We start from the raw sequence: 72089 nt of genomic DNA, 5'->3' as shown, positions 1-72089 counted from the left end.
GAAAATCATAAAACAACTCTAAAACATGATTAGCACATTCACTGGTGGGAACAAGTTGGATAGGGGTGATTGGTTAGTACAATAGGGGGATTCCTTTGAACTGATTGGTTTAGGTCATGAGGGGTATACCTGCTGAACTGCATGGTTTCCCAACGTATTATCAACCACCCTAAACTACTGGGAGGGTCATCTGGCATCCCAGGTATTTTCTCAGTCTCATGCTGATTGGTGGTTGCTAGGGAGTCCTCACTTAGCCTGACTGAGTCAGGGACACCTGGCACCACAGACCCCTCCAGTTATTTGTAGATAAACAACTCAGCAAGGTGGGTATGTGCCTAGGAGTGCTCTGTGGGTTTTTTTCCAAGGACAAGGGTCACGCCCCCTTCCTTGGACAGGCTTTGCTCTGAGGTAGAGGTTGGTTTTTCAAAAATGAAGTCGTTGGAGCTGGGGATGTGTCTCAAGCAGTAGCGTGCTGGCCTGGCATGCCCAGGGGCGCTGGGTTTGATCCTCAGAACCACATAAAAATAAAATAAAGATGTAAAAAAAATGGAGTCACATCAGTTTCTCATTTTTAAAGCTTGCTTAATGCTGATCCACTCAGGGACTCTATGGAGTAAGGCAGGGTGTCAAGGAAAGGACTTGGAGCTGGTGGGGGAAAGAGTCATGTGCCCCTTCATTTTCTCTATAACCTGAATAGTTAGTCAGACACTTATTTTTTATCAATTCAAGCTACCATTGAGAAACCAGCCTCTACCTCAGAGCAAAGCCTGTCCAAGGAAGGGGGGTGTGACCCTTGCCCTTGGAAAGACCACAGAGCACTCTTAGGCACATACCCACCCTGCTGAGCTGTTTATCTACAAATAACAGGAGAGATCTGCAGCACTAGGTGTCCCTAACTCAGTCAGGCTAGGTGAGGACCCATAGCAATCCCCTAGCAGCCACCAATCAGCATGAGACAGGAAAAATACCTGGGATGCCAGATGACCCCCCAGTAGTTTAGGGTGGTTGATAACATGTTGGGAAACCATGTAGTTCAGCATGTACTCCCCTCATGGCTTAAACCAATCAGTTCAAAGGAATCCCCCTATTGTACTATCCAATCACCCCTACCCAACTTTTTCCCACCAGTGAATGTGCTAATCATGTTTTAGAGTTGTTTTATGATTTTCCCGTGGTGTGTGATGATTTGCTAAGAGATGCTATGATGTATGTGAAGTCCCTGCCTTCCCCAAAGAGTGTGTAAAACTGCTGCAAACCCTGGGCTCAGGGCCTCTCAGTGTCACCAGTTGCTGTGTGCGCACAGAGGACTGAGCTAGCACGCAATGAATGCCTCTTTGCTGCTTACATGGATCTTGATCTCTGGTGGTCTTTTTGGGGTTCCGAATTCAAACATAACACCATCTCTTCTACTTGATCCTCATTTTTCCCATCTATATAGTGGGTGATTGTGCCAGTTATTCTAATGTCCCTTCTACTCTGTGATTCTTTGATTCAATGACCAGCCATCAACCTACTCCTTATCATCTACCATCTTCTCCCATGAACTGTTATCCCTACCAGGTTCAGGATGTGAACTTGTGATATTGATGAAGCAAAAGAGAAGTCAGAACAGTTAATACTGGAAAGGATTCTCTTTTTTCAGATTCCAAGTCTTAAACTTTGGTGCCTAATCAAATGCAAACATCCCTGGGAGGGACTATTTAAATCATTACTAGCTTCTTTGTTCCTGGCAGCAGGTTTTAATAGGAAAAAGAGAATGGTGAGTGATCAGATATGAAAGAGATAAGAGGATGAAGAAGTGATCTGGGAGCCCAGAGTCCTGATTTCCAGTCCTAACACTGCAGTGTGTACTGGTCAGTTTTTCATCGCTACAACAAAATACACAGGACAAGCTACTTTGAAGAAAAAGAGGTTTATTTAGCCTACATCTCTGTGGCTGAAAGTCCAAACAGCAAAATATTGACTTTGGAAGGACCCCATGACATAAGACACACTGTAATTTGAAGAAAGGAATCACATGTCACACAGGAAATCAGAGAACAACTCAGGGATTAAGCTCGGGTTTCTGTAACAACTCTCTTTCTAGCAAAAATTGTCTCCATGAAATCAGTATTCCCTTCTGAGGGAAATTCTCAAATGATGCAAGACCTTCCACAAAGTCCTGCCTCTTCAAAGTTCCACCACCTCAACACAACCACCCTGGGGACCAAGCCTCCAACACAGAAGCCTTTGGGAGGACACACTTAAACCATATCCATTCCACAGCATGCATCATTGAGAGTGTTGAACTGTACCTGCCCTGTGATCCCAGGAGATAGTGAAGGTAAAAAATTCTCCACCCTGTGAGGCCTAGAAAGCAGCTTACGACAAAAAAAAAAAAAAAAAAAAAACAACCTCTTTCCCCTATGACTTATATAAGCCTGTGATGCCACCCTACTTACCTACTTACAAGGTCAGGCACACAATCCCCAAAGAGACTTTTTTGCCTCATAAATGATTGGCCAAACTGCTTATTTCCACTGATGAGTCAGAACAGAACTCTTGCTAGCAAAATTTTTGTCAAGCTTCTCTTCTTTCCCCAGGTCCCTGAACTTTGGCCACTCTCAGCCTGAGCCAGCCAACTGCTGACCTCATCAGGAAACATACTCTGATCTACCCTCCGATCATGCCACCCTTTCACCCCATTGAACAGAAACAGAAAACAGATTCGTGTTTTATTTGACAGTGATCACTGGCAAGTCATTTTGCTTCAGTTTCCTCATCTGTAAAGTAAGAAAAATATGTCACATAGGTCATATGTCACATAGGTGCCAAATCAAAGACATACAATCAAAGGAACAAAAGTGCTCCTCAAGATACAAGAAAATAAAATACAGTCTAGAGGGTGATCCAGCCCTGGGCCCTTGAATCCCCTGCATAAATGTTCCAGGCCCATCCCTACTCCACCATTCTCTGCCCTCTGGCCTCAGACCATCCAGACTCACACTGTCCCACCCAAGCTCCTAGGGCCAGTTCAGCCTCACTATTTCAAATCGGAAAGCCACCATTCCCTACCACAGGCACATCCATCCCTCATTCATCACTGTCACATCCCACAGAGGACTTTTATTTAACAACCAATTTATTTCCAATTTAACTAATCTGGGGATGGGCCATTCTCTCTCTCACGTAAACCAACGATGCCCTGGTTGTAAATAGACTTACGAACGAGTGCGCTGGGTAATATAAACTCTCATCACAGCAACATCAGGAGAGAGGGGAACGGAGGGAGGGGGTCATAAGACTGCAGGGTTATAAAATATGCAAGCCCCTGAGATAAACAACCCCTGAGCCCTCCCTCCTGGCCCCTGCACTTAGAAATATTTGTCTCTCTGATTCCCTGGCTCACCTTGAGCTCAGGACAAATGCTTCATAAACAATGCATGAGATGCTATCCAACTCCCATCCAGGTTGAGTGGGAGCATGCAGGTGCTTGGGGAGGTGGCCATCAATTGGCCCTTGGCCACGGTCCCCTCCTCCATTCTGCCTTGGCTAAAGTCCTGTTGAAAAGTCCTCTTGCTTGTACTCTAGTTGGGTGGAACAATGACCTCAGTTAAGGGTCATCTCACTCTTTTTACAAAGGACAATTAATCAGCAGTCTTCAAGACTCAGCCTGCCCAAGGGATCATATTATCTGCTGAAGACACCAGAGAGCAGAAGGGCTTGGATGTCAAGCTGGCAGCTGGGAGAAGCTCAAGGTAACAGTCAACTGGGTGGGCTAAGGTGTTCCCCAACAGTGCAGAGGCTGCCTGAGTATCCTTTCCACTTCCTCCAGCTTCTCAGGCTGTGTGCATGACCACCCAGGGCCTACCCAGGGTCCACCCAGGGCCCACCCAGGTTCTACCCAGGGCCCATCCAAGGCCAGGACCCCAGATCAGGGAAGAAATACCATGTTTTAATGGAATGTAGCCACTCACTTGCTGGATGACCTTCAGTAAGACCCTCACCTCTGGCTCAGCCCTCTTTCCTGAAGAGAAAGGCCTCGAACTAAGATCTCTGAAATCTCTTCCAGTTCTAACCTCTGAGGTGGAGCCACAGAGAGTGTGGCTGAGCTGCTGAGAGATTTATCCTCTCCCAGCCTGCGCACGGAGGCCTGCCAGCACGACTTTAAATTATACCTCCTAAACTCTGCTTCACTCGGCACTTTCTCAGGCTACCTTAGAGGGCAGAGCAAGTTTATGTTAAACAAACACCACTTGGTTATTAGAAACATATTTATAGTGGTGTGTGGCTCCAGGAATGGAAACAGATTCATTCCCAGGTCGGGCCTCCAGGGAGGACCGTACAGCTGAGCTGCTCTCTCCAGCCCCCAGGACCAGGACAGAGGAGCACCCCAACACAAACCAATTGCACCCTTGTTTCTTCTCTCTGCAACTGCCACAATTGCCTGTCTATATCATGCTCCTGCAAGGACAGGGGGCTTAGGGGGACCAACTGGCAGGCCTGCTGATTCCATTTAGAAATGATATATGTGGGAACTATTTTAAGTTAAGTGGTCAACTCAGTCCTAAGCCCATTACAAGAGCATGTTTTATTGAGAGCCCACCTCTTCTAGAACTGCCTTCAGGATCCTGGTTTATGTTAGAGCTATGGACTGTCGGTGGGAACCCTCTATCTTCAGAGCAGTGAAAGGGCTCAGGAATAAGAGAGGAGAAAGAGAGGGCCTCTCAGCAGAGCTTCTTCTGAGGAAGAAGCTGAGGATAGGAAGAAGACAGAGCAACAAGCCTTCATGCCCCTCCTCCCCTGCATCCCAATGTTACATGGCTGGATTCCTCTAGTGGCCAGAAATATTTAATCGAATACTTTTGTTTGGATCTTGCATCCCTGGTAACCTGAACATGTTACCATGGCAATCCCTGAGTAATACATCTCGATTATTTATGGCCTTGCGAATAGGGTGGGGAAGCACTGCAGGCCCCACAGAAACAGTGGGGAGGTGGAAGCTTCATTTCCTCTTCTCACTATTCCCCAGCAGCCTCGGAGGCAGGGCAGAAAGAAGATGCCAGTGTGGTTCAAATAGTTCAATGCTTTTTAGCATGAAGGGCCTCACCTCTCCATTCCCTTTTTATGTCCCTTAGAACCTTTCCCATCCCTTCTCTTCTGGCGTCCCTACAGTTGTGTCTTAGGTCACCCTCCACTCCCCAGGAAATAAACTTAGGATGGATGGAGCGAGTCAGGTATATCTAGTGACTTGGGCCCCAAGCTCTAACATGAGCCAGGATGGAAACCTGGTTACACCACCTATTGTATCTATGACCTCAGACACAGGCCTTGACCTCCCAGAAGCTTTGTTTCTTCAAGTACCAAATGAAGACAAGAAATAACAACTTATATGTCAGAGTTAATGTGAGGGTTAAATGAAATAAAAAATAACATACAAAAGAGCATACAAAGCTCTTTATACAGTGCCTGCAACACAGTTAAGTGTTCAATAAATCCTGGTGTTTGGTAGTCACTGCATTATCAACCATCCTAGAATATCGCTGTTTGTGGGTAGAAGTCAGAATTGTAGAGGAGCAGCAAGGGGCAGGACAGATCTGGGGATGCACCAGGTGTGTGTGTACTGGGGTGGGGGTGGGGGTTTCTAATTGTATTCTCTGGTCTTGTCCTCCCAAGATGGAAGAGCAAAACAAGCATCAGTGGCCAAATATAATCCTACCATTCAGTTCCTCTCTGACATGCCATCACCCTGCTCCTAAATGAGCAAGTCTTCCTTCCTCACGAAGTTGACTCTAAGGAGCCCTTACTGAGTTGAACGTGTCCCCCAATCTTGTAAATATGACCTTATTTGAAAACAGCATATTTACAGGCATAAGTCAAGTTATAATGAGGTCATTCCGGATGACAATAGAACCACCACAATCCATTGACTGGAAGGAAGAAGGCTGGGCCCAGACACACACTGGGAGGACACCATGTGACAATGATGCTGCCTGGACCAAAGGAACAAGGGTGGCAGGCAACTCACTGGGAGACAGGCATGAAGCAGATTCTTCAGCCCTCAGAAGGAACCACCCCTGCTGAAACCTAGACTTCAGCCTCCAGAACTGTAAGTGAATAACTTTCTGTTGGTTAAAACCACCCAGTTTATGGCAGTTTGCCAGGGCAGCCCAAGGAAACTAGAATATAACCTGAGACTGAGTATTGGCTAACATGGGTCCCCTTAGGCCCCAGGAACCACCTCTGTCTCACATTAACTGATATGCTACCTCTTGGCTTCCTCTCTGCACTCATCAGCTGTGTGCTCTTAAGAGAATTGCTCACCTTTTCTGAGCCACAACTATCAAATAGGAGTCATTGCTGCCTGTTCAGTCTGCTTCACAGGCTTGGGCTTGCAGACAGATATACAAGTGATCCTGTCTATGAAACACTGGATCTCACTGAAATGGGCAAGGTGGACCCATTATGGTGACCCAGAAGGGGAACTTGTGCTTCCTATTCGCTTGTGCTGAGACTTTGAGATTAAAAGAAGGTAGAAGTGGGGATCCAAGAGGGCAGGCTAGAGAGAGGCTGCATTCTGTGTGGCTCCTGGACCTGGGATTCAAATAATGGGAATACTGTTTCTCTGCAAGTGGTTACAGCTGCTCCCACATAGGAATCACAGCCATGGTGACTGGCTCAGGTCTCCAGGCCTCAGCGTCAGTGCAGGACTGCTAGGCTGCTCAGGTACCAGAATAGGACCACTGGCATTAGCACCTGACCAGGAATCCCAGTTGCTGCTCCCATGCAGAACACCTGGCCACTTCCCAGGCACAGGAACTCAGGCCACTGCCCCCATGTGGACCCCCATCTACTAATGTGGGGCTCCTCCAGTGGCCTCCATCTTGGGGGCAATCACGGCAATCTCTGCCACAGTCCCCTACATGCAGTAGTCTGTACCTGGGGACACTGCAGTGGATCCAGAGAGAGCTGCCAACCACAATACTGCACACCACAGAGCTGCATCTCTGAACATGCAATTCAACATCACCACCCAGCCCCACCCGAACCACCTGAAAGCAGCCACCTCAATCTTTCGTCACCATCATTAGTTGGGGCAACTCCCAGCTTGGAACACTAGCTGGGGCTTAGAAACAATATCAAGGCACCAAAAGGCCCCAACTCCCCCCTCTCCCCAGCGGCTGCTAACCTGGCACAATGCCTGAGGCTACAGATCTAAAGCTCTCAAAACTAGGTCCAAAATCAGATCCCGAACTGCGCAATATAAAACAGCTCTTTGCAAGAGGTGTGCAGCCCTAAGAGTGCAGCCCACAAGACCTCCAGAGAGAAAGAATCCTGACTGGGAAGTAGAAAGGGAGGGGGTAAGGGAGACACAGGTTAGAGACTAAATTAGAGACCAGGCATTGGGAGGTCTACAGGCGAGATAAGGAAACAAGACCAGGCTATGCCACAAAGCAACTCGTAGCAAATATAAAACAGTAGAGATACCACTCTGCATTCTATCAGATCATAATGAAATGAAATTAGAAATCAATGATAAAATTAAAAAAAGAAGTTACTCCAACACCTGGAGACTAAATAATAAGCTATTGAATGAACACTAAGTTGCAAAAGACATCAAAAAGGAGATTAAAAAATTCTTAGACATAAATGAGAACACTGATACAACATATCAAAATCTCTGGGACGCTATGAAGGCAGTATTAATAGGAAAGTTCATTGCATGAAGTTCAGTTCCTTTTTTTTTAAGGAGAGAAGAGAAAGAGAGAGAGAGAGAGAGAGAGAGAGAATTTTTTTAATATTTATTTTTCAGTTTTCGGTGGACACAACATCTTTATTTATTTTTTAATTTATTTTTGTGGTGCTGAGTATTGAACCCAGCGCCCGCACATGCCACGAGTGAGCGTGTTACTGCTTGAGCCATATCCCCATCCCAATGAAGTTCATTTCTTAAAAGAAGAAAAAGTCAACAAATAAATGACCAAATATTAGATCTCAAAGCCCTAGAAAAATAAAAACAAATCAACACCAAAAGCAGTAGAAGACAGGAAATAATTAAAATCAGAGCTGAAACCAATGAAACTGAAACAAAAGAAACAACTGAAAATATTGACCATTCCAACATGGCGGCGGGCGCAGAGAGATCAAGATCTGACCTCTTCAGCTGTGCGGGCATAGGGAGTCGTAAACAATCTAAATTCTGTTTGCTCAGGATCACTAGGCAATGCTGAACTGACGTGGATCTGGGACGAACAGTCTGGGCCTCTCAGAACACACACTGAGCCCGAATCAGCTGAATTCAAGCTCCCATTCGCCTGCTTTCCGCAGACAAACAGCTGTGACTCAGCACTAATCCATCTGGCTGAAACAACTGGTCGGCCCTTCTGTTCCTATGGAGGTAAATGCCAACCGAGCCTTCATAGGTAGTGGCCACAGGTTTGAAACGGGGCTTGGGAGAGACAGTAAGGACCCACCCGTTGCATTGGTCACCCGGCAAAGGGAAACGAACTGTCACCATTTGCAAGAGATACCACCATGACAGAGAACTGACGTCACCAGACTGCGGCGGAGGAGATAACTTCATTGAACCCTGCGGCTACAGGTGTGTAATTCCCTAACCTTCCCTCTCCACACATCCGGGAAACCTTAAGGGCCCCTCCCAGCTCTCCTGTGAGCACGATACCCAGACCAACGGAATCAGACGTGGCGCGGGACCCGTGGCTCGGAACTCCCGGCTACCGCTCCCACCAGTGCTGACAACTGAGGTCTCTTGCACCAGCTACCAGGGGCGTGGCTACCGGAGGGCAAGTAAAATCCGCTGAGGATTCTCAGCCCCAAGCTCTACAAACTTAGGGTCTGAGGGAATGGCAAACTGGGAGAGTGTGCCCAGTTGTTCATGAAAACAGGGCTCCCGGGAGCAGCAGACCTGGCGTGTAGCCAGTATTGTGGTGAGTGGCACCCGTGAGAGGGGCCTGGCTAGAGGAAAAGTGGGGAAGTGACTAGACACAAGAGGAGGCCCTAGGCACTCAGGATTGGAGACTCGCCCAGTCTGGGAGGAGGAGCTGCTGCACAGTGATTGGTTCCCGCATATTGACAGGAGAAACTTGGCCTGGTGGGCACAGTGCCACCTACTGGAAGAGAAGTTAATCAAACTCTAAGACTGCATTTATTAGTTTTTTTTTTCCTCTTTTTTTTGACTTGGGTTTTTTCTTTCATTTTCATTTTTCTTTCTTGTTGTTTTTTAATTTTTTTTACAATTTTTAAAAAAAAATTTTCTTCTAATTTTAATTTTAATTTTTTATTATTATTATTTTTAAAATTTTTTTACTTTTTTAATTTCCTATTTTTTTCTTCTTTTGTCTTTTCATTTCTTTTCAATTTTCTTATTCCCCCTTCCTTGAATTCTACCTGCTTACTCTCATTCTCTTTAGTGACTTCTTCCCTTCCCTTCTTATACCTTTCCTCCCAAGCATCAAATAAATTTATAGGAGTAAACAGTAACTCATCAGTCAAACAGAACAAGAAGTAACATGAGCAGCTTCAAAAAGCAAGGAAGAAAAGGAGTACAAACAATGCAGGACAGCCTAAATATTCAGGAGGACCTAGAGTCATCAGAAAAATGGTCATATAAAGAACTCAAGGAACACCTTAGACAGATGGAATGGAACCTTAAAGAGGATACGAGACAGCAAATTCAAGCAGCGAAAGAACACATTGAGAATGAATTACATAAACGGATAAAAGAAGAAGTTAAGCATCTTTATCAGGAGATAGAGATTATAAAAAATAATCAAACAATAATTCTAGAAATGAAGGAAACGATAAACCAAATTAAAAACTCAGTTGAGAGTATCACTAACAGACTGGAGCAAGTAGAAGCCAGAACGTCAGATAATGAAGACAAAATATATCATCTTGAAAAGAGTCTAGCCAACTCAGAAAGGCTGGTAAAAAATCACGAGAAAAACATCTAAGAGTTATGGGATAACATAAAAAAACCAAACTTACGAGTTATCGGGATAGAAGAAGGTACAGAGATTCAAACCAAGGGAATGAGGAACCTGCTGAATAAAATAATTACAGAAAACTTTCCAGAAATAAAAAAGGAAACAGATATACAAATTGAAGATGCATACAGGACACCAAGCACACAAAATCACAGTAGACCAACGCCAAGACACATTGTTATGAAGATATCCAATATACAAAACAAAGAGAAAATATGAAAACCTACAAGAGAAAGGAGACAGATTACATTCAGGGGTAAACAAATAAGGTTAACAACGGATTTTTCATCACAGATGCTGAAAGCAAGAAGGTCATGGAACAATGTATTTCAAACACTGAAAGACAATGGATGCCAACCAAGAATTCTGTATCCAGCAAAATTAAGCTTCAGGTATGACAACGAAATGAAAATCTTTCATGATAAACAAAAGTTAAAAGAATTTGCAGCCAGAAAACCAGCATTGCAAAGCATCTTGAGCAAAACACTACATGAGGAAGAGATGAAAAACAATAACCAAAACCATCAGTGGGAAGTGCCTCGGTAAAGACAGAGGGCGAGGGGAAAGATAATCATGGAGAAAAAAACTAAATTTTTTTTAAAAAAAGGATAAATAATCAAACATGGCTGGAAGTACAAATCATATATCAATAGTAACTCTAAATGTTAATGGCTTAAACTCTCCAATAAAGCGACATATTATGGATTAAAAAAACAAATCCAACAATATGCTGCCTCCAGGAGACACATCTGATTGGAAAATACATACACAGGCTGAAGGAGAAAGGATGGGAAAAAATACACCACGCACACGGTCCTCATAAGCAAGCAGGGGTGGCCATCCTCATATCGAATAAAATCGACTTCAAGACTAAGTTAATCAAAAGGGATAAGGAAGGACATTATATACTGTTAAAAGGAACCGTTCACCAACAACACATAACAATTATCAATATTTATGCACCAAATAATGGTGCTGCGACATTCATAAAACAAATTCTCCTCAAGTTCAAGAATCAAATAGACCACAACACAATAATTATGGGTGACTTCAACACACCTCTCTCACCATTGGACAGATCCTCCAAAGAAAAGTTGAATAAAGAAACTATAGAACTCAATACCACAATCAATAACCTAGGCTTAACTGACATATATAGAATATATCAACCATCATCAAATGGATATACTTTTTTTCTCAGCAGCACATGGATCCTTCTCAAAAATAGACCATATATTATGCCATAGGGCAACCCTCAGTAAATATAAAGGGGTGGAGATAATACCATGCATTTTATCTGATCATAATGGAATGAAACTGAAAATCAATGATAAAAGAAGGAAGGAAAAATCCTACATCACATGGAAAATGAACAATATGTTACTGAATGATCAATGGGTTACAGAAGACATAAAGGAGGAAATAAAAAAGTTCTTAGAGATAAATAAAAATACAGACACAACATATCGGAATCTATGGGACACAATGAAAGCAGTTTTAAGAGGGAAATTCATCGCCTGGTGGTCATTCCTCAAAAAAAGAAAAAACCAACAAATAAATGAGCTCACACTTCATCTCAAAGCCCTAGAAAAGGAAGAGCAAAACAATAGCAAATGTAGCAGAAGGCAAGAAATAATTAAAATCAGAGCGGAAATCAATGAAATCGAAACAAAAGAAACTATTGAAAAAATTAACAAAACTAAAAGTTGGTTCTTTGAAAAAATAAATAAGATCGACAGACCTTTAGCCATGCTAACGAAGAGAAGAAGAGAGAGAACTCAAATTACTAACATATGGATGAAAAAGGCAATATCACAACAGATGCTACAGAAATACAGAAGACAATTAGAAATTATTTTGAAAACCTATATTCCAATAAAATAGAAGATAGTGAAGACATCGATAAATTTCTTAAGTCATATGATTTGCCCAGACTGAGTCAGGAAGATACACACAATTTGAACAGACCAATATCAATGGATGAAATTGAAGAAGCCATCAAAAGACCACCAACCAAGAAAATCCCAGGACCGGATGGGTATACAGTGGAGTTTTACAAAACCTTTAAAGAAGAATTAATACCAATACTTTTCAAGTTATTTCAGGAAATAGAAAAAGAGAGAACTCTTCCAAATTCATTCTATGAGGCCAACATCACCCTGATTCCGAAACCAGACAAAGACACCTCAAAGAAAGAAAACTACAGACCAATATCTCTAATGAACCTAGATGCAAAAACCCTCAATAAAATTCTGGCAAATCGAATGCAAAAACACATCAAAAAAATTGTGCACCATGATCAAGTAGGATTCATCCCTGGGATGCAAGGATGGTTCAACATACGGAAATCAATAAATGTTATTCACCACATCAATAGACTTAAAGATAAGAACCATATGATCATCTCGATAGACGCAGAGAAAGCATTCGACAAAGTACAGCATCCCTTTATGTTCAAAACATTAGAAAAACTAGGGATAACAGGAACTTACCTTGACATTGTAAAAGCTATCTATGCTAAGCCTCAGGCTAGCATCATTCTGAATGGACAAAAGTTGAAGGCATTCCCTCTAAAATCTGGAACAAGACAGGGATGCCCTCTCTCACCACTTCTATTTAATTTAGTCCTTGAAATACTAGCCAGAGCAATTAGACAGACAAAAGAAATTAAAGGCATAAAAATTGGAAAAGAAGAACTTAAATTATCACTATTTGCAGACGACATGATTCTATACCTAGCAGACCCAAAAGGATCTACAAAGAAACTACTAGAACTAATAAATGAATTCAGCAAAGTGGCAGGTTATAAAATCAACACACATAAATCAAAGGCATTTCTGTATATCAGCGACAAAACTTCTGAAACGGAAATGAGGAAAAACACTCCATTCACAATATCCTCAAAAAAAATAAAATACTTGGGAATCAACCTAACAAAAGAGGTGAAAGATTTATACAATGAAAACTACAGAACCCTAAAGAGAGAAGTAGAAGAAGATCTTAGAAGATGGAAAAATATACCCTGTTCATGGATAGGCAGAACTAACATTATCAAAATGGCGATATTACCAAAAGTTCTATATAGGTTTAATGCAATACCAATCAAAATCCCAATGGCATTTCTTGTAGAAATAGATAAAGCAATCATGAAATTCATATGGAAAAATAAAAGACCCAGAATAGCAAAAGCAATTCTAAGCAGGAAGTGTGAATTAGGTGGTATAGCGATACCAGGTTTCAAACTATATTACAGAGCAATAGTGACAAAAACAGCATGGTACTGGTACCAAAACAGGCGGGTGGACCAATGGTATAGAATAGAGGACACAGAGACTAATCCACAAAGTTACAACTATCTTATATTTGATACAGGGGCTAAAAGCATGCAATGGAGGAAGGATAGCATCTTCAACAAATGGTGTTGGGAAAACTGGAAATCCATATGCAACAAAATGAAACTGAATCCCTTTCTCTCGCCATGCACAAAAGTTATCTCAAAATGGATCAAGAAGCTTGATATCAAAGCAGAGACTCTGCATCTGATAGAAGAAAAATTTGGCTCCGATCTACATATTGTGGGGTCGGGCTCCAAATTCCTTAATAGGACACCCATAGCACAAGAGTTAATAACAAGAATCAACAAATGGGACTTAATTAAACTTAAAAGTTTTTTCTCAGCAAGAGAAACAATAAGAGAGGTAAATAGGAAGCCTACATCCTGGGAACAAATTTTTACTCCTCACACTTCAGATAGAGCCCTAATATCCAGAGTATACAAAGAACTCAAAAAATTAGACAATAAGATAACAAATAACCCAATCAACAAATGGGCCAAGGACCTGAACAGACACTTCTCAGAGGAGGATATACAATCAATCAACAAGTACATGAAAAAATGCTCACCATCTCTAGCAGTCAGAGAAATGCAAATCAAAACCACCCTAAGATATCATCTCACTCCGGTAAGATTGGCAGCCACTATGAAGTCAAACAACAACAAGTGCTGGCGAGGATGTGGAGAAAAGGGTACACTTGTACATTGCTGGTGGGACTGCAAATTGGTGCGGCCAATTTGGAAAGCAGTTTGGAGATTCCTGGGAAAGCCTGGAATGGAACCATCATTTGACCCTGCTATTGCCCTTCTCGGACTATTCCCTGAAGACCTTAAAAGAGCATGCTACAGAGATACTGCCACATCGATGTCCATAGCAGCACAATTCACAATAGCTAGACTGTGGAACCAACCCAGATGCCCTTCAATAGATGAATGGATAAAAAAAAATGTGGCATCTATACACAATGGAGTACTATGCAGCAATAAAAAATGACAAAATCATAGAATTTGCAGGGAAATGGATGGCACTAGAGCAGATTATGCTTAGTGAAGCTAGCCAATCCCTAAAAAACAAATACCAAATGTCTTCTTTGATATAATGAGAGCAACTATGAACAGAGCAGGGAGGAAGAGCAGGAAGAAAAGATTAACATTAAACAGAGACATGAGATGGGAGGGAAAGAGAGAGAAAAGGGAAACTGCATGGAAATGAAGGGAGACCCTCATTGCTATACAAAATTACATATAAGAGGTTGTGAGGGGAATGGGAAAATAAACAAGGAGAAAAATGAATTACAGTAGATGGAGTAGAGAGAGAAGATGTGAGGGAAGGGGAGGGGGGATAGTAGGGGATAGGAAAGGTAGCAGAATACAACAGTTACTAATAGGGCATTATGTAAAATTGTGGATGTGTAACTGACGTGATTCTGCAATCTGCATTTGGGGTAAAATTGTGGGTTCATAACCCACTTCAATCACACAAAATTGAAATTTGCCAGTATATCAGCTTTCCACCTGAAAGATACTATACATTTGGAAAGTTTATGCTTCTCAAATCAATGTTATTTACTAAGCCATATCACGTTTTAAGAAATTGTATATACTTTTCCATACGCCCCTTCAGAAACCAGGTATTTTGCATATGATTGATTTTAGAAAGATTTTGAAGCTGGGGTTTATTCATGTAATTAAGATCAAAGTATATGTATATGTATATGTACTGTATTTGGAATTTTCAAATTGGAATTTCTTATACATTTATTAAATAAAGTGTTGTTTTGCCATGTGGTTTATTAAAAACTGAAAAAAAAAATAATGTATGAAATATGATATGTCAAGAGCTTTGTAATGTTGTGAACAACCAATAAAAATAAATAAATAAAAATAAAAAAGAAAATATTGACCAAAAAAAAAGTTGGTTCTTCAAAAATAAAGAAATAAATAAAATTTACAAACCCTTAGCCATGCTAACAAAGAGAAGGGAAGAGAAAACTCAAATTACTAAATACATGATAAAAAAGGAAATATCATGACAGACACTAAAGAAATACAGAAAAATAATTAGAAATTATTTTGAAAATTTGTACTCCAGGGGCTGGGGATGTGGCTGAAGCGGTAGCATGCTCGCCTGGCATGCGTGCGGCCCGGGTTCGATCCTCAGCACCACATACCAACAAAGATGTTGTGTCCGCCGAGAACTAAAAAATAAATATTAAAAATTCTCTCTCTCTCTCTCTCTCTCTCTCTCTCTCTTTAAAAAAAAAAAGAAAAAAAGAAAATTTGTACTCCAATAAAATAGAAAATATCAAAGGCATCAAAAAATTTCTAGATTCACATGATTTGCCCAAATTGAATCAAGATGATGTACACAATTTAAACAGATCATTTTCAAGCAATGAATCAGAAGATGCCATTGGAAGCCTACTAACCAAGAAAAGCCCAGGACCAGATGGATACACGGCTGAGTTCTATAAGACCTTCAAAAAAAGAACAAATACCAATACTCCTCAAATTATTTCATGAAATAGAAAAAGAGGGAATACTTCCAAACTCATTCTCTGAGGCCAATATCACCCTAAGTCCAAAACTAGACAAAGACACATCAAAGAAAGAAAACCAATATCTCTAATGAACATAGATGCATAAATTCTCAATAAATTTCTGGCAATTTGAATACAGAAACACATCAAAAGATAGTACACCACGATCAAGTGGGGTTCATCCCATGGATGCAAGCTTGGTACTACATAAATGTATAAATGTATAAATCAAATCAATAAATGTAATTCATCACATCAATAGACTTAAAAATAAGAATCACATGATCATCTCAATAAGTACAGAAAAAGCATTCAACAAAATACATCACTCCTTCATGTTCAAAACACAAGAAAAACTAGGGACAATAGGAACATATCTCAACATTGTAAAAGCTATCTATGCTAAGCCCAAGGCCAGCATCATTCTAAATGGAGAAAAATTGAAAGCATTCCCTCTAAAAACTGAAACAAGACAAAGATGCTCTCAGTCACCACTTCTATTTAACATAGATCTTGAAACTCTAGCCTGAGCAATTAGACAGATGAAAGAAATTAAAGTGATACAGATAGGAAAAGAAGAACTCAAATTATCACTATTTGCAGATGATATGATTCTATACCTAGAAGTCACAAAACATTCCACCAGAAAACTTCTAAAACTAATAAATAAATTCAGCAAAGTAGCAGGATATAAAATCAACACCCATAAAACAAAGGTATTTCTGTATATCAGTGACAAATCCTCAGAAAGAGAAACTAGGAAAAACTACCCCATTTACAAAAAAAAAAAAAAAAAAAAAAATTGGGAATCAACAAAAGAGGTGAAAGACCTCTATAATCAAAATTACAGAATGCTAAAGGAAAAATTTAAAAAGACCTTAGAAGATGGAAAGATTGCCCTTGTTCTTGGGTAGGCAGAATTAATATTGTCAAAATGATCATACTACCAAAAGCACTATACAGATTTAGTGCAATTCCAATCAAAATCCCAAAGACATTCCTCATAGAAATAGAAAAAGCAGTCATGAAATTCATCAGGAAAAATAAAGAGACCCAGATTAGCTAAAGAAATCCTTAGTGTAAAGAGCACAAACTATATTACAGAGCAATAGGAACAAAAACAGCATGGTATTGGCACCAAAATAGACTGGTAGACCAATGGTACACAGAGACTAACCCACATTACATAAAGGCACCAAAAACATATATTAGAGAAAGGATAGTCTCTTCAACAAATGGTGCTGGGAAAACTGGAAATCCATATGCAACAAAATGAAATTAAGCCTCTATCTCTCATCATGCACAAAACTCAACTCACAGTAGACCAAGGACCTAGGAATTGAACCAGAGACCCTGAGCTTAATAGATGAAAAAGTAGGCCCAAATCTTCATCATGTCAGATTAGGCCTTGACTTCCTTAATACGACTCTTATAGTGTAAGAAATAAAATCAAGAATCAATAAATGGGATGGATTCAAACAGAAAAGTTTCTTCTCAGCAAAAGAAACAACCAGTGAGGTAAATAGAGAGCCTACAGAATGGGAGCAAATTTTTACCACATGCACATCAGATAGAGCACTAATCTCTCTATATAAATAGATATATAAATAACTCAAAAAGCTAAGCACCGAAAAAAAAAATGACCCAATCAACAAATGGGCCAAGGAAGTGAACAGACACTTCTCAGAAGAGGATCTACAATCAATCAACAAACATATGAAAAATATGTTCAACATCTCTAGCAATTAGAGGAATGCAAATAAAAACTACTCTAAGATTTCATCTCACTCCAGTCAGAACGTCAGCTATTAAGAACACAAACAACAATAAGTGTTGGCGAGGATGTGGGGGAAAAGGCACACTCATACATTGCTGGTGAGAGTACAAATTGGTGCAACCAATATGGAAAGCATTATGGAAATTCCTTGGAAAACTAGGAATTGTAACCACCATTTGACCCAGCTATCCCACTCCTCAGTTTATACCCAAAGGACTTAAAAACAGCATACTGTAGTAATGCAGCCACATAAAGGTTTATAGCAGCAAATTTACAATAGCAAAATTGTGGAACCAATCTAGATGCCCATCAGTAGATGAATGGATTAAAAAATGTGGTATATATATACACAATGTAATATTACTCAGCAATAAAAGAGAATAAAATCATGGCATTTGTAAGTAAATGGATGGAGCTAGAGAATATAATGCTAAGTGAAGTTAGCCAATCCCCCCCCCAAAAAAATGCCAAATGTTTTCTCTGATATAAAGAGTCTGATTAATAGTGGGATTAGGAGGGGAAGCATGGGAAGTATTAATACTAATAGTAATAATACTGTTACTATTATTATTACAAACTCTAGGTAGGGCAAAGAGGAGGGAAGGGAAAGAAGGGGGAAAGGGGTGTAAAAAAAGATGGTGGAATGAGATTGACATCATTACCCCAAGTACAAGTATGAAGACATGAATGTATAATTCTACTTTGTGTACAACCAGAGACATGAAAAAATGTGCTCTATATGTATACTATGAATTTAAATGCATTTTGCTGTCATCTATAACAAATTAGAATAAGTAAATTAATTATTTTTTTAAAAAAGCAGAGAACTTCTCCCATCCAAACCAGGCCCTTGGCTCACAGCTTCTGGCTCCTCCTGTCAGTCAGCATCCATGCCATGGCCCTTCCACCCATGTTCCTGGGCAATGGTGGCCCAGTGCATAGATGATTCTGGGGATCAGTCAGTCACCTTGTAACACCAGGTGATAACTACCAATTGCCAATAAAGCCACTAGGATGCTGAGTGGCAAGGGAAGCTCAAAGGACAACAAGGAGGAGAGACCCAGGAAAATGTATTTCTCCAAGAGAGCATGGAGACCTGGCCAGTCACCAAGTTACTTCTGCTGCCCTGCCTCTGGTGCTGCTGCTACTCAAGTGGAGCCCAGATCCTTCATAGTACATTCAATTGTTATGAATCCCTATCCCAGGTATCTCACCAACCAGAAGAGATTGATGCATATGGCAGGAAGGAAAACTAGAGTTGACACCACACCCAGAACTCAAAATGAACTTTGTCTAAGGCTATCATCTGCTCCATGGGCCCATTCATCTCCCTAAAAATCAATGACTCCTCCTCTAAAATGGCCTATAGCCCTCTGCTTTCCTCTCTCCTATAGAGAGGCTATATAAGCCTCTAAATCTCTTTGGGTTATTGGGTCCTCAGTCTCCTGGGATGCCCCCATGCACATAATAAATTCCTGTCTTGTCTCCTGCCAGTGTATTACTCAGATTCAAATATGGAGCCTCTGGAAGATAAAGAGAAGGTTCTTTCTCCCCTACACCACCAAAAGATGGACCCCGCCCATAGCCCTCCCTCTCTTGCATGCTGCATCTCTCATTGGACAGATTCCCACAGTTTTTCCTAAGACTTCCTCAGTCAGAACAAGACATATAGTTCTCAGTAGAGGTGGGAGGTGACATTATGTCAAATAGATGACCCCTCGCCATCAACCCTAACCAGTACCCCTGGCCCCTGTTGGCACCCCCCATCTTGCTCCTCAATTATTCCAGGATCTTAACCCCTCACATTCCTCCAACAAAGCCCCAATGCCCCCATTCTTGTCTCACTCCTCCTTTGGGGGCCCCTATTGTGCACAACCTCCATTCCCCCATCTAAATCCTTCTCATCTTTAAGGTCTCCACCAGGAGGTCCTCCCCAGGTGGTCTCTAAGCTGTTAGTGCTCCAGCCAGCATGCCCTACAGCGGCACTTCTCTATGTGCATTGCACTTGATCGTCACTGCTTCCTCTGGCTCCCTCTAAACTGTGAGATTCGCTCCGCAAGAGCAGAGGCCTCAGTGTCTCTCTTGTTTGTAATAAATCTTCAGTCCCTAACAATGCCTGGCACACACTAGATATTAAATTATTTCAAATGAATGAATAACACTTAGGGGCTTATCGTACTAGGCTCATGGTATGAGAAACAAAATTCAAACTACACACAGGCCAGGTGTGAAGGACAACACTCTCACATATGTTCATGCCTCTGTATATCTATGGTGATGTGAAATTAGAAAGTTATGCTTTAGACACAGACTGAACAGCACTCTGTTAAAAGAAAGGAGGATGCTCATAGATGTATGTGTTGGTATGTGTTTATATGTGTGCATGCATGTGTGTGTGTATGAATGTGGATGTTATGTGTTGTGTGTGCATCACCCATGAACATATGTGGATATGTGGGGGAGGCCTGAAAAGAGTGTCACACTGTCCATTCTATCCCTGGCAGTGGTGGTGGGTCCAGGTAAAGAGTACTGGGCAACCCCCTCTCTGTGGAGGAAAGGTACCTGGGAAGGTGGCAGAGATGAGGAGGCCTGGGCAGAGGAGATAAGGAGGGTCTGGAAGATCTAGACCCATAGTCCCAATCTTTAGTCCTCAGACCCCTACAGGAGCCCACAGGTATTAACAGGGGTTCGTGAGCCGTTTTAACATTTCTGTATGCCTAGCAAAAACGGCACATTTACCAAAGATAAGACTGCACAGACTACTAACTGAGACATCATTTCTCTGCTTTTGGCTGGAATTATATCAACTCAGTGTGATAACACTACTAATCTCATGCTGATCTGAACCCCTGATTGGCAGTAATACATGGCTTTGATTAATAAAAAATGGGAAAACAAATTATTACTTGATAAATGCAGTTTGTTTGGTAGTCAAAAATCTTTAAAAATGGGGAAGCCTGGTAGAGAAGGAAGGAGAGATTGCATGACTGTTAAAACCACAGGATCTCATTCAAATCCTGGATTGAACCCTACTCACGATAAATTGCACTAGTTTCTTAACTCTCTAAGCCTCAGTTTCTTCATCAATGAAATGGAGTCATAATAATACCCATCTCTGGGGGATTGTGAGCACTGAGATGACATAGAGAAAGCTGTTAGTTATTGACTGGTACATACAGCACGCATTCAACATCAGCTCATTTTATCATCATCATCTTTACCACTCTTTCTATTAGTGGGAAGGAGGAAGAGTCAGGATCCACTAGTTAGCTCATTTTTGAGGCTAAGGCAAATCTGTCATCACTGCTCTTGCAGTGAGGTGAAAACTAGAGGAACTGCCCCTCAGCCACAGGTGCAAACTCTGAGGGCATGGAAAGTCTCTGAGGGTTGAAAAGTTTAAAGAACAAAAGAGGATGGGCACTTAGTTAACCTGCTCCCATTGATAAGGACACAGATCTTATCTGCCAAGTGAGGCCAGAAATTAAGAAGGATGGCTTTCAGGGCCATGCCCAGATGTTAGACTTAGCATATTAGTTTCCTATTGCCCCATAACAAATTGCCACAAATCTAGTGACTTAAACAACACCCATTTATTATCTCACAGTCTGTAGCTCAGACATCAAGGTAGTTTCAAATGAATTCTCAGCTTAGGATCTCAGAAGGCCAAAATCAAAGTGCTGGCCCTTACCTGGAGGTCCCGGGGAAGAATTGGCTGCCCCAATCATTTGGATTATTTCAGAATTCAGTTCCTGTGGTTGCAGGACTAACGTCAGATGCCCTTGCTGACTATCAGCCACACAGAACTGCTGAGCTGTGATCCATTCCTGCAGGCTGTCCACACCCCTTATCAAAGGGGCCCCTCCTCCTTGAAGCTAGCAATGACCTATCAAATTCTCCTAGGGTCTCATTTTCCAAGTGGCCCAAAGTGATCAGTGAAACTGGTTCAGTATTTCCTTGACTCACAAAACTCCACAAAATCATACAAATCAAGAACTTTAAATTTTCATGTTCACCCAGGAAAATACCCACACTATCAAGGGTGTGCATCTGAAAAGCCACCGAGTTGGCAGGGCATGTAGCTCAGTGGTAGAGTGTTTGCCTTGTAAGCACGAACCCTGGGTAAAATATATCACTTTATAGAAACAACATGTGTCATTCAGTGAATACAACCATGGTATGGGCAGGTGTGCCCATGCCAGACAGTGGGGCTAGACAGAATTGATGGCTCAAAAGAGTGCTAAGCCTGGAGTGGCAGTACACACCTGTAATCCCAACAACTTGGAAGGCTGAGGCAGGAGAATTGCAAGTTCAAGGGCAGCCTCAAGCAACTTAGCAAGACCCTTTTCTAAATTAGAAGAATAAAAAGGCATGGGAAAGTGGCTAAGTGGTTAGATGCCCCTGGGTTCTATCCCTGGTACCAAACAAAACAAAACTTGTGAATTTTTGCTGAACATGCTTAAAAATGCAAAAGGAGCTGCAGGTGTGGCTCAGTGGTAGAACAACTGTTTAGCATGGGTGAGGCCCTGGATTTGATCCCCACCCCAATATCAAAGGGGAAAAAAAAAGCAGAGTAATGCTGAACTTGAGGATTTAGATGTAGAGTCTCTGATCATTGACCACCTCCAGGTGAATAAAACACCCAAAATGCACCTCCACACTTAACAGAGCTCAGGGTCAGATGAACCCACACACAAGCTCTCCCTGCCGCATGGAAGTAATCCTACTTCCATGTTCTTAAACTAGAAGAGGCACTTGCACAGAAGAAAACAATATTCTAGAAATAAATAAATAAATAAATAATCAATCAGGGCTGGGGTTGTGGCTCAGCGGTACAGCGCTCGCTCTCCTAGCATGTGCAAGACCCTGGGTTCGATCCTCAGCACCACAAAAAAAAATAATTAAAATAAAGATATTGTGTCCAACTACAACTAAAAAATAAAATATAAAAAATAACAAAAAACTATGGCATGGGAATAAATTCAGCATAAAGTAAATGCATATAAAAGTTTAAAAAATCTCTTTCTGCTTCACTCTCACTTTCTCTTCTGCCACCAGCTGGAGAAAATGCTGCTTTTAAAGGACTCATTTAATTAGATCACACCCAGCCCCATAACCTCCCTGTCTTAAGGTCCACCATATTCCCAGGTTCCACCCCTACCCAAAGGGAAACACATCATCCCAGGTAAGGGCCACTGGGCTTTGATAAAATGCTTCCCCACAGGAAGAATGTGAGAGGTCAGGGGGCTTGGGACAGGGATGAGGGCCCAGCAAGTTTCTGTCTTTTTGCCCCATGGGAGGCTGTGAATTTCTTTCCAATTCAAGGGGGATAGTCATCATGAAGGGATTATAATTACTAACATAGGTGAGTACCCACTAACCGCATCTCCAGGGAACCCAGACCCCAGAGCCAGTTGTAAGCTCAGGGTTTGGGAAAATAATGTGGAGGGAGGTATATCACCCAGAACTGTGTGTCTTAGGGGTAGGTACACACTCACCTCCTGGCTTCACTCTTCCTTACCCCACATGTTCCCATCTTCCCATGGCCAGCTCAGACTGAGCCCTGGGATCAGCTCCCCTTCTGGTTTGGAGGAAGAAGGCCTTTTGTTATTTAGTCACCTTCTTCCTCTCCTCTGCAGGCTTCTGTTGAAAGCCTCATGAATCCTCTCCTCTGTGGCTCATTTCCTTGGCCTGCAAACTAGCCCTCAGTGGATCCAAGACACTCAGGTCTTTTGCTGGTTAATTCTGCTCTAGGGCCTTCTGTGCCCAAGATACAGCTCTTATCTCAACTGTGTCCTCTGTGCCCAGTCTAATCTTGCACACACAGTCCTCTAGGTTGGCCTTCCACTCAGGAGCCTTCTGTACCATATGTCCAACCTCCCACCATCAGTCCCCCAGCTAGGAGCTCCCTGTATGGTCAGCATTCATTTACACACTTCTTAGTCACCTACCCAAAACTTGCTCTGTATGTCCTCTGGCACACATCAAATAGGTCTCCTGATTACTCTGGCCTCCATTTACACATCTGTCACATGGGGGCAGAGATAAGGTTAGATCCACAGTCCCCAATTCTGGCTGTTTCAAGATTACCTATGGAAATGCTCAAATACAGATTTCTGGTCCCCTAAGAAGTGATGTGAAGCTCTGAGATTGTAGCCCAGGCTCCACATTATTAGTGAGTCCACAGGCAATTCTGTGCCCCACCAGCTCTGGAGCCCAGGCCCTTTTCAAATCTAACTTTTTAATCTTCTGAAAACCTCTGAGTCATGGATGAGCCAGACAACTCCCAGCCCTTTACCTAGGAGACCCTTCCACTGGGTACTAACAGCTCTTTAGGAAGAGGCAAGGGGGCATTCTGCCATCTGGTTCTCCAGTGCCTTTAAAGTCATTCCTGATGTCTGTTCTATCTTGGCAACAAGATCGCCTGAGTGCAATGGCATCCTTCTCACTCTCTGGGATAAAGGAAAGTGCCCTTACTGGCAGGCAATCTTATTCAGAGGGGCAGAGAGGCCACTGGAGTGTGGCTTCGTCCCGTTCCTGCAGTTTGCTGGGAAGCAGCTTGTAGCCAAACTTCTCTGAGCAGCTGGATTGTCTCGTTTGCCTGGTTGTTATGAAGAGACCCACACACAGGCAATCAAACCCCTTAGCTCACCTGCGAGAGAGGAAGCACACAGCGACAAGTGTAATAGTGAGGAGAGAACAGATATTCCATGTCACTCTGCTCACATTATCTCCCATAATGAGCTCTGCCCAACAGCTGCTCACCCAGCTTACAAAAGTACCACATTCAATGCTCACCTGGCAGGGAGCCCTTAGGGGGACTGGAGGTTTGTACAGTTCTCTACCCCATCTGAAGGCAGAGGCTGCACCATCTCCCTCCAGACCCAGCCTTGCCACCCACCTCAATCCCCAGCTAGACAAGTGGGCAGGAAAACAAAACTACCCATGAGGGGGAGGCTGAACACCCTGTGGAAATGGGCAGGGCCAAAAGAGCACCCATTTCACACATGTAAAAATTGAGGCACCTTGGCCAATAAGTTAAGAGATATAACCTGGGGGACTCATGATCAGACAGATAGAGCTCACTAATCCTGTACCACTTAATGAACTATCCACAATCATTTAGGAAAGGTGCCTTAAAGTACCAAATTGTCAGGGAGAACCAAGACCTCCGTGGGTACAGCAAGGAGGAGAGGAGAGTTGCACTGGGCTTTGTAGCAGAGACAGGACCTGACTACCCCAGGTTAGGTGATGTCAGAGTTGCTGCGGGGGAGCAACCAAACAGTTGTTGTCAGCTCTGCCTTGGGGAGGGCCAGCCAGGGTCACCAACATTAGTCATCTCCTAAACAGCCTCGTGCCCCACTTAGAAGAGTCAAAGTGGGAGTAGGGAATCAGACCTGGAATCAGCAGGTCTCTGAGTTCTTGAGGTCTAGAGGTTTTCTACAGCCTAGGGTGAATCCAAGAGATACATTTCTGCTTCTTTTCTTTCTTTCTTTTTTTTTTTTTTTTGTGTGTGTATGTGTGTGTGTGTGTGTGTACCAGGGATTGAACTCATGGGCATTTAACCTCTGAGCCACATCTCCTTTTTTTCTTTTCTATTTAGAGATAGGATCTCACTAAGTTGCTTAGGGCCTCCTTAAGGTTGCTGAGGCTGGCTTTGAACTCAAAATCCTCCTACCTCAGCCTACCACTGGGATTACAGGCTAACTCCACCTCAGCCCAACGCTATGCATTTCTGATTAGCTGTGTGGCCTTAGGTGAAGGCTATCTCACTGGGACTCAGCTCTTTCCAGTTCCTGTGGGTGCTGGGCTGCTCCTTGACCTCAGAAGGCAGCAATAGCAACCACACAGCTCATGCCTGCCTGTGCCCTAGTCTTTATGGGGCTGGCTTCAGGCCCAGCCAGGGATGAGGAATAGGAGGGAGGCAGGCAAAACTTCCCTCTTACCATGTTGATAGAACAGGAGGCTCCTACTGTGCTTTGGAGTTCCCTGGAAGAGATATCTCCCCAGCTCCCACATAAGAATTTCCCTAGCAGGCTACCCCAGGAGCCTGCAGGTTGCAAAATAAAACACAAACTATTAATTCCCATAATTGTTTTCTTTTACCTCCCCAGGGCATAATAAACCTACTCCCCCACCCCATGTGTTACTGCAGGCAGCTAGATGGTCTCAGATTCTAAGAGAAAGCTCTAGAGAGCACAGACCCAAGGAGGAGCTGGGCCCTAGAGGGGCAAGGGGGAAGTGGACACCTCTTCTAGGGCTGGAGATCTGCTAACCTGAGCACCCAGCGCTGCCAGACCCACCATGGGTTCCCCTCTCATCCACAGCTGGTGGGTGGGCTCCTCAGGCCAGGCTAGACCCGGTGAGCCCAGCAGAGTCAGGCCAAGTCCTCCAGCTGGACCAGCTGCAGGATGTAGGATGGGAGGGAGGAGAGAGACAACCTGCCGTGAGCAAGAAGCAGAGACTAGGAAGAAATCTCAGTGGTTTCTGAACATTAAATGAGTTGGTGTTCAAATAAGATGCAAATTACATGTAAATGAGCTTCTAGTATTTTTTAAAAGAGGCACCGGTGGTTTGACTAAGAGAATAGCAGTTAATCTCTCAGCCGTCAGAGATATCCAAAGTGACCTCTCCTAGGGGACACTCCACTGCATTTAGGAGCTGCCTGAGCTATACAAAGCCAGGTCCCTGCCCCACTAGGGCCACATGTGCACACAGCACCACCTGGCCATTGTGTGGGGCACCCTGCAGAACACCTGCCCTGGCAATTCCTCTGTCTTTGTTCTCCACAAGGCAAATGAATAAGAAGAGAAAGGCACCCCCAGCTCTAGAGTTCACAGCACCATGAAAGTCTAATGATCAGGGGAACCTATGTCATAGGGTAGGTCCCTTATTGTGCATGAGAAGACATGACCAAGGCCACACAGCAGGTCTGTGCCTCTCAGAACTAGGGCTCTGAAGCCCATATCTTGCACTCACACTCCAATTCAAGGTCTCATGAGGATCTCACTTGCTGTCCTTGAATGAGAATGGAATTTCCTGAGACCACTCAGGAGGTGAGTCCTCACAGGGTTGCTCAATTCCACACAGTGCTTAAAGCTTCTCCAGTCTCTATGGAGATCCAACAAAACCTCGTGCTGCCCTGGCCTTTCCCAGTCTAGACCTGCATAGACATCCATCCCTAGATGGAGCTTCTAAACCCCCGGGCTCCAGGGGGTCCCCAGCTGGAATCTGGGAGTGCCAGAGGAAGATAGAAACTGATCAAATGGCCCAGAAGAATGTATCGCTCAGGCAGATGGGCTCAGCCTTCCCATAGTTTGAGGGGCTTGAGATGCCAGAAAGGCCCTCCAGAGGACAAAAGGGAGCTGGCTCAGCCTCCTACACATACAGCAGCTGCGGAGGAGGAGAGGGCGGCAGGCCAGGGGCAGGGTGCAGTTTGAGAAGAAGGCCACAGTCTACAGCTGCTCCTCAGAGGGTCCCATGTGCCATAGGAAGAGCCAGCCCCTCTTGGAACACATCCTCTCCAGGCTCCCAGCTCAGCCATTCCCTGGAGTCAGTCCAATCTCAGGACCCAGGTTCTCCAACTGAGTGTGAGGAGGAGGTCAGGAGGGTAAATATGAGGCTTCCAGCCCTGACACTCCTGGGCTCAGAAGCACTCTGGCAGGGACTCCTTGAGTTCAAGGCTAGTTCTTCCTGTGTGCTTAGTGGCTTAATGAAGACTTGATAAATGGATATATGAATTGATTGCCTAATCAATTAATTATTGTTGGAGACATTCTTGCCAGTGAATTATTACTCCCTCCCCAGGACTTGCAATCTTTCCACAGAGCCACTCAGTTTGGCCACAGAGGGGGCCCCAAAGTCACCAGGATGGGTGAAGGTGCATAGGCTCCAGTAATGGACTTATTTTGCAAACTTTCCCACAGCCTGACAAACTACAAATCAATCCTGACTTCACCTCCCTACCAGTTCTGAGAACTCTAGCTGGTGAGATGACAGGGGCAGATAGCACTCCCTTGATGGTCCACACATCTGATTCTAATCAGTGTTTCACATCCTACTTAAATCCCTCCCACTAGAGACAGAGGAGGTTGCACAAAGCAAAGATGAAACCCCATCAAACTCCAATCCTCTCTTCTTCAGATTCAGAGAGAGATCCTGGACCCTAGAGTTCAGGAATGACTTGCCCAAGGTCACAGAGCTGGACAGTAGCTAGGTCTTGAGGACTAGCCTAAGGATAGAAGGTATAGGGCTGCAGGAAGAGAATTTTCTATGTGTTCCAGCCTACCAGGTTTCATTTGGTTCTGCTCTACTGCTGGTGTAGTGCTGAGAAACAGATACCTCTTTGTGGGCAGTCATCAGCCTAATATCACTGTATGATACATCATCCAAACTGGGGCTCTTCAGGTGTGAAAGGGAGTCTCTATTATTAATGGACTGGGAGTGGTAGCACACACCAACAATCCCAGTGACCCAGGAGGCTAAGGCAGGAGAATTGCAAGTCTGAGGTCTTCCTCAGCAACTTAGCAAGACCCTGTTTCAAAATATAAAAATTTTTAAAAGGACTAGGAATGTAACTGGGTGGTAGAGCACTTGACTAGCCTGTGCGAAGTCCTATTCAATCTGCAGTACTGAAGATAGATAGATAGATAGATAGATAGATAGATAGATAGATAGATAGATAGATAGATGATATAATTTCATGGGATAATAGGTATAAACTTGGACTGTCCTAAGCAAACAGGCATGTGGGTAGATGACCCTGATCAAGGCTATTCTATGAGGTCCTGGCTTCTTTCCACAATAACCCCACCTGAATCACCTAATGGTGACCATAGTGGCCTCGTCTGCAGGCATGTGGCATTCAACCAGTGAGGTGAGACCTGGGAACCTGCGCAGCAAAATATGACATACTTGTTTTGGAGGGAAATGAAAAGTTGGATAGCTGTTCACTGCAAAATTTGCATTTTTCCATTTATTAATCAGGAAACTTTTGCAGTCTTCAGTGTGCCAAGCATAATGGTAGGTATTGGAAAAACACTGGCAAATGGCACAAACAGCAGTCCTGTCCTCATGGAGTTTATAAATCACTAGAAATATTGAACTTTAGTTAAAGATCAGATCACATTCTCAACAAGAAATGTTAGTTACATGGAACACACAGAAAACACAATGGCTAGGCCTTGTCTAGGGAAGTTTTGATTGGTTTTATTTCCAAATTCAAATCAAGTCAGTATTGTAGGTGACCACTTAGCAGTTAGGTGACTTTGAGTGATTCATTTAAACTCACTTTCCTCACTTGTAAGAGAATGATCTGTACTTCATGGGGTGAAACCAAAAATCAGGTAATCAATGGATAAGATGCTTTTCACAATGCCTAGCAAAAGGTAGTTGCTCAACACACATACTTCTCTTTTATTTCCAAACTGGTTTACATCTTTGTGCCTTCACTCCTGTTGTTCTCCCAGCTGTTCTTCCCATTGTGCAATCCAGGAAACTCCTATTCATCCTTCAACAGACAAATATAGTGAAAGCCAATGTAGAGTAGTGGCTAAGAGTTCAAGCTTTTAATTCACTGTTCCTGTGTTTGAATTTTGATTCTGCCAATTGCTATGTGATCTGGGACAAAACACTAAACTTCTCTGAACCTCAATTGCCTCCTCTACTGCATAGGGTTGTTGTGAAGACAAAAATGAGTTAACACACTTGAATCAGCTCTACTTTATAACAGATGCTGTTTGAATTTAAAAAGAAATAAAATGGACAGCTCTGATATCATCTCCTCCAGCTCTAAGAATCTGGAATGTTTCCAAATTAAGCTCAGTTTGTGGAACCTCTTGTAGCTGTAAATAATCCTATCCTTGAGGACTTGCCTCCACACTGCTCAGGGTAGTTAGTGTGTGCATGATAGGGCAGAGTGACAGCAGAGTAAAGGCCAGCAGATGAGCTGCAAACTAAGTGAGGAGCCAGGAGAAAGGCCTCACTTTGAACTGTCTTGGGGACCCTGAAGTCTAGAATCCAACCCAAACCCCATGCTTAACTACTCCTCCTTTCTGAAGTTCATAGCTAGGGAGCTTAAGAACTGGACAGATTCTCCTCCGAAATGGCTTAGCCACTGTCCTTATGGTGGAGCTTCTCAAGGTCATTGCAAACCCTGGATTTGACAGCCCCTCCCAGAGGCATCTGCTCTCCTTTCTAGCACACAGTCGCACCAAGACAGAATCTAGCTTCAAGAATTCAAGATGTGTTCAATTCACTTCCAGACCTTCCTCCTACCCACTGCCAGCCCTCTGTCCCCTGGAGCTAGGCAGCAGCAGCTGTCAGGAGATCCTATCTAGCCCCGGCTTGACATTTCAACAGCCCAATACCCAGAGATAAAAGTTGTCACCAAAAAAAGTTCCTTCTCTGTCTCCTCCCTTTCCCTCTCCCTCTCCCTTCCTGGAGACTCTATAGGCATCAGAGTGGACACTGAGATGGTCTCAGTCTCTTGCTGCTGCTGCAATTCCTGCTTTTTTTTTTGGGGGGGGGACTTTCACAATTGATGAATACGAAGAAGCAGTTTATCACCTGTGCTTTTATGATTGCAGCAACTAAGGGGAAAAAGATGTCCTTTCAGATAAGCATTTGAAGGAGGGGGAGAAAGATTTTCAAAGCTTCCTTTGTTCTCCTGGAGAGCCATGCCACAGAGCTCTGGCAGACAGCCCGGGAGAAAGGAGGATTTTAAAAACACAATCTGAGCTGGCTTCGGAGCTGGCTTCCAAACCGCTACACCATCCCTGTCATCAATTAGGGATGTTACTTAACAAGGGGTTGGAGCTGTTGTCTCATCCAGCCTGCTCCCCCTAATTCGATGCAGAGTGGTGATGAATTCTTCCAAAAAGGGCTCCATGTTGCAGAGGTCTTTGCCTCAGCCCCCTGAAACTCAAGGCCAACTCAGGCTGGGCTGGCACAGGCCTCAGGGGCACATGGCTGGCAGAGAGATAAGAGAAGGATCTTTCTGAGGTCCCTCAGTGAAGGCAAAGAGCACAGACCCAGAACTCAGAGAAGGGCAGGCTGCCAGCCATGCTAGGAACTGGATAGCTTGGGAAGGTGGGAGGTGAACTCTGTCCCCTGCCAACCTCAGTCCTACTCAACTGAAGCCTGAGGCCCTTCCATCAAAGACCCAGACAGCCCCTCATACACCCCATATTCCACAGGGTCACTACACTTACCAAGTGGACCATCCATATCCCCAGTGTAAAACCTATCTGACAATCTATACCAACACCTCCCAGTCCCACCCCACTGCTGTACCTATACCAACTCACAGAGGCTTTTGATAACAACCAAATTCCACACACCCTTTGATTCCTTCCATCAAAGACCCAGAGAGCCCCTCACACATCCCAGAGATTAAGCTAGAATGTTTAAATAAAACTTGACTACATTCTCAGGAGAAACAAAGAGTGGCACACATCCCCATCACCAGGTTTAACAACTATTGGTGGCTCATGTTGAATTTGGAGCCCTCACAAGTTAATTCTCCATCAGAATGGGCCCCAAGCTGACCTTTCTTGCCGAAAACCACCTTTCCCCAGATCTCCCAGGATCCTGGAGGTCCAGAACCAACTTAAATGAGATAGGGTTTACCCTCCAAGCCTCCTAAGCCCTGCCTTCTGCTTTCTGTCCCATAATGCACCTCTTGACTAGATAATTAAGGTAAGAAATATCCACCAGATATCTTCAGGAGATATCACATGACCTTTTGAGCCTCCTAATCATAAGCACATAACCCATAGCCTCCCATGTGTTCAAGAAATGCACAAATTAGAAAGCAAAGCGCTCTTTTTCTCTAGTTCAAGTGAGCCTAGCCCACTTGAAGTCTTGGTCTTCAGATTGGGTTTCCTGCTCATCACTCCAGTTCTCTTTGGCATCAGAGCTACCTTGCTTGGCTAACGCCCTAATGCATCCCTGCCTAGCTCTTGCCAGCTCCCTGTCAACAGTGTCCAATAGTGTCCAATAATCTGGACACAGTTCTCTAGAACCCCTATTTACTGGCAGGGTCACTGCACTGATCAGGTAGACCATCCATATCCCCACTGTGAAAACCTATCTGACAATCTGCACCAATACTTCCCAGGCCCACCCCACTGCTGTACCTATACCAACTCACAGAGGCTATTGATAACAACCAAATAAAGCTAAGGTAATTCTGAGTCTCCTGGGAACCCATGAAGGGAATATTTAGCAGCCCTCACTGGGGACAGCCACATTTCTAAGTCAGATAACAATACAGAGGTAACAAGATGGGGTTCTTCATTTTTTAAAAGTTCTCCTTAGGAGTGAACTTTCCATGATTTTCTATGAAATATGAGTTACTCAAGAGTCCTAGAAGTGAACAGAACTGTTCTGCACAAGGCAACGGTTAAGGCTTGCTTGAAGAGAAAACTGAAGAGAAAGAAAAGAGAGAATGAACTGGCTAAATGGACAAATGTTGTGTCTCACCAAGTGAACTGAACCAACTCTTTCCTTTCTGCCTCCTATAAATCTTCAGCCAGTTTACAAAAACCCACCAAATGCCAGACATGCTCAGATAGTACATGGAAGCCAGTGAAGGAGAAGAGAGATAACCTGGGAGTGAAACATCAGAAGCATGGGAAAAAAAAAATAAATAAATAAATAAATAAATAAATAAATAAATGAAAGAGCTCAAGAAATCATGGGGAAGTTCATGTCTCAGAACCTTCCAGAAGTGGGGTTCTAATCAAGTTTAATCAATATCTCAAGGTCAAGAGGTTCCTATTCATATATTAAAGCACAATCATGATAACTACCATCTTACAGAGCATCTCCTATATGATAAACTTTATATGCCTTATTTTTCAACTCTCAAATAATTCCATAAGATAGGTATCATACCTGTGTCTTAGAGATGAGAAAACTGAGATTCAGAGTGATTAAATAACTCCCCTCAAAATCATACAACTTTTATATGGCAGAGCAGAGACTAAAACCCCAACTAGCTGAATCAAAATTCATGCTCTTTCTATTACAAGGGACTGGAATCCAGAAAGTGGTTCCCTTCCACCCTCGTCTTGCTCTTGTCTCATTTCCCCTTAATTTGCTCCTGACAGCCAGGCACAGATCTATGTTGAAATCACCTGAGTTAAGTCACAATCTGTCAGATACTTGACAAACATTTCTCAAAATTGTATTATTTTCCAGGAAGTATGTAAGAGATTGAAGATCCAAATATAAGTACAATACAAACAATCACCAAGTATTGGGTGCCATGACAAACAGTATATATGGAGCTCTGGGACAGCACAAGTGGGGGCCCAGGTTCTGCCTTGGAACAAGTAGTAAGGAATATGCCATTAGAAGGGCAGAGAGGTTCTTTGCCAAAATGGACTGTACATAGTCTCCTGATGCCAAAAGCTGGACCTAGAGGGCCCTGGGAAATAGAAATAGTCTCTTCACCTCCCCACTTTACCCTTTTTCCAGTCAGGGGGAAAAAGTATTCAATTTTACATTGAAGGAAAGGAAAACCGAAGATATTTTCTGAGCATCTCCTATGTGCCAGGTATGCCTTTGTAACTCCATTTTTCTGAAGGAATAACAGATTAGTTAAGTAACTTGTCCTAGGTCATTCTGCTAGGAAATGCAGAGCTGGAATTAAAATCCAGCCCCACCCACTCCAAAGCCCCTGATGGGGTGATCTTTTCACTAAATGCTGCCTCACCTCCCACAGCTAGACGCTGCTGGATGTCCATCTGAGAGGCTTGGTTGATTAAACTGCAGGGGCAGCAGGTAGCAAGTGCCACATGGGTTTGTGCCAGCCCTGATGTTTGCCAGGACTCTCCTCCAGTCAAAGGACATGAAGTAATGAAATATCTGAGGGCTCAGGGTCCACACTCGTTCACTCTTCAGCCTCCTCTGCACCTCAAGATCCTCCCCTGAGGCCACCTCAATTCCCTTCATCTCTTCCTCCCTTTCCTAGCCAAGACGTCTGAGTACCAGCCTCAGGAAAAAGTCAGCCAGACCTGGCCAAGCATATGCCTGTGTCATTGGCACCCGCAGGGAGCTCCAACAGTCAGGAGGTGGAAGAATCCAGTGCCAGGGGCGGGGCAGATGGCATCTCATCAGCCCTGTCACTGCTCTGAGAACCCTCAAACCTACTCTTGGCTTCCTCTCTGAAACAAGGGCTGCCCATGAACCTCCATACTCCATGCCTATGGCAACCCACCCAGCCGCGATGGCATGCCAACCCATGAGCTGGCAGAGACACTAGCACGGCTCAATCCCCTCTGCCACCTGCCTGTTGTCACTCTTCATTGAGCATCGTTGGCCTTCCACAGGGCTGTGCTCCCAGGCTCCAGGCTTCCAATCTGCTCTCTAGGAGGCTGACAGAGGACGGGCAGGCTCGGGGAGGCCTCCCTACCTCACTCCCACCAGCTCCTTGCCCAGGGCCTGGATGTTGGAACAAGTGCTAGGAACCCAGATGGTAATTGCTGCCATCTAATTATGCGTGCATATGATATCAGCCAAAAGCATTTGACTGTCTCCTGCGGTCTCGGGCAGATCAAATGGAGAGGCCGTGCGGGTTCGAGGATTACTCCAGCAAGATAATGGCTGACAAGACTGCCTGCTGCCACTCAGGCAGCTGCTGGCAGGCTGTGGTCCCCACTGGAGGCTTCATTCTTCACCTGAGGGAAGAGGAAGATCTGGGCTTAGTCCTTGTGAGGGCCAGCAGGAGCTGGAATTCTCCAAGGCTCAGGCTCCTGTCCTTTCCCAGTCCTACTAGCCATGATATCAAAGACCAACACAGAAGCAAAGGGTTTGTGCTTTCCAAAAATAGCATGATATGCTCAGGGAGAATTTCATGTCTTAGTAATCACTAAGAAACCCCTGTTCTTCTGAAACCACTATCTCTAGCCCACTGGTTGAGAACCCCTTCTCCAGGGAGGAAACTTCTACCATTGTGGCACTCATTTGCAGTTTGGAAACACCCATTTGCTTGGCCCAGTTTCCTGAAGGACAGATACCCTGTTTGATTTTATTTTCTTTCTGGAACTTAAGATACTTAGCACAGTGCTTTGCATGCATTCAGGTTTCCAGAAATATTTCTTGAGCTTATTTCACAATACTAGTCTATTTTGTCTTTATCAACTAGGTAACAGGTACTATGCTAGACACAGATATGAACAGACCATAGTCTCTGTCCTAGAAAAATGTGCCATCTAACCCACTAACATTTAATTTTGGTCAACCGGAGGGAAGGGAAGAGGAATCCCTAACAAAGAAAAAGACAGGTAGAGACTAAAGAGTAGAATGAGTCATTGTAAAAATGAGGAGTTTAAGTGAGATATCAGCAAGGACTTCCTAAGAATTTCAACATTTGCATTGTCATTAAGCATGAACTGTACCTAGCATGCATGAGGCAAGTATTTGCTTATGTGTAAAAGGGCCTTCCTAGAGTCATCTCTTAAGATACAAGAAAGTAGTGTGAGGGAGTCCTGGCCACAGCAGTCAGAAGGCCTCATAACCCCTCAGGATTTGGCAGAGCAGATGGAGTCCCTTAGAGCTGAATGAGGGAAGTAGGAGGGGACCAGGAGCTGGCATTTTCTGCCCCTGGTGTATGCTAGGTGCTGTGGTGCTAGCTTACCTAGCCAAAGGCAATGACAGCAGAGGCTCAGTCTAGTGAACAAACCTCCATTCATGACCAAGAACCAAGAAGATGCTGGGCCATCCTTTGAAAGCTCATGTTTGAGTACTAAGTTACAGTCAAGGGACAAGGGACAAGAGACAAGACTCTAAGCCCACTGCTGGAATGGAGATTGAGGCACATAAACAAAGTCATCAGAACAGGCACATGGTATGAAGGTGACAGAGGAAGCAGCATTTCTCCTCTGGAACCCTTTGCTCACCATACTCTGGCTAAACCCAGAAGGATCTTCAAAGAGTAGGTGGGACTTGAGCTCTGAACAATGCAGAAGAGGGGAAAGCACTACTGGCAGCAGCACGAAGGATAGATATAGAGGTGGGACAGTTTGTGACACATTTCTGGTCCAGTTAGAAACTGTGTTCGGCTAGGGCTTAGATTCAAAAGGACCCCTTATCACGTTTGGAGATATCAATCAGATTAGGGGAGTTGAATGTCACACTGAGGAGTCTGGGAATTACAAAGGGACTCTAGAGCCAGTGAAGGATAAAGACAAGTGAAAGTGGAGGAATGGATATAGATAATGCAGTGTTAGATCATCTCTGGAAAATCCACAGGCCGACTGGTAACCTCCACTCCACATGTTGCTGCTAACCAGGCGGAGAGGTGCAGGTGAGAAGGAAAGAGATTCAACCAGGCAGCAGTGTGTGTGTGTGTGTGTGTGTGTGTGTGTGTGTGTGTGTAACTGAGCAATGCTTACATGGTGCTTCTTACTGGGGTCACTCCATACTTGGCTTTGAGTTAGAGGCTCAGCTCCAGGGATTAGACATGAGATAAAGGATAAAGACAAGGCAATGCCCATGTCCAGTTTCCACGTTTCCCTCCAGCAGTCATCTTCTCTTTCCCTCCTCTGGTTTCTGTCTCCAGAAAGAATGGCTGCCTCGCTTCTCCCGACCCCTATGCCTGCACAGGACTTCCTTTCAGCCACAAGGAAGTGCTCCTGTCAGAGTGCAGATCACCACAGGTGAAGGGCTGGCATCTCCTAGGTAATGAAGACAGAAAAAGTGTTGGGGATGACAGCTGATCACAGAGGCTTCCTCCCTCCCCAGATGTATGTTGTCAACTGATCACTCAGAGAAACCCAGAGAGGGAGCTCACTAAAGCCCCCTGAGCACTCTGGAGAAGAGGGAGCTCTTTTGATCCCAGAGTGCTTAACTATGGCATTGGCCACCCTCCTGCTGCTCCCCTGGTGGGGTAGAGTAAGGGGTGGAACGGCTCCTTTGAAGTTCATCATGGGACAGGGCAGAACTTCCTTTCCCTACAGAAAATCAGAGCAGCAAGCTGTGGTGTACCTGAGGAATGGATCTCCCAAGAGAGGCTCTGGTCAGGGTTACTGTGGTTTTCTGCATAGCCCTAATTTTCTCTGGCTCCTCCAACCTGCATGAAAGACTGTGTAGCCATGTGACCTTGAAAAGCCACCAAATCTCTCTGAATTGCAACTTCATTATCTGAAAAACAGGGATAATTCTGTACTTTATTAAATGTAAGATATCATTGATTGTAAGACTCCATTTTTTTATTTACCACTAAGAAAGAAAATAAGGGCTCCCAATTAAACTATGACATGTCATCCACGGTAAGATCCATCCTGGTGTCAGAAATGTTACAATGAGAAAAAATATCATGTGTGAACTTATGAAAGATGATAATAACAATTCTTACTGCACAAGGTTCTGGAGAGGACAGTGGGCTAATGAGCATCAACACGCTTTGTAAACTATGAAGCTCTGTGAAAGCTTGAGCTGGGCTTATTATTAGAATGTCGATGATGGTCAAGATCTTAATTGCACTAGTATGTGAGTTTCCTGATGGCTGCAGACATCTGTTCTGTCTCCTTCACTAATCTCCTGTGCTGTGTAGTGTACTCTAAATAAATGAGTGACAAGTTAGGAAGCTCTATGGCATAACAGCCTTACCCATGACAGGTACATTCTGGGCTGCCAGGTATAGGCGTGTTGAGCTGAGGGTCAGATGCTCTACTGCTCCCCTTCCTGACTCTCAGGGTACAAATTGAGAGTTTGTATATATTCAAAATCAGGGCTTCCTGAGACTAGCAGGATACTGCTACCTTCCAAGGTTGAATTTGGTTTTCATCAAATGAGGCTGGAACACCATCCCAGTAAACAGATGGGAAGCATCCCCACTTCTGAACAACACAATCTTCTGAGCCTTTATTTAGTAGTAACCATATGAATAATCAGGGACTGAGTCCTATGTGGGAAGGAGACAAATAGGCCTTCTTTGCTCTACAGTTGACAATCTATTGGGGAGAGAAGGATGTACTAGTAAGAAATAGAGAACAATTACAACAGCCTAAGGTATTAGCATGACACTGAAGACCTGTGAGTCTGCTCCTTTGTTAGGGTATTGGTTTGCTAGGGTTGCCATAACAAAAGGCCACAGTCTGGATTGCCTAAATGACAGAAAATTGTTTTCTCACAGTCCCAGAAACTGAAAGTCCAAGATCAAGACCTCACCCTTCTGGGGCCTCTCTTTGGCTTCTAAGTGCCCATCTTCTCCTACTGATGTCTTCACATGCTTCTTTTCCTCCTTGCATTTGTATCCTAATCTCCTTTTCTTATAAGGACACTAATCATATTAGCATAGGGCCTACCTTAATGATCACATTTTACCTTGATTACCTCTTTAACAGTCCTATATCCAAATATAGTCACATTCTGAGGTACTAGAGGTTAGGACTTCAGTATAACCTTGCAGAGTCACTATGCAGCCTGTTAACCGTTGCTTGGTTAATTCAATAAGCATTTAATAATCACCATTTAATAATCATGCCAGGTACCATGCTAAGTGATGGGAAATTGGAACATTGATAAATAACACCGCCCTCAAGAGGATCACAATCTGATGGGAAAACAGACACAACTGGGCAACTATCCTCCTTTTCGAAAGTGCAATGGCAGATATATAGAACTGGTGTTATAGGAATTCTAAGGAGGGACACCTGTCCTAGCCTAAGGGCTGAGAGTGATCCAGGAGGCTTTCTGGAGGAGTAATTCTTAGTTGACCATTAAAAGTGAACATGAACCAAACTGAGATTGGGAAGAGGGAAAGAGAAGGATCTTCCTAAGAGGAGAAAGAGCCAAGTGTGGAGAAGCCATGGGGACCAGTCTGGGCTGGGACCAGGGTGAGGCAAGGAGAGGCTCACTCTCAGGGCTGACCTTATAACTGCAGGATGCTGAGAAGTAGCTGCCTTCTTGCATTTTCTGCCCTGAGGACCTCACTTGCCTCCTCCCAGGTCCAGCTCTGCCAACAGTGCTTCTGTAGGACCACAAGTGGTTCAGTGTCACTGCAACTAAGATGCAGAACATGCACTGCTCAGCCACGAGGGGAGGAGAGCTGAGGCGGGTTCTGCAGGGGCCTTTCTGCCAGCACAGAGATTGGTCTTTGTCCTGTAAGTGAGGAGGAGCTGGGGATCCAGGATGGATCCTTTGAGACTGTTTCTTCCCCTCTCTCATTGGGTGGGCACCTTCCCGTTGAGTGGTTGTGAAGTGGAAAGAGAAAGCACATGCCTTCCAGGAAGCTCAAGGGGTCCTACCTCTCACTGTTATTACTCAAGGGATAATAAAAACCCCTTATGGAGTTGTTAAGATTAAAGGAGAAGACCTGTGCAATGAGACAGCTATGTAACAAATTTCTATAAAACACAGCTTCACTATCTGCAAAATAGAGATGATTTTGTATTTTTATTAAATTTAAGATGCCATTGATTATAAGACCTGTTATTCTTATATTTTCCACTAAGAAGGCAGTGAGGATTGAATTAGACAACCTATGTAGCCTGCTCAGCATTCTACCTGAAGCACGTAGGTGCATGAAGCGAAAGAAGACTCCCCCTGCTTTGGTTTCTATGCAGTTGTCCAAGCTGGAAACCTGATCACCCTTGATTTTTCTTTCTCTGACCTCCTCACCTAATTAATCCACAAATTCCAGGCATGCTACCTCCTTACTAGGTGAGAATCTGTCTACTTCTCTTCCTCCCTATCACCTCATTCCTGGTTTCTTAATCCAAGCCACCAGCATGACTAGACTACTTAAGGTGGCTGCAGAAGCAATCAGTTAAGATGAGGTCATACTGGAGTAGGATAGACACCCTAATCCAATATGCTTGGTGACTTTATAAGGAGAGAGAAATTTAGACACAGACACTCATGGAGGAAAGACAATGTGAAGAAGCACATGCAGACAGGGAGAGCACCAGTCGATAATGAAAGAGGCTGTTGCTGCTGCAAGCTGGGAAGTGCCTGCCGCCACTAGGAGCTAGCAAGAGGCCAGAAAGGGCTCTATGCAGAGCTCAGAGGGAGCAAAGCTCTGCCCAATAGTGTGACTTTGGACTTCCAGCCTCCAGAGTTGTGAGGGAATTAGTTTTTATTGTTTTAAGCCACACGGTTTGTGCTAATTTGTATGGTAGCAAGGAAAACTAATACGAGTACAAACTCCTTCAGAAGTTGGAACTTTATCAGTATTTACAGAGTGAGGGAAGGAGGGAAGGAGAGAAGGAGGAAAGGAAGGAGGGAGGGAGGGAGGAAGGAAGGAAGGAAATGCAATCATCTTTTTCTCCTTCTAGATAATTACTCAAATTTTTTTTTTTAGGCCTGTGGTATAATAAAGAGAATATTTCTTCCAGAAAGTGTTGTAAACATGCACTCAATGTGTTCTTCTGAAACAGGAAGTGAGTAAAGTGAGGAAACATTTTCCTTCAGATAACCAATTTACAAAATAATCATGTGAAGTTATAAAGCTCGGATATCCCTATGGACCTCATAAATTTGAAGAGAGAATGAAACGCTTTTAAAAAAGCTTATAAAAGGCCTGCATTGTATAATTTCTCTTAAATGTCTTCTGGGCATCGGTGGCCTATAAATAGACAGTGCATCTGGTGTGGGGGAGAGTAACAAAAAGGGTGATGCTCTCAAACAGACTGCAGACTCTGGATCTTTCCAGATTTCCCAAACTGCAAGGTAAGGTAAGGCAGCGTCAAGGGGCTAAGGTCCCGGGAGGGAGGCCACTGGGGCAGGGCTAAAGCCAAGGAGGAAGCTGGGCTGGCTAACCTATGATGACTAGGAGGAACCAGTCCCCCTTCCTCTCGTACTGTTCCAGCAGTCACTAATGTACCGCTGGGAGAGATGGGTCTACAGTTGGTACTAGATTCCTATGGCTACCATAGCAAATTTAGTGATTTAAAGTAACACAAACTTATTATCTTAAAACTCTTGAGGGCAGAAGTTCAACATGGGTTTTAGTAGACTAAAATCAAGGTATTATCCTGACTATATTCCCGCCTCAGAGCATTAGGGGAGAATCTATTCTCTGGTTTCTTCCAGCTTCTCAAGGACCCATTTGCCTTGGCTCTTCTGTCTTCAAAGCCAGCAACACAGGGTCACATCTTTTCCACACCATCTCTCATTCTCCCTCCCTGCCTCCTTCTTCCATCTTTGAGGAAGATTACATTGGGTTCACCTGAAGAATCCAGGACAATCTCCCTACTTCATGGTTGACCAATGATCACCTTAATTCCATCTACAACCTTAATCTACCTATGCCACATAATGGACCATACTCACTGGTCTAGGGGATTAAGATGTGGACATCTTCCAGGAGAGCACTGATCTGCCTACATTTAACCCTTTAATCCCAAAGATACATGTCACCCTACAAGCAAAATTCAAATATGTTCATCCCATTTCTGGTACCAAAATCTAAATTAGTCATGAGTTTAACCACAGAAACAGAACCAGGAGAAGACATACATTACGCCATTAAGAGACTGACTGTAAGGAATTGGCATACACAATTCTGAGGTCTGGCTAGCAAGTCTGAAACCCATAGTGCAGACTCTCAGGAAGGGCAGGACAGAGATGTGGCACAGGCTGAAGATGCAGTGCACAGGTAGAAGTACTTCCCTCAGGGAAGCCTAAACACTGCCCTTAAGGCTTTTGACTGATTGAATCAGCCTACCCAGATTATTTAACATTATTTCCTTAATCTGAAGTTGGCTGGCCTTGATGGGATTATGGGAAACTATCCTAGGGGTGGGAGTGGGCCTGGAGATGGTGAAAAACAGGAATATATTAGAGGAAGTCAAGGCATCTTTTTGTTTTGACATTCATAAACAAAGGAACTCAGTCATAATGTTCTGATCATCTGGAGGAACTATTAACTTCTGAGTGTTTTCTTCCTGAAATTCAGGATTTCTTTGGTACCAGAACAATTTGCCCTGATCCCTCATTTATAGAAACTCAGAGAGGGAGAGTAATTTTCTCAGTTGCACGCCTGCCACAAGTAGACAGAACTGATCTAGAAGACAGGGCTTAGGGTTTAGGATTCTAATGCATGTTTCACTGTGTTGTTATGTCAGCCTCAGGGACGTCATGTACAAAGATACCCATAACTCAATTTATCAATCTAGAAGTGTTAAGCATATTTCTCCAATGTAGCTGATACTCTCACTGGTAGAGAATACAAAAGGTGACTTAGAGATTGTACCTGCCTGCACAACACACCAAATGAGCATGTTCCCTCAGTCCAAACAGATTATAATTTAAGGAAATTTCCCTGTCCATTCTCTTTAACCAAATTACTTCTCTGAAGTCTATCTCATAAAGAAATTCTGGAGCCCCCACTGTTTTCACAGGATCATTGTGTTCTTGTGGTTCACTTGCTCCAGCAATCTCATGAAAACCAAGCCCAAACAAAAATAGTAACATTTCATGTAACTGGTTCACTGAACAAGAATAATTCATGGGATATAATCATAACATAGCTTATTTTTGTTTCCCACTGTCCATGATATATTCAGCAGGGGCAGTTTCTCTTTTCCTACAGTTATAATCTTGGTCCTTGGCATGTCCAATGGCTTTATGGCTGCAATAGGTAGAGTTCTAAGACAGTCCCCAAGATTCTACCTCCTGCTGCTCACACCCTGTATAATACCCCACCTGGAGGAAGGGCCTATAACGGGATAGTCACTCCCTATATGTTATATTATATAATAACAGGGCCAGTCTTGGGAAGGGGGGAATTGTCCTTGGCAGAGCTACTTTGTCCCCACCCTTTGCCTTTCCACAGGTTGTGTCTCCTCCCTAACCTTTCCAAAGCTTATATCCCTTCATCCCTTCCTGTTTTCCCAGTGTTCTAAATTCCAAAGAGAAGCCCCACCTTAATGGTTAAGACGTTAATTGCTAAATAATCTTTCTTTAGATCTACTGAACCCAGAGTAAATGGTGACCTTAGCAACACTTTAGTCTTTAGTTTTGCCCATCAATGAACACAAATCATATAAATCTTTGAGATCTAAACTGTAGGAAAATAATATGTATGTTTTAAGAAAGCATAAGAACTTTGCAGGTGCTGTGGTGCATGTCTGTAATCCCAGCAGCTCGAGAGGCTAAAACAGGAGGATTGCGAATTCAAAGCCAGCCTCAGCAAAATGGAGGCACTAAGCAACTCAGTGAGACTCTGTCTCTAAATAAAATGCAAAAAATAGGACTGGGGGTGTGGCTCAGTGGTTAAGTGCCCCTGCGTTCAATCCCAGGTTCACCCCCCTCCAAAAAAGAGCATAGGAACTAGTCCCAGGTCAAGGTCAACTATAATGTTCCAGCCAGAGTGTGGGGGAGGGAAGCAACATACACCATGGAAGATGAAGACCCCATTAAACATGAAGCCCTCCTGCCCTTTGTCATGTCTCTTCATACATGACATCCCTGAGGATGACATAACAACACAGTGAAACATGCATCAGAATCCTAAACCCTAAGCCCTGTCTTCTAATACCTACTTTCTCTCTTTTTAAAAGCCCTTTGTCCCCATGAGTTCCCCAAGGTGGACCTTTGAAGTCAATAACCCGCCCCACCTCATATTCTCAAGATGCAGGCCCTTAAATAAATCTGATTCCTTCCTACCAATCTGTCTCCTGAATATTGGCCTTTGGGCAGCGAGCAGCAGGGACCTTAATCTGGTAACATTATTACATAAAACTCCTTCATGGCAAGCAGACTGAATACTGAGTCTTATGCATGTTTTTGGGAAGTCAGCTATCATATTGTGAGAGGATCACATAACTAGAACTCGAGAGTGCCCTTTAGGAGCTAAGAAGTACTCTGGACTGCAAGTCAGCAAGAAAAGGGGGTGTCAGTCCTGCAGTCACAAGAAACTGAATTCTCTCAACAGTTTAGAAGAGGATTGAGCTCCAGATGAGAACACAGCTCAGGAGATACCTTAGTGTCAGCCTTGTGAGACTCAGAGCAGAGAACCCACCCAAGCTATGCCTGGCTCCTACTGATAAGCTCGAGTTCGAGACCCCCAAAAGACTACCAGAGACCAAGATCGATGTAAGCAGAAAAGAGCTGTTTATTGAGAGCTAGCTCTGTCTTCTGCACATACAGCAACTGGTGACACTGAGAGGCCCCAAGCCCAGGGTTTGCAGCAGTTTTATACACTCTTTGGGGAAGGCAGAGACTTTACAAACATCATAGCATCTCTTAGCAAATCATCACACACCACAGGAAAATCAAACAACAACTCTTAACATTGATTAGCACATTCACTGGTGGGAACAAGTTCGGTAGGGGTGATTGGTTAGTACAAAAGGGGGATTCCTTTGAACTGACTGGTTTAAGCCACAAGGGGAGTACATGCTGAACTACATGGTTTCCCAATGTTATCAACCATCATAAACTACTAGGGGTCATCTGGCATCCCAGGTATTTTCCCTGTCTCATGCTGATTGGTGGTTTCTAGGGAGTTGCTATGGGTCCTCACCTAGCCTGAGTCCAGGACACCTAGCACAGCAGATCTCTCCTGTTATTTACAAACAACTCAGTAGGGTGGCTATCTGCCCAGGAGTGCTCAGTGGGTTTTTCTAAGGATAAGGGTCATGCCCCCTTCCTTGGACAGGCTTTGCTCTGAGGTAGAGGCTGGTTTCTCAAAAACAGAGTCACATCAGTTTCTCATTCTCCCCTTTGTCTGGAAACTTGGGGACCAATCATGGATCCCTCAGATGGGGGTCTACTTGGGCAGGCCCTACCTCTTGGTAGGATTCTCCTTCTGGGTCTAGGGCTTGATAGTGGGTACACAGAACCATTATCTGAACTGTGTTTACTCTGTCCTTGACGAAAGCCACTAGCTTGTTCACAAGTGGTTCTACTATGATTGACACTAGGGTAATTTTAGAGTAAACAGTAACCCTCAGGAGACAGTCTCCAACTTTCCAGACTCACTCAAAATTGGCCTCCTGACTCGATTAACCTATCTACACTGACTGCCTATCTACTTCTGGCTTCACTACTATCATGGAAACTGGGTAATGACCAATGTGTGGGTGGTAAAAATTCACCAAAACTAAAAGAAGTACTTAAGAGAGATTATTGGAGGAAGATATGCTACAAGGGTCCAACAGGGACATGACAAGGATGTAGGCCTGTGGATTCAGAGAGAATTGTGCTTACATGTTCTTCTGAGTTCTTTGTTTGCCTTTGACAGGCTTTGTGCTAGGAGTGGCTTACCCTGCATAAGGGGTAATTGACAGATTCTTGTGCCTTGCCCATAATGCTTATTGTGCATGCGCCAAATGCTCATTTCCAGGTTTTAAATCAGATACATGAGATACAAGTAATATATATTAGGTCTTTTTTAAATTGATTTTATTATTTTTAAATACATGACAACAGTGGAATGCATCACAATCCTTATTACACATATAGAGCACAATTTTTCATATCTCTGTATATAAGGTATGTTGACACCCAATTCAAGTCTTCATACATGTACTTTGTATAATGATGACCATCACATTCCACCATCCTTGCTAATCCCCTTCCCCCTCCCTTTTCCTCCCACCCCTCTTCCTTATCTAGAATTAATCTAATCCTCCCATGTTCTCCCACTCTACCCCACTATGAGTCACCCCCTTATATCAGAGAAAACATTGGGTATTTGTTTTGGGGGGGATTAGCTGACTTCACATAGCATTAACTTCTCCAATGCCATCCATTTACCTGCAAATGCCATGATTTTATTCCTTTTTAATGCTGAATAAGATTTCATTGTGTATAAATGCCACATTTTTTAAATCCATTCATCCACTGAAGGACATCTAGGTTGGCTCCATAGTTTAGCTATTGTGAATTGTGCTGCAATAAACATTGATGTGGCTCTGTCCCTGTAGTATGCTGTTTTTAAGTCCTTTGGGTATACTCCAAGAAGAGGAATAGCTGGGTCAAATGGTGGTTCCATTCCCAGATTTCCAAGGAATCTCCATACTGCTTTCCAAATTGGCTGCACCAATTTGTAGTCCCATCAGCAATGTATGAGTGTACCTTTTTCCCCACATCCTCGCCAACACTTGTTGTTGTTTGTCTTCATAATAGCTGCCATTCTGACTGGAGTGAGATGATATCTTAGAGTAATTTTCACTTGCATTTCTCTGACTGCTAGAGATGATGAGCATTTTTTCATGTATTTGTTGATTGATTTTATATCCACTTCTTTTTTGTTTGTTTGTTTGTTTATTTGCAATTTTTTTTTATTCTTTTTTTATTGGTTTTCACAACATTACAAAGCTCTTGACATATCATATTTCATACATTAGATTGAAGTGGGTTATGAACCCCCAACTTTACCCCAAATGCAGATTGCAGAATCACGTCGGTTACACATCCACAAGTTTACATAATGCCCTATTAGTAATTGTTGTATTCTGCTGCCTTTCCTATCCCCTACTATCCCCCTTCCCCTCCCCTCCCATCTTCTCTCTCTACCCCATCTACTGTAATTCATTTCTCTCCTTGTTTATTTTCCCATTCCCCTCACAACCTCTTATATGTAATTTTGTATAGCAATGAGGGTCTTCCTTCATTTCCATGCAGTTTCCCTTTTCTCTCTCTTTCCCTCCCATCTCATGTCTCTGTTTAATGTTAATCTTTTCTTCCTGCTCTTCCTCCCTGCTCTGTTCATAGTTGCTCTCATTATATCAAAGAAGACATTTGGTATTTGTTTTTTAGGGATTGGCTAGCTTCACTAAGCATAATCTGCTCTAGTGCCATCCATTTCCCTGCAAATTCTATGATTTTGTCATTTTTTATTGCTGCATAGTACTCCATTGTGTATAGATGCCACATTTTTTTTTTATCCATTCATCTATTGAAGGGCATCTGGGTTGGTTCCACAGTCTAGCTATTGTGAATTGTGCTGCTATGAACATCGATGTGGCAGTATCCCTGTAGCATGCTCTTTTAAGGTCTTCAGGGAATAGTCCGAGAAGGGCAATAGCAGGGTCAAATGGTGGTTCCATTCCCAGCTTTCCCAGGAATCTCCAAACTGCTTTCCAAATTGGCTGCACCAATTTGCAGTCCCACCAGCAATGTACAAGTGTACCCTTTTCTCCACATCCTCGCCAGCACTTGTTGTTGTTTGACTTCATAGTGGCTGCCAATCTTACTGGAGTGAGATGGTATCTTAGAGTGGTTTTGATTTGCATTTCTCTGACTGCTAGAGATGGTGAGCATTTTTTCATGTACTTGTTGATTGATTGTATATCCTCCTCTGAGAAGTGTCTGTTCAGGTCCTTGGCCCATTTGTTGATTGGGTTATTTGTTATCTTATTGTCTAATTTTTTGAGTTCTTTGTATACTCTGGATATTAGGGCTCTATCTGAAGTGTGAGGAGTAAAAATTTGTTCCCAGGATGTAGGCTCTCTATTTACCTCTTTTATTGTTTCTCTTGCCGAGAAAAAACTTTTTAGTTTAAGTAAGTCCCATTTGTTGATTCTTGTTATTAAGTCTTGTGCTATGGGTGTCCTAGTAAGGAATTTGGAGCCCGACACCACAATATGTACATCTGAACCAACTTTTTCTTCTATCAGACACAGAGTCTCTGCTTTGATATCAAGCTCCTTGATCCATTTTGAGTTAACTTTTGTGCATGGAGAGAGAAAGGGATTCAGTTTCATTTTGTTGCATATGGATTTCCAGTTTTCCCAACACCATTTGTTGAAGATGCTATCCTTCCTCCATTGCATGCTTTTAGCCCCTTTATCAAATATAAGATAGTTGTAACTTTGTGGATTAGTCTTTGTGTCCTCTATTCTATACCATTGGACTACCCGCCTGTTTTGGTACCAGTATCATGCTGTTTTTGTCACTATTGCTCTGTAATATAGTTTGAAAATGGTATCACTATACCGCCTGATTCACACTTCCTGCTTAGAATTCCTTTTGCTATTCTGGGTCTTTTATTTTTCCATATGAATTTCATGATTGCTTTATCTATTTCTACAGGAAATGCCGTTGGGATTTTGATTGGCATTGCATTAAACCTATATAGAACTTTTGGTAATATCACCATTTTGATAATGTTAGTTCTGCCTATCCATGAACAGGGTATATTTTTCCATCTTCTAAGATCTTCTTCTACTTCTCTCTTTAGGGTTCTGTAGTTTTCATTGTATAAATCTTTCACCTCTTTTGTTAGGTTGATTCCCAAGTATTTTATTTTTTTTGAGGATATTGTGAATGGAGTGTTTTTCCTCATTTCCATTTCAGAAGTTTTGTTGCTGATATACAGAAATGCCTTTGATTTATGTGTGTTGATTTTATATCCTGCCACTTTGCTGCATTCATTTATTAGTTCTAGTAGTTTCTTTGTAGACCCTTTTGGGTCTTCTAGGTATAGAATCATGTCATCTGCAAATAGTGATAATTTAAGTTCTTCTTTTCCAATTGTTATGCCTTTAATTTCTTTCGTCTGTCTAATTGCTCTGGCCAGTGTTTCGAGAACTATATTGAATAGAAGTGGTGATAGAGGGCATCCCTGTCTTGTTCCAGATTTTAGAGGGAATGCCTTTAACTTTTGTCCATTCAGAATGATGCTAGCCTGAGGCTTAGCATAGATAGCTTTTACAATGTCAAGGTAAGTTCCTGTTATCCCTAGTTTTTCTAATGTTTTGAACATAAAGGGATGCTGTACTTTGTCGAATGCTTTCTCTGCATCTATCGAGATGATCATATGGTTCTTATCTTTAAGTCTATTGATGTGGTGAATAACATTTATTGATTTCCGAATATTGAACCATCCTTGCATCCCAGGGATGAATCCTACTTGATCATGGTGCACAATTTTTTTGATGTGTTTTTGTATTCGATTCGCCAGAATTTTATTGAGGGTTTTTGCATCTAGGTTCATTAGAGATATTGGTCTGTAGTTTTCTTTCTTTGAGGTGTCTTTGTCTGGTTTCGGAATCAGGGTGATGTTGGCCTCATAGAATGAATTTGGAAGAGTTCCCTCTTTTTCTATTTCCTGAAATAACTTGAAAAGTATTGGTATTAATTCTTCTTTAAAGGTTTTGTAAAACTCCACTGTATACCCATCCGGTCCTGGGCTTTTCTTGGTTGGTAGTCTTTTGATGGCTTCTTCAATTTCATCCATTGATATTGGTCTGTTCAAATTGTGTGTATCCTCCTGACTCAGTCTGGGCAAATCATATGACTTAAGAAATTTATCGATGTCTTCACTATCTTCTATTTTGTTGGAATATAGGTTTTCAAAATAATTTCTAATTGTCTTCTGTATTTCTGTAGCATCTGTTGTGATATTGCCTTTTTCATCCCGTATGTTAGTAATTTGAGTTCTCTCTCTTCTTCTCTTCGTTAGCATGGCTAAAGGTCTGTCGATCTTATTTATTTTTTCGAAGAACCAACTTTTAGTTTTGTTAATTTTTTCAATAGTTTCTTTTGTTTCGATTTCATTTATTTCCACTGTGATTTTAATTATTTGTAGCCTTCTGCAACATTTGCTGTTGTTTTGCTCTTCCTTTTCTAGGGTTTTGAGATGAACTGTGAGCTCATTTATTTGTTGGTTTTTTCTTTTTTTGAGGAATGACTACCAGGCGATGAATTTTCCTCTTAAATCTGCTTTCATTGTGTCCCATAGATTCCGATATGTTGTGTCTGTATTTTCATTTATCTCTAAGAATTTTTTGATTTCCTCCTTTATGTCTTCTGTAACCCATTGATCATTCAGTAACATATTGTTCATTTTCCATGTGATGTAGGATTTTTCCTTTCTTCTTTTATCATTGATTTCCAGTTTCATTCCATTATGATCAGATAAAATGCATGGTATTATCTCCACCCCTTTATATTTACTGAGGGTTGCCCTATGGCATAATATATGGTCTATTTTTGAGAAGGATCCATGTGCTGCTGAGAAAAAAGTATATCCATTTGATGATGGTTGATATATTCTATATATGTCAGTTAAGTCTAGGTTATTGATTGTGATATTGAGTTCTATAGTTTCTTTATTCAATTTTTGTTTGGAGGATCTGTCCAATGGTGAGAGAGGTGTGTTGAAGTCACCCATAATTATTGTGTTGTGGTCTATTTGATTCTTGAACTTGAGGAGAATTTGTTTTATGAATGTCGCAGCACCATTGTTTGGTGCATAAATATTGATAATTGTTATGTCTTGTTGGTGAATGGTTCCTTTTAACAGTATATAATGACCTTCTTTATCCCTTTTGATTAACTTAGTCTTGAAGTCGATTTTATTCGATATGAGGATGGCCACCCCTGCTTGCTTACGAGAACTGTGTGCGTGGTATATTTTTTCCCATCCTTTCACCTTCAGCCTGTGTATGTCTTTTCCAATCAGATGTGTCTCCTGGAGGCAGCATATTGTTGGGTTTGTTTTTTTAATCCATGATACCAGCCTATGTCGCTTTATTGGAGAGTTTAAGCAATTAACATTCAGAGTTACTATTGATATATGGTTTGTACTTCCATCCATGTTTGATTGTTTATCCTTTTTTTAAAAAAAATTTAGTTTGTTTCTCCGTGATTATCTTTCCCGTCGCCCTCTGTCTTTACCGAGGCACTTCCCACTGATGGTTTTGGTTATTGTTTTTCATTTCTTCCTCGTGTAGTGTTTTGCTCAAAATGCTTTGCAATGCTGGTTTTCTGGCTGCAAATTCTTTTAACTTTTGTTTATCATGAAAGATCTTTATTTCGTTGTCATACCTGAAGCTTAATTTTGCTGGATACAGAATTCTTGGTTGGCATCCATTGTCTTTCAGAGTTTGAAATACATTGTTCCATGACCTTCTTGCTTTCAGTGTCTGTGATGAAAAATCCGTTGTTAACCGTATTGGTTTACCCCTAAATGTAATCTGTCTCCTTTCTCTTGTAGCTTTTAATATTTTCTCTTTGTTCTGTATATTGGATATCTTCATAACAATGTGTCTTGGCGTTGGTCTACTGTGATTTTGTGTGGTCGGTGTCCTGTATACATCTTCAATTTGTATATCTGTTTCCTTTTTTATTTCTGGAAAGTTTTCTGTAATTATTTCATTCAGCAGGTTTCTCATTCCCTTGGTTTGAATCTCTGTACCTTCTTCTATCCCGATGACTCGTAAGTTTGGTTTCTTCATGTTATCCCATAACTCTTGGATGTTTTTCTCGTGATTTTTTTACCAGCCTTTCTGAGTTGGCTAGACTCTTTTTTTTTTTTTTAGATATATTGCTTTTATTTTTTTTAAAAAAAAGGGCTAGACTCTTTTCAAGATGATATATTTTGTCTTCATTATCTGACGTTCTGGCTTCTACTTGCTCCACTCTGTTAGTGATACTCTCAATTGAGTTTTTAATTTGGTTTATCATTTCCTTCATTTCTAGAATTATTGTTTGATTATTTTTTATAATCTCTATCTCCTGATAAAGATGCTTAACTTCTTCTTTTATCCGTTTATGTAATTCATTCTCAATGTGTTCTTTTGCTGCTTGAATTTGCTGTCTTGTATCCTCTTTAAGGTTCCATTCCATCTGTCTAAGGTGTTCCTTGAGTTCTTTATATGACCATTTTTCTGATGACTCTAGGTCCTCCTGAATATTTAGGCTGTCCTGCATTGTTTGTACTCCTTTTCTTCCTTGCTTTTTGAAGCTGCTCATGTTACTTCTTGTTCTGTTTGACTGCTGAGTTACTGTTTACTCTTATAAATTTATTTGATGCTTGGGAGGAAAGGTATTAGAAGGGAAGGGAAGAAGTCTCTAAAGAGAATGAGAGTAAACAGGTAGAATTCAAGGAAGGGGGGATACGAGAAGTGAAAAGACAAAAGAAGAAAAAAATAGGAAATAAAAAAAGAAAAAAAAATTTAAAATAATTTAAAAAATTAAAATTAAAATTAGAAGAAAAAAATTTTAAAAAAAATTGTAAAAAAAATTTAAAAAACAACAAGAAAGAAAAATGAAAATGAAAGAAACCCAAATCAAAAAAAAGAGAAAAGAAAAAAAGAAAAAAGAAACTAATAAATGCAGTCTTAGAGTTTGATTAACTTCTCTTCCAGTAGGTGGCGCTGTGCCCACCAGGCCAAGTTTCTCCTGTCAATATGCGGGAACCAATCACTGTGCAGCAGCTCCTCCCAGACTGGGCAAGTCTCCAATCCTGAGTGCGTAGGGCCTCCTCTTGTGTCTAGTCACTTCCCACTTTTCCTCTAGCCAGGTCCCTCTCTCGGGTGCTGCTCACCACAATACTGGCTAGACGCCAGGTCTGCTGCTCCCAGGAGCCCTGTTTTCATGAACGACTGGGCACACTCTTCCCGTTTGCCATTCCCTCAGACCCTAAGTTTGTAGAGCTTGGGGCTGAGAATCCTCAGAGAATTTTACTTGCCCTCCAGTAGCCACACCCCCGGTAGCTGGTGCAAGAGGCCTCAGCAGTCAGCCCTGGTGGGAGCGGTAGTTCCGCGCAACGGGTCCCGCACCACCTCTGATTCCCTCGGGCTGGCTATCGCTCACAGGAGAGCTGGGAGGGGCCCTTAAGGTTTCCCCGATGTGTGGAGAGGGAAGGCTAGGGAATTACACACCTGTAGCCGCAGGTTTAAATGAAGTTATCTCCGCTGCCGCAGTCTGATGACGTCAGTTCTCTGCCATGGTGGTGTCTCTTGCAAATGGTGACAGTTTGTTTCCCTTTGCCGGGCGACCAATGCAACAGGTGGGTCCTTACTGTCTCTCCCAAGCCCCGTTTCAAACCTGTGGCCACTACCTATGAAGGCTCGGTAGGCATTTACCTCCGTAGGATCAGAAGGGCTGACCAGTTGTTTCAGCCGGATGGATTAGTGCTGAGTCACAGCTGTTTGTCTTCGGGAAGCAGGCGAACGGGAGCTTGAATTCAGCCTATCTGGGCTCAGTGTGTGTTCTGAGAGGCCCAGACTGTTCGTCCCAGATCCACGTCAGCTCAGCATTGCCTAGTGATCCTGAGCAAACAGATTTAGGTTGTTTACGACTCCCTATGCCCGCACAGCTGAAGAGGTCAGAGACTTGATCTCTCCGTGCCCGCCGCCATGTTGGAATAGTTTATATCCACTTCTGAGAAGTGTCTGTTCAGGTCCTTGACCCATTTATTGATTGGATTATTTGTTTTTTTGGTGTTTAGCTTCTTGAGTTCTTTATATACCCTAGAGATTAGTGATCTGATGTGTGAGGGGTAAAAATTTGCTCCCAGGATGTAGGCTCTCTGTTCACCTCACAGATTGTTTCTTTTGCTGAGAAAAACACTTTTTAGTTTGATTCCATCCCATTTATTGATTCTTGTTTTTAATTCTTGTGCTGTAGGAGTCTTATTAAGGAAGTTAGGGTCTAATCCCACATAAAGAAGATTAGGGCCTCCTTTTTCTTCTATTAGACACAGAGTCTCCGGTTTAAATCCTAGGTCTTTGATCCATTTTGAGTTAAGTTTTGTGAATGGTGAGAGACGGGGGTTCAATTTCATTTTGTTGTATATGGATTTCCAATTTTCCCAGCACCATTTGTTGAAGATGCTATCTTTTCTCCAGTGCATGTTTTTGGCACCTTTGTCTAATATAAGATAATTGTGATTCTGTAGGTTAGTCTCTGTGTCCTCTATTCTGTATCATTGGTCTACCCCCCTATTTTGGTGCCAATACCATGCTGTTTTTGTTACTATTGCTCAACAGTATAGTTTAAGATCTGGTATAGTGATGCCACCTGCTTTACTCTTCCTGCTTAGAATTGCTTTAGCTATTCTGGGTCTCTTATTTTTCCAGATGAATTTCATGATTGCTTTTTCTTTCTATGAGGAATACCATTGGGATTTTGATCGGAATTGCATTAAACCTGTATAGTGATTTTGGTAGCATGGTCATTTTAATAATATTAATTCTGCCTATCCATGAGCAAGGTCGATTTTTCCATCTTCTAAGGTCTTCTTTGACTTCTCTTTTTAGGATTCTGTAGTTTTCATTGTGTAGCTCTTTCACCTCTTTTGTTGATTCCCAAGTATTTTATTTTTTTGAGGCTATGGAGAATGGGGTAGTTTTCATCATTTCTCTTTCAGAGGATTTGTCACTGATATACAGAAGTGCCTTTGACTTATGGGTGTTGGTTTTATGTCCTGCTACTTTGCTGAATTCATTTACTAGTTCTAGAAGTTTTCTGGTGGAGTTTTTTGGTCTTCTAGGTATAGAATCATATCATCAGCAAATAGTGCTACTTTAAGTTCTTCTTTTCCTATACTTATTCCTTTAATTTCTTTCATCTGTCTAATTGTTCTGGCCAGTGTTTCAAGAACTACGTTGAATAGACGTGGTGAGAGAGGGCATCCCTGTCTTTCCCAGATTTTTATGTTAGGTCTTAAACAGGACTTTCTCATCTTAGGTTACTGTAGGTAAAACATGGTAGTTTCCACTCCTCAGAATGGTTGGGCAAGATCTTCTTTGATTTCTCTCTTTAGGGTTCTGTAGTTTTCATTGTATAAACCTTTCACCTCTTTTGTTGATTCCCAAGTTTTTTTTTTTTTGTTTTGTTTTGTTTTGTTTTGTTGAGGATATTGTGAATGGGGTAGTTTTCCTCATTTCCTTCTCAGAGGATTTGAAAAATAAGATCTTCACACCTGATCAAATACCTCACTGGGATAGGATGAATGGGAGGTTCTTAGGCTTATATCAGCTGTGCTGAGGTGGGATGGGGCCTGGGAAAAGGGTCCCTAATCTATCCAGGCTCACCTACTCCATGGAAACTGTACGTAAATAAGTGGGTATTATTTTAAACCACTAAGTTTTTAGTAAACTAATCAAGTAGCTTCCTGACATGCTTTCCATCAAAGCTCAAAGCACAAAGAAAATGACAATAATTATATAGTTCACTGATATAAATGGCTGAAGTTACCCAAGGTTGGAGGCACTACCATGGGAGTTCTGTCATCTCCAGACCCCACTCTAACACTCCAAGAGGCTGAACAGAACAATGTCTATTCCCACCTGTCAACAATCCGTCTAAATAGAGTCCTAACAGCACTTTAAGTCATACAGTCTCTGCTTTGAAACATGGAATGTTTGGCAATAAACACAACTCTCCATTGGATTTGATGTCAAAACTTTTTCCCGACTCCAGCAGGATCTTGATGCCTCTGGGCTGCTTGTATTTGCAGAAAGAAGCAAAGTTCTTCTCTCTTTATAGCCCAGCAATCTATCCTCTCTTTAGGCTCTATATTCCTCTCATCCCAATAAGAATGGGCCACCAGCTCTTAAGACCTTTATGGTTCAGATGAGGTGTCCCCCAAAAGCTCATATGTGAGACAATACAAGAAGGTTCAGAGAAAAAATGATTGGGTTGTGAGAGTCTTAACCCAATCAGTGAATTAATCCCCTGATACAGATTACCTGAAGGGTAACTGAAGTGGTAGGGTGTGGCTGAAGGAGGTGGGAATTGGGCATGGCTTTGGGGTATATATTTGTATCTGGCAAATGGAGTCTCTCTCTGCTTCTTGATCATCATGATGTGAACTGCTCCCCTCTGCCACCATTCCACCATGAAGTTCAGCCTCACCTCGAGCCCTGGGGAATGAAGCCGGCCTTTTATGGACTGAGACCTCTGAAACTGTGAGCCCTTAAATAAACTCTTCTTCCTCCATAATTGTGCTGGTTGGGTCCTTAAGTCACAGCGAGAAAGCTGACTAAAGATCTCTGCCAGGCCCTTCTCAGAAGTGCAGGAAAAGTGGTCCCTTCCCTGTTGCATATGGCAAGGTAAGGATTCTAAGAGGCTACAGCCACCCATCAGGCCCAGAGAACCCACTTTCAAGCCCACAGAAGCCACACCACCCAGGTCTGGGCCTGCTGGACACAGGCTGTACTCTGCGTGGTCAGGCAATAGCCCTCCTCCTTGAGGACCCCCTCCCACCAATCTTGTCTGGGCTTCCAACAAACCACAGCTGATCTTAGGGGGATGGGGTCCTAAACCCCCTCCTAGGGACCCACCAGTTAAAACGTGAATCAAGTTCAATTCTTTCTCCTCTAACCCTCCTCATCCCTTGGCTGAAATCTTATCTCTTTGGGGACTGAGAGAGAGACTCTTCTTCTCCACAGTTTGGTTTACAATATAAAATCTGTGCTCTGAGCCCTCTGGCTTTGGCTTTTGATATTTAAAGCCAAGCTTTTGAAATTCAAAAATACCCTTTTTTCTCTCAAGCACCTTGCCCTTAGAATTGAAATCTGTGGCTCTCAATACCATTGCCTGTACAATAGATTTACAAAAGGCTACTTAAGAGCTCAAAAGCTAGGAAAGGGACCCTTTGTTCTCTCTGTATGGTCCTTACCCTAAGGGCAATGCGTGGAGAAAGCCCTTCAGTGCAGCTCAAATTGTGAGGCGGAGAAGTGAGAGGGTTAAAGGAATTGGAAAGGCACCCAGTTTAATATCAAAATTTTACTGTGCAGCATTTATAAAATGCTGAGGTAAGTTTCCCCAAGATTAAGCGAGGTGTGGTTTTCATGATTCATTCCAGCCAACATATTAATAAAAGCAAGCAATTGTACCTTATAAATATTGACACAAATAGCTGACAGGTAAGTTTATTATGTTTGTTTATGAACATTTGTTGACTAAAATTTCTAAAAAATAATCTTTGAATGTCTATAATGTGCAACTTTTAAACACAATTTATTTGATAATTGAAAAAGTACACAAAAATATAAGAATCCACACATATGAACAACAAATTTTTGATGATGGGGTTCAGAATATGTGACCCCAAAATGCAGCACCTTGGCATCTGGGAAAACAGCAGAAGCAGGGTCACTCTCTCCTTCCCCTCACCCTTACTTCCCTGAAACATCCATAAGGCTTAGCCAACTTTTCCTTCAGTTAGGTCAAAAGACCCTCATTTCAGAGGTGGTGGTGGGATCCTGTAATAATTGAAAGAAACACAGAAGAAGGAACAAATAATTCTGGCTGTCCCCTGTAACTTATTCCCATTAGCTTACACCCCCTTTGTCCAAACTTACTTCTGCAGAGCCATCCACCCTTCAAACAGAAGCATAAGAACACACAGATTTTCCTTTTGTCTTTGGGTCTTCATTTCAGAAGGCTCCTGTAAGCATAACTTACATTGATTCAAAAAAAAGAAATGTGTATGCTCTTCTTTTATGAATCTTGGAATCTACTGAGGCCTGGATATACCCAGACATAAAGTCCTTAAATTTAAAAAAAAAAAGGGGAGGGGGCTTAAGCTGTTGTTTCGAGAAAAACTGTAAAGGACTTAGAGGATGCTTTTGCTAAAAGTACTGACTCTTGGAACTGAAGACACCTATAGATGCTGTACGGGTAATTCAATGCACGATAAAAGCTTGGCTTCTCTGCCTCCATTTTGCCACCTTAAATTCCAGGAAGTACAGGTATTATGGATAAAAATCTGGTGGCTTTAGTCTAAAGTGCCCTCCATGCAAGAACAACTTTCTTAGTATCATGGAAAAGGCCCTACTTGAGCAGTCCTGGGATAATGACCAACCAGACCCAGTTTGACCAAGACTGATCAGCTATTTATGCTTCCCACTCTCCACCTCTCTTCCTTTTCTATTTAAACCTGAAGCTCTTGTCAGTACCCACAAAGTCAAAGCTGAGAACACTGGTCCCATTTTCCTGGTATAGCTATATTGAATAAATTCCTTTGCTGCTTTTCACCATTATTTTTTCCATTTGGTTTTTGGAGCCAAGTGGCTGGAACTGGTGTGTTGGGACTCCCCAAAGTCAGGCTGCCTCTGCCCTAGGACTCCAATAACAATACCTCTAGAATCCATCCAAGGATGGTTGTAAACTGGCTTTTTAAAAATGGACAAGCAGATAAGCTATGGAACCAACCTAGGTGCTTTCCAATAGATGAACACATAAAGAAAATGCAGTACATATAACCAAAGGAATATTACTCAGCCATAAAGAATAAGATTATGGCTTTTGCCAGTAAATGGATGGAACAGGAGAATATCATGCTATTGAAATGAGCCAGTCCCAAAAAAAAGGTCAAATGTTCTCTCTGATGTGTGGATGCCAACTCCCAATAGGCAGGTGGGAGTGGAAGGAATAGAGGTTCACTGGATTGGACAGTGGGGAATGGGAGGAAGAGAGGGGAGATGAGAATGGGAAAGACAATAGAATGAATTGGACATAACTTTCCTATGTTAGTATGTGAATACACAACCAATGAAATTCCACATCATGTACAACCACAGAATGGAAACTTATACTCTGTGTATATGTCAAAACACATTCTATTGTCATGTATAACTAAAAAGAACAAAAAAATTAAAAGAAAATAAAAGAATGGTCAAGCAGAAGGAGCCAGCTCTTCTGGTCAATGACCTTTTGACACCGCAAGCTCAAAATTTCCACTTAGAACATAATTCCCCCTGAAAAAGAAACATGCAATATGTGAAGAAGCATGACAACCATCTACACTTACCTAGAAGAACCCTAAAACTTCCCCTTCTCAACATGCAGTCAACAAGCAGCTTCTCCCCTCTCCCTTCCTTCAATTTCTCCCACTACTGATCAGGGACACAGATTTGAGTGTTTTTATTCAGCTCCTATCCTCCTTGCCAGTCAGCCTTGCAATAAAGCTTTTTTTTTTTGCAAAAACTGGTGCTATAGTGTTGGCTTCTGTGTGCATCAGGCAGCAAGCCCTTGCTTGGTATCAATCTGTCTTTTAATATAGGCACCACAGTATGAACCTATTGATGGGTGAGAAAAAGATATTACCATTTTCCCCACATTGACAAAGACGTAAAGGCAATTCCTTGGAGAAAAGATAGTCTTTTTAACAAATAGTGATGGAATAATTGGATATCCATATTCAAAAAAATTTAATTTTAATCCACATATTCTACAATATAAAAAAATTAACTCTGAATGAATCAATCCTAAATGTGAGGCCTAAAACAATAAAACTCAAGAAAAAAACATGGTAAAATCTTTGTAACCTGAGTTTTGATAACTAAGATTTAGTTATCAAAAACACAATCCATAAAATAATAAATTTTAATAATAAATAATAGGCTTCATTAAAATTAAAATTTTTTCTTCAAAGGAAAGGGACCAAAGGGTAGGAGGAAGGGAGGGAGGGAAAAAGTGCTCAGACAAATTATACTGTTATATTGTGCGCATGTACAAATATGCAAAAAATCCCATCAATATGTACAACTATAATGCACCAATAAAAAACATGAAAAAAATTTTTGTCTTCAAAAGACATGGTTGAATAAAAAGACAAGCCATGGATAAGAAGAATATCTTAGAAGATATCTAAAGGACTTGGATTCATGGTAAAGACTGTTTAAAACTCAATAATACAACTAACAACATATTTTTTTTCAAATGAGTAGGAGATTGAAAGACAGTACACCAAAAGAGATTTATAAGACTGGTGATTTAGCTCAGTGGTAGCATGCTTAGGCCCTGGGTTCAATCACCAGCAACAAACACAACACAAAATATGATGACAAACAAGCACATGAAAGGGTGTTTAACATACTAAGTCATAGTATGTTTAACATACTAAGAGCCAGGCACAGTGGCACATGTCTGTAATCCCAGCAGCTCCAGAGACAGAGGCAGGAGGATCACAAGTTCAAAGCCTCAGCAACTTAGTGAGACCGCATCTCAAAATAAAAAGGGATGTGGCTCAGTGGTGAAGCACCCCTAGGCTCCATCCCTGGTACAAAAAAACAAAAACAAGATACCAATTCCTATCTATTAAAATTATCTCATAAACCTCTGGTTCAATGTAAAATGGTACAACCCCTGTGGAAAATAGTTTGACAGTTTCTTAAGTTAAATGTATACCTAGCATGCAGTCCAGCTGTTTCTCTCTCAGGTATGTCAAAAGATGAAATTACAACAAATTTAGTTTAAAAATCCTAATTGGCTCTATTTGTGATTCTGGAACTGAGAACACTTCATTTCATCAATCAGAATGAACGTTATAACGAGCTGGACAGAGAAGATTTTGATTTATGGACAGAGTTTAAAGAAAGCAGAAATGTAGGAAAACAAGCAGATTAGTTGCTTCAAATTCCCTTTTCTTGTAAAGGTTAAAGTGGAGGGAACTCCCTTATTATGTCAGCTAAAACTGGCTTGTTTGTGGATTTGGCTATTATCTCTTACTTTCCCTGGTTTCGGAAGATTATGTAAACAATTTAGTTTCAACTTGGTGACCAGAAGTTCACCCTGAATTATAGTTAGATATGAGGTATTCTTCAAAACCTCATATGTGAGACAGTATACAGAGAGCAGGTTATACCTCTGAGTTACTTCATGACGTACAGAACAGCAGTTTTCAGGCTGTACCTAAACCTGAGTTTACTCTCTTTCATAAAGCAGTAGTTTTCCATGAGCTGCTACATTTTGAGTTGAAGTGCTGAGGTGGAATGACTCCACACCTTTTTTGTACAAGTAAACAACCACCATACCATAAAGCATGAACTGATAAATTAATCGTGCTAATAAGAATGACCACCTTGAATTTATCAAATTAGTCAGAAGCATATGGATGCATGGGCATATCAAACTCATATCAGAAAAATCAGGTCCACAAGCTTATTCAACATACCAGACCACCAAATGATGCAATCCCCTCACTCCAGACCCGTAAAAAGAGGAGCACCCTGAGACTGGACACGACAGCATCACCTGGTCTCTCGTCATGAGCCTTGCCTAGAAAAATCACTATATCTATGAACCTCAGAATCTCTGTCCTTGGGTTTTAGCAGAGAGTAGTTTCTCATGCCCACGACGACCACAAAAGTCCCACTCTATGTGGACATATCAAGCCAACACTCCAAGCTGACACAATGAAACTGCTGTCCATCAGGACCTTGGCCTAAAATAGGTTCCTGTGTTTCAACAGCTCTGTGCCCTGAACAAGTTCTTTGTGGTTTGAAATTTATCTGACCACCTAGAGTGATGCTTTGCATCCATATCTGCTCTCTGCCTTTGCTCTCAGTTCAGCCTCCAGAACCCCTGTGGCTGCCTTAACCCTATCCTAGTCCTTCCTTTACCTACATATACAATTGTGTAAAATGTGCGACTTGAGTGTCATAGATATCAGTTTTTGTTGTTGTTTGTTTTTTTTTTTTTTTTTTTTGGTGCTGGAGCTGGGGATTGAACCCAGGGTCTTGTGCATGCTAGGCAAGCACTGAGCTATATCCCCAGCCCAGATATCAGAAATTAAGACTAAAAAAAAAAAAAAAAACTGTGGTTACCTGGCTTATGACTACCAGGTAACCCATCATTATTCAAATTATTCAGTGAACTGCCACTAATAAAAGTGTTGTAACCTGTGAAGTTATTGTTATTCAATAAATTCTGACATTATGGAAAGACACAAATGTGTCTATGTTAATGATGTTACATACTCTTGTCACAATGCAAGAACACAGGTGAATGATTATGAGAGTTGTGTCCTAATCCACAAATAGAGACTAACTGGATGGTAACTCTAAGTAGAGTCTCTCTCTCCCTATCCTCCCTCCTCTCCCTCCCACCATTCTCTCCCTCCCTCCTTGGTGGTTATCATGTCCTGAGTTGCTTTCCTCCACCAAGCTCTTCTGCCATGATGTTCTCCCTCATCTAGGGCCAGAGATATGGAGTTGGCCAACCAAGGATTAAGCCTCTGAAATCATGAGCCAAAATAAATTTTTATCTTCTACATTATTTTTGTCAGATCTTTCGATCACACCAATGAAAAAGCTGACTCAAAGACTGCAACAGACTCCATTTTGGCTTGGCTACTTGGGCCTAATGTAGGACCTCGTCTAAACCAATGGTGTCCTATACATTTTATTAAACAACTCCTCCCTTTTGTTTAAGTTCTTGCCTGGGTGATCAAAACTTAAGGTACTACAACACTCTTGGTTACCATAATTTTGGGTTGTGGTCTCAACATATTCTCAGGTTCCAGTGTTCTTATTATCATACAGTTCTTTGAGTTTTTGTCCATCCATCCAAAGAGAGACCATGGGACATTTGATAGATGGTAGCATACAAACATTTAAAATTTTTGAGAGAATACAGTATACCAGGAAAGTACTTACACTATCTGAAGGATAATACCCAGAGATTGGAATATGCTAGGGTCCTCATGAACCAAACCAACTAAAAATCAAATAGATGGAAAAATGAGCCAGGTAAGGAGTCTACTCATTTAACCATAAGTAGTCTGCTAATTTTTGCAGCTGAGTCTCTACAATACCCAAAGCATTTATCCCTATGCAACAAGAAGTGTCAGTAACTGCACAAATTTCTCTCCATTCAGCTAGTAGGTTATCTAGCATGCCATGACTGGGTTAAATTAAATCAGGGAGTGAAAATAAGTAGGTCTAAAAGTCTGACTGTATCTTATAAAGGGATCATGAGTACAATTTGAGCAGCAGTTGCATATCCAGCATTTCATCAAGTTACCCACAGAAGTTACTGATTATGAAATTTGAACCACAGCATTGTTCTGACAAGCAAAAGAGGTAGGCATGAGCAAGAAAAAATTGAGAGGTAAGAGGCTCGTTATGATAGGGAGTCTTGTTCTGACATCTTGGGAAAAGCTGTCCACAGCATGTAGTTGTCAGCTCCTCATCCTGGTGTGCAGTTTGAATTTCTCTGATTAAGGCATAAGGTGTTTTGGTGAACTCTCTTGTGCCTACACATCAAGCATGAGACTTGTCCCTTGAAATTTACATCAAGTCATCCGAGCTTCAGCTTATAGGGCTTCAGGGACAGAGCAATTCTTGCTCTTAGTGATTCCACGGGAGAAAAATATATTGCAGGAATCCAGAATATAGGAGTTGTTGAATCTGCAGGTAGATAATAAAAACTAAAAATCAGTGAACAGGGATACAATGTAATAACAGATTTGCCATAGTTTTTCTGATGAATATAATTTTTCTCTATATAGTTATCCTCTACGAAAGATAGAGTAAGACTATATGGTTTGCAAAATAAGTTTAATTGCATTAAACATGGTCTGATTACTTGCATAAATATAGCAAGAAAAGTTATGGACTGTATCACTATGGTTTTCTGGAACTTTTTTGATAAAAAATCTCAGGTTGGACTTTTTTTTTTTTTTTTTGGTACTAGGATAGAACCCAGTGGCACTTTACCACTCAGTTACATCCCCAGTCCTTTTTATTTTTTATCTCACTAAGTTGCTAAGGCTGGCCTGCCTCAGCCTCCCAAATTGCTGGGATTGCAGGTATATACCACCATACCCAGCTCCGACCTCTCAAAGCTAGGAAACCAAACTAAGGCAGTCAGATTTTGCTTTTAGGACCTATAAATTCATTCTATGCATATTCTAAAACATGACATCCCATTCAAAGCCTTAGTACATATCTAATATTTCTAATTCTATCATATTAAAGGGAGAATAGATTCTTAGCAAACATACAAATAACTATATTATCCTAAAAATAAAAATATGGTTTCCACTTTTTTATGTAGCAGAAAACCCCAATTTTATTCTATGTTACTGAACACAGTGCATACATATATAATAATCTGACATCACTGTCTGAGGTGGTGCAGACAGAAAAGCACAGCAGGAGCATTCTCTACATTACTGAAGTTACCCTGCTATAGATTCACATCAGAGTGGTGTCCCTTCCTCATTTAAATGAAATACCCAATAGGAACCACCAAGAAATACCTATGAGACATACCCAAATAAGAAGTAAGGGAATTAAAATGTTTCACTGCAAACATCAACTAAATAGAAATGAAAAAAATCACACTGAATCAAAACTTATTCTTTTCTCCTTTCAAGGACGCAAGCCACACCGAACCATGAGTCCACCCCACTCTCCTTATAGGTGGCAAGCAAGCCAGGTTGAACCATGAGCTCACCCTAGCCCTTTATCACCTCATCTTAGCACATCATAATGTCATTTCTTGAAAAAAGACTTTATTCTTAGGTGTATAGTTTTGATCCTTACACCTGTCTTCAGGGATTATAATTTAATCCATAACACTCCTAGTCCTTCTTGCCAGAGAGTTTTTAACAATAGGTGTTGAATTCTGTCCTCTAATTATTCTATTCCAATCCATTCAGTCATATGTATCATATGAGCTTTTCCTAGTTCCCTGGCTTTTTTTTCTTTTAAAGCTATTTACAAAAATAGTTTTATTCTACTACTTCTTATCTTAAAATATATCAAAAACTTATAAATATAAGAAGGACTAGATATTCCACATAAGGCACACAGCACTGGTAAATAAAATTGCACACATAGTAATGATTATATTCTGAGGTATCTTCTAATATGACCATTTTGTCTTCCATCCTTTCCCTCTAACTTTCTTCTACTTTCAGTCCAGTGGACAAGTACAAACATAGTAATGCTTAAAGATGGTTGCATCAATTCATATCCAAAAGTCATTTACAGAGACAAGCTTTCCTATGAATTTCAACACAACATATACAAAATGTGCTAATTTACTAACTACTTAGTCATACACTGGCAACCTCTTTAACATCTAGAGACTAGATGTTGCAAATTATCAATTATATACACAGCAAAACAAGAAGAACAAAACACAGAAAACTGATATCTGAAAATGTCCAAGTATGAACACACTAACATATTACCTTTTGAAATTGCTTCCCTCTTACCTCCTCCACATCACTGAACAAGTACAAATAGTACTATACTGTTTGCAGAGGTGGTTTACCAGTTCCATTCCCAAAAGACAATATCTCATATGAATTTTAGCAAAAAGATATTTATAAAGTGATATTTTACTACCTCTACATTTAACATACATCAGGCACTGCTAAACATCTAGACAGACTAGATGTTTCAAGTAAGGACTTAATTTGTCCACTATGTGTATGACAGTTTTGAATAAACTGCACACATGTAACAATAGTTCTAATTTGAAAATGTCTCGAAAGTATGAGAATTCTGGCCCTTCACCAACCCACTGGACTATAATGCTCCAATTTTCAGAAGACAATCCTTCCTAGGAATTTTAACATGAAACATACAAAATTCGTTTACTAATTTTACTTTTGTCATACACTGGCAACCTCTTTAACACCTAGAGAGACTAGATGTAGATTAGGACTCATTTGTCCTTTATATGCACTGTGTACACAGCCAAGTAAACTAAAACCCATAGACATAAGGAACAACTCTGAACAACTCTTGCCTCGTTGTAAGTACACTTGCATGGTGCTCCCAGGAGCCAGCACACAACTGTGAGCCAGCACATAACTGTGTTCAACACCCCACCCCACCCCCTGCCAAAGAAAACATTCATAAGAATTTTAACAAAAAGAAATTTACAAAATGTGTTATATTTTACCACTTCTACTTTTAACATATTCCAGGCACTTTAGAACATCTAAAAAGTCTAGATATTTTAAAAAAATAAAGTACTTAGCATTTTCAACTATATACACAGTAATGAGAAATAAAATGCACATACAAAACAATGGTTATAATAGGAAAATGTCTTTTACATAAAACCTCTCTGGCACAGGACCTCCTCCTTCTCACGGTCAAAGTCTTCTTCACATCATCTGAAAGGAAAGCGCGGAATGGGGAGTAGGGTGAGCAAGAAATGAAAGATGAAGACCAGGCAGAAATTTACACATGAGAGTCTACTTGTCAGAGCTGACAAATAAAGGCACTCTCCATAGACAAGAGAGGCAAAACAGGCTTGGGATTGGGGACCTTTATGGGGCAGGCTCAGGGATTAGAGCCCTCGGATCCTAAGGCAGCAGTGGTTAAGGGTGGGGTTGGTATGAAGGAGTGGTTAGCCTTTCTCCGAAATGCCTTTGGGCTGAAAGGGAAATTTTTCTTAGAATGGTGGCTATCACTTAAGATGGCTGTCCCAGACGCTAAGCAAGGACCTTACATCTAACAAACGTGGACAAATGCTGCTCCTAGAGGTGGCCTAACAAATCCATTTCAAAGTCACTTCCAAAAGACACTTCTGATTTTTTTTAAAAATGGGCATTTACAAGACACTATTTTCTAACGCTATCATACGTGAGCAACCTCTTTCCATTCAGAATGTCCAGATGTAACAAAAACTTTAAAAGGCTGGGGGGCAAGCTGAGAGCCCAGCTTTTTCATATTACATCCACAGGCCTTCCACAACCAACCGGAAAGCCTTCCCAACGGGTGGCGGGTATCCCTAGTTGGTCAAATATGGTATGTTACCGTGCCTTTTATCTCCTCAGTAGGAGGGACACCAAGTGACCCAGGGCCACTAACAGTTCCACCCAGCCTCATCAGGCTTTCGCTCAACTTTCAGGACCATTAAGGCCTTTCTTTGCCTTGCGGGACAAGGTACAAGTCTTCCTGGCACGGGTCTGGTCTCGCAGGTCGAAGCACTGCGCTTGTGGAATGAAGTATGGTCTCGCGGGATGAGGGGGTCTCGCGGGACTAGGCCTGGTCTCTTGAGAGGAGCCAGCGATCCGCGGCTTTGGGCAATGCCGGGGCGCACGGACCTTGCCAGCCAGGCGCCTGCTCAGCACGTGGAGGCCTGTGTGCCAGAGTGGTCACAGAGGACCTTTCTGTCTTCTAAATTATTGAGGGATCGGGTTGGGGAAAAAATTTATGTTCTTCACACAATTATACTTTACCAAATTGTTGGAAGCTATTTATAGCTAACCCCCCCCCCACACACACACACACACACACTGCCTAAGTCTGAAAAGCGAAATATTAAAAAAACCAACAATGCCTCAAAATTTTAAAAGTTGTTATAAAACAGTAATTTTTCATCAATTCATTAAATCTAAAGTAATTCCTGTTCTTGATCTTGGTTAACAGTTTCACAGACCCATCCATTTATTTATTAGTTTTAGAAATGTTTACCCAATCCGATGGTGATTGTAAATTTTTTCAGCAATCTACACTTCAAAGTTTTTCCATACTCTATAGGAACCTCCTTGAAGACACAACAGTTTAGAATTATAGTTGCTTGACAAAGAACTTTCAGAAAAAGGTGTTGTAGGGACAGAGGAGGCAAGGCACCCAGGATAGCAGAAACTGTGCCCTGCAGCCAAATAAAACTGTTTTCTGCTATCCTGGGTGCCTTGCCTCCTCTGTCCCTACAACACTTTTTTCTGAAAGTAATTAATCAATCCCCTGAACCCCGAGTTCAGGTAGTTTCAGAATTTTATACCCAGCATGTAAGGGGAGGGGGCTCAGAAGTTGACAGTATGTAGAAGTTCACATAAAAGCAGTTTTTTTTTTCTTTCACTGTTTTGGGCACATTAACCCTTTAAGGACAACACCTGAGAAAGGGAGAGCTTCTTCCCCTTTCTCCCCCCCCCCCAGCTGTTACCATGGAGCCCAATTGGTATCTTCTCTCCTCTTAGAAATGTAGACATCCCTGTGAAGCTCCAGCTCAAGGCCAGAGACCTTGTTTACACATTTCTACAAACTAATATACTGGATACATGTTTGTGAAAACCTAGTAAGAGGGTGTCTAGCACCTAGAGTGCTGATTTCTTCCTAGCCATTGGCCAAGCAAGACAGGGCAACACAAAAATAGGAAGTTTATCTACATTGAACTCTTTTGCTGACAACTCTAAAATCAGCCATGGTGAAGATTTCTGCAGAAGCCTAGTTAAGACTTGTCTGTGGAGAAAGGGGATGCTACTACAATCCATTCCCTTTAATGATGCTCCCCATAATTTAATCCTTTAAATTTAAGAGCATCATTACCATTATCTTGGCTTAAAGCCTTATGTAATGTCATAAACTTAGTTGTTGACATCCTTTCAGGGCTTCTATAGTGGACCCAATAGTTTTAATGCACAGTGGAGCCAAATATGGGAGCAATAAACAGATTAACAATTAAACTTTTAAATCTCAAAGAGTTGAAAATCACCTCCCAAAAGCATGTTTGGGACTCAAACGTTAATGCCTTCCTAGGTATGAACTAGCTGAACCTCCTTAAAGACACAATAGTTTAGAATTATAGTTGCTTGACAAAAAAAATTTCAGAAAAAGCACAGAGTAAAGAAATTAACTGGGGACAGCAAGACTTGGCATGGCACGGTTAAAGATCTGGTGGAGTTCATTACAACTAGCACCTGACTAGGAAAGTCGGTTATTTATGTGACATATTAAAATAATAATAATTTTGACTTTATCTTCAGATTTCTAGGAATTTTTTATGATTTCTGGAGCACATATTAATAACCTATTCATAAAATTCAAACATCATTTCTTACTTGACAATACTTATATAATTTAATATACCAAATAAACCTAATTGGTTTATTATGTCTCTTTACACTTTCCAGGGCCCTTTCTGGAATATCCCAAGGTTATTTCAAGGTCAAGAAGACTTAATTCAGAGGTTGATTTTACAAAGTTGGCCAAAAATGTCAAGGGATCAAAATGGAACCTCAGATCATTAAGCAATTGAGCTTAAGTGAAAAAAAAAGATTTCAAAGGCAAAAACGAGAAGTAACATGGTTACAGAAAGACCTTAGCTCTTTTAACATTGAGATGATTTATTTTTCTTAAATGATCAAAGACCTAATAAAAGAGCACAAAGCTCAAGAAATGATCCTCAAGAAACACAAAGTCTTTGTTTCCTAGGCCAGTTATCTAAAAGGTAGAGGACATTTTTTTTGTTGTTATTTCCTATTAAGAGCAGATCAATACTCCAAGGAAACCTTGTTATTTTAACAGCATAGAACAAATTCCAGTTTTGCACTTTTGATATTAACATGTAATTTTTTGGAAAAAGTTATAAATAATTTCCTTCTATTTTTAGTCAACTTGAGCTCACATAAAATTCCTTTCACAAGATTCATATTTCACTAACCTTCTACAACTTTCTCATATTTCTTCAGTTATTTATCATATACTTATTAGTTTGTTTTTGTTTTTGTTTCATATCTCTGGGGATTGAACCCAGGGTGATCTACCACTGAGGTACCTCTTTTTATTTTCTTCTTTTGAGGCAGCTTCTCATTAAGTTGCTGAGGCTGATCCCAAACTTTCAATTCTTCTGTCACAGCCTCCCAAGTAGTGGGATTACAAATTTGCACCATTATTCTATTTTAATTATCATATATTGATTAGGATTTTTTAAATGCTTAGTAATTGTTTTACTTTTTTCTGTTACTATAATAAAATAACTGAAGCTGTGGAGTTTACAAAGAAAAGAGATTTAGTTAGTTCATAGTTCTGGAGGCTGAAAGTCCAAAATTCAGTGGCCCTATCTGTATGGCCTTTGTCAAAGCCTTGAGGTGGATAATCACAGTGACTGAAATGCATGCAGAAGAGATCATATGGCAAGACAGGAAGCAGAGAGTGGGATGGCTCCACACCTCAGCTCCATCACTCTGGGGACCAAGGTTCCAGCATATAAATCTTTGGGGGACAAATCATATCCAATCCAAATTTAATCTTAAATTTTAGTGAAAACCTATGAAGTAGGCAATTTCGAATTGTCATATACCAACATTTCACTACTATACATTTAATGATTTCTAAAACCATGCACTTCCTCATAGAATGCTTTTCCATGTTTAGTAGCAGACCCAAATGTGCTTGACTTCCTTATACCACATAAGAACAATGTTTCAATATTTTAACTTACTTAGACATGATCTAGATATTTGATAAATATCCATTCTTTAATTTAAATTAACAAAACTCTTTGATGTAGTTACAAAAGAGATTAGGGAAACTTTTAAAGTAAACATATTATTGTTAAAAGTGCTCATTTATAAATTTTTATCACACTTATATTTTATTTAATTTAATTCTTATCAACAATTATGCTTGGATTACATGTGAAAATTTCCTGAGACCTTGGACAAAGCTGGCCATCATCTCAAATCATTTCACTATTAGCCGTTCTTACAGCACATCAGGCAGTTGTAGCCAAAGCAAAAACCCTAAAATTAAGTGCAGAATTGTGTGTGTTTTGTTTTGGCTGATAACTCAGGAGACACAGCTGTGTTTCATTAAATGAGCAACATTAAACTATTCTTATTTACCAAAGATTTACCCAAGTCACATGAACTTGAAAAGTGTTTTGGGTTAGTTTCTATATTTCTTGCAGTTTGGGGTCTGCTCATTTATCTCCAAGCCAATTTTAATAAAGCCTTTTACCAATATATTTAGAAAGAACTTTAAGATATTTTATTTGCCCAATTTTCAAATAGTCAAAAATTACACCAAAAATAAAGGGAGCAGTTAGAGGGGCAGAGCATAGTTAACAGGGGTTCAAGAAGGGTTTCCCTCAGGAGAAACATGATCCAAGAGGAAACAGAGAGGGTTGCATCCTGTGTATCAGCTCCCAATTAATCTGACTCCTGACCACAGAACTCCTTAAAAAATCCTTCCAGGGTTGGGGCTGGGGCTGATGGGTAGAACACTTATCTAGCATCCACAGGGCCCTGGGTTCCATCCCCAGCATTGCAAAAGGGAAAAAAAAATCCTTTCAAATATCTTATTCAGGTTTCACCAGGACAAACTGCAAACATTCTTAATAGTATCAAACTCTTCTTTTTTTTTTTTTCATTCTGAGCACTAGTTTTTATTTTAGTTTAGGAGAGAAGGTAAAACAAACAAAAAATTCTTATCATGCTCCTAATATGAAGGTACTTAATGAATGACCCAAGACTAAAATTTATAAGCTGCAAAGAGGAAGAAAAAGATGTAGTGCTTTCCTAACCCAGAGTCATTCATTCCCAAAGAAATTCAGAAGAAAGACCTAGCCACCACAACCAGCACACTAGTGACAAATGGGGGGCCACCCATTTTGTTCTTTGGCCATATTCTTGAGGCTCCCAATCTTTTGATTGGCTGCCTGCTCAGGATGGCATGACAACCTAAATGCCTCCAACAGATGGAAAATCTAGTCAAGTTCTCAAGTTCTCAGGACCAAGAGAAGGAAAGAAAGAAAGACTAAGAAAGCAAATTTGTCCATGAGTAGGAAAGGGTCAATCTTTGTGTGTGTGTGTGTGTGTGTGTATGTGTGTGTGTGTGTGTATTGGGTATTGAACCCAGGGAGGGGTGCTTTACCATTGAGCTACATCCCTAGTCTTTTTTTTTTTTTTTTTTTTTTTTTTTGAGACAGGGTCTTGCTAAGTTGCCAAGGCAAGGCTTGAATTTATGATTCTCCTGCCTCAGTCTCCAGAGTTGCTGGGATTATAGGCATGTACCATCATGTGCAAAGAAAGTCTTATTAAAGTGCAGTGTTGTTCATCTGGAATGTTTCACATGATGACTACGATAACTTAAATGATATTTAGTGAGATTTTCCCTTTTTGTAAACATGTGCAGCTTCTGAGGCCTATTTTTCATACATAACAAAAAGTAGTCAGTCACAGCTGAAATGTGGAATATTCAGTTCTTTAGAAGTTAGAGATCCCATTTTTATGGTGAATCTTAAGTATCTAAGAGCTGAGATCAAAGCCTAATGGGATACGCCTGGGAGTTGGGTCTGATGGTGCTTTCACATATACCTTGCTGTACTGATGTTTTCTGGAAACTGGTGGTGACCTAATATCAACTAGTCCATTTTGTGACCATCTAATCCTAGCCCAGGCACCTTTGGTGGTGGTGGGGAACACTTTAATAGCTCTAAGGTGCTTGAACCATGCCTACCATCCAGTTGTGGCTTTGGCTCCAAGATCTCCTTAGCCAGCCTGGACAATGATTTTTCAGTGTCTCCATGACCCAGACAGACACCTGAGGCTTTCCTTATCTAAGAGTTCAAGGAAAACACATGAAGAAGTGGGAAGCCAAAAGCCTGTGAATTGCAAACCTAGAGTTTTTCGTCTACAGTAACAGCCACTAAATACATACACTTTACAACCGCAGCCCTTGCCAGTGACTCCCTGATGACCCCAAACAAACTAATTCTTGGTACATGAAGGTCAAGCACTATTTTACAACACAAACCAACCCTAGATTCAAAAGTCAAAAAGAACAGGGGACTCAATGCAAAATGAGCAGAGGAACTCACTTTCCACACACAAGGCTCCATGAGGCAGACAGAGGATCTCAAAAGGTCCTCAAGGTGTCTGGAGAGTCATCAGCATTTTTCTTTGGGTCCCTTTGCCAATCACCAGAAATATCAAAAAATAAAATTACAACAAATTTAGCTTAAAGATGTTAATTGGCTTTATTTGTGATTCTAGAATTAGGCCAGGCTTTGTTCCATCAAGGAGAGTGAGTGTTCTGAGAAGCTGGTTTAACAGAGCAGTGTAAGGAAAGCAGAAACAGAGAACAAAAGCAGTTGGTTGTTTCAAAGCTACTTTTCTTATAAAGGTTAAAACAGAGGGAAACTCCTTATCACGCCAGCTAAGCCTGGCTCCTTTGGGGATTTGACTATTATCTCTCATTTTCCAGATTTCTCAGATCAGATAAATAATTTCACTTCAGCTTGGGAACTGGAGCTTCAGCATGTGAGATTCCGTGACG

This window comes from Spermophilus citellus (genome assembly GCF_964194105.1).
Source record: "Spermophilus citellus genome assembly, chromosome: 2".
Lineage (NCBI taxonomy): Eukaryota > Metazoa > Chordata > Mammalia > Rodentia > Sciuridae > Spermophilus > Spermophilus citellus.
This window is presented reverse-complemented; position numbering follows the sequence as displayed.